General features: G+C 42.0%; 3 protein-coding genes across 5 annotated transcripts; all 3 read right to left on the reverse strand.

Annotated features, from left to right (window-relative positions):
• Positions 1-520: 520 nt before the first annotated feature.
• kita (KIT proto-oncogene, receptor tyrosine kinase a) lies at positions 521-25,005 on the reverse strand. 3 transcript variants are annotated; one of them, XM_035177152.2, is made up of 21 exons: positions 24,670-25,005; positions 21,921-22,184; positions 19,214-19,498; positions 18,984-19,123; positions 18,041-18,212; positions 15,877-16,063; positions 15,120-15,235; positions 14,737-14,851; positions 11,518-11,702; positions 10,253-10,359; positions 10,036-10,162; positions 9,364-9,468; positions 8,947-9,057; positions 8,692-8,833; positions 8,425-8,519; positions 8,186-8,316; positions 7,681-7,803; positions 4,786-4,897; positions 4,606-4,705; positions 4,204-4,309; positions 521-3,028 (listed from the first exon to the last, which is right to left on the reverse strand). In XM_035177152.2, the coding sequence occupies exons 1-21, from the start codon at positions 24,722-24,724 to the stop codon at positions 2,846-2,848; spliced, it is 2,961 nt and encodes a 986-aa protein (XP_035033043.1). In that variant the 5' UTR covers positions 24,725-25,005; the 3' UTR covers positions 521-2,845. The 3 variants fall into 3 exon arrangements, with proteins under 3 accessions (XP_035033043.1, XP_035033042.1, XP_035033044.1); XM_035177151.2 differs by having other exon boundaries at positions 18,041-18,233; XM_035177153.2 differs by lacking the exons at positions 21,921-22,184; positions 24,670-25,005 and having other exon boundaries at positions 18,041-18,233; positions 19,255-19,495.
• Positions 25,006-45,322: 20,317 nt separating this feature from the next.
• pdgfra (platelet-derived growth factor receptor, alpha polypeptide) lies at positions 45,323-64,112 on the reverse strand. The gene is made up of 29 exons (XM_035176596.2): positions 63,922-64,112; positions 61,629-61,704; positions 61,248-61,538; positions 60,509-60,769; positions 59,826-59,965; positions 58,783-58,945; positions 58,123-58,315; positions 57,057-57,172; positions 56,679-56,975; positions 56,324-56,590; positions 56,042-56,172; positions 55,739-55,907; positions 55,418-55,607; positions 55,141-55,256; positions 54,886-55,012; positions 54,179-54,375; positions 53,558-53,652; positions 53,053-53,185; positions 52,617-52,721; positions 51,864-51,974; positions 51,281-51,434; positions 50,463-50,623; positions 50,022-50,137; positions 49,336-49,458; positions 49,133-49,244; positions 48,589-48,688; positions 48,262-48,367; positions 47,276-47,511; positions 45,323-47,181 (listed from the first exon to the last, which is right to left on the reverse strand). Exons 2-29 carry the CDS (start codon positions 61,690-61,692, stop codon positions 47,034-47,036), a joined length of 4,422 nt encoding a protein of 1,473 aa, XP_035032487.2. The 5' UTR covers positions 61,693-61,704; positions 63,922-64,112; the 3' UTR covers positions 45,323-47,033.
• A 4,846-nt stretch (positions 64,113-68,958) lies between these two features.
• Positions 68,959-70,452, reverse strand: gsx2 (GS homeobox 2). Its single transcript, XM_035176931.2, has 2 exons — positions 69,954-70,452; positions 68,959-69,734 (listed from the first exon to the last, which is right to left on the reverse strand). The coding sequence occupies exons 1-2, from the start codon at positions 70,327-70,329 to the stop codon at positions 69,394-69,396; spliced, it is 717 nt and encodes a 238-aa protein (XP_035032822.1). The 5' UTR covers positions 70,330-70,452; the 3' UTR covers positions 68,959-69,393.
• Positions 70,453-72,089: the final 1,637 nt, after the last annotated feature.

Genomic DNA, 72,089 nt, shown 5'->3' on the forward strand with positions numbered 1-72,089 from the left:
TTCAGTGGTGGGATATCCTGCTTGTCTCTTATCAGCTAGATCCTGAAACAATGGACTCTGCCCACGCAGATATTGTGCACTGGGCCTGACGGTTTCACGTGCTGCTCTCCTCGTGTCTTTCCCCTTATGACCAGATGTCCCTTTCTGGGCTGCGGCCAGGATTTAGGAGGATTTAGAGTACAGTAGGGAGAATGGAAACAAAAAAAACAACCAAAACAAAACAAATCAGACAGCGTGTCATCCATTACTGTTCTTTACAGTAGCGTGTGGCAAACCTAAGATCCGGTTAACCTCCATTTTCCAGCGAAGTAGAGTTGATGAATCACTTGTGACAACCACCTCAGGGGACCAACTACCACAAGCAGTTGCGCACAGAGAGATTGGCTGGCCCTGCGCTCGGAAAAATGTGATTGTCATATGCTTTCAAATGAGCAAAGCTGCACAGAACACTCGCTCAACACTGTGTTGAGCGAGGTATGTCCAGGAGCAAGCAAGTAAGAACAGGCCATGAAAACGTAGCTGGGAATTCAATATACACAGTTTTATTTACATTGACACATGTAATAGCAACACATCAAATTTATGCTGTAACACTAAAGCCTTTAATAAATATGTAGCAAAATGCAGGAAAACCTTTGGGTGTGAGAAGAGCAACAAGATGTAAAATAATCTGTGAGTCCGAGGCAGCTCCTTCCTCGCTAGTATTTTCATTTTAGCTGATATTGCCATGAATATTGCTGATCAGATAGGACCATGGGGCAGTTTCCAAGTGGACTGCTTGAAATGATGAAATAGCCAAAATTAAAACATTAGCCAAAGTGAACCTCGTCTTTTTTAAGTTTCCATGGTGACAGAGAAACAAGCAGCTTTTCCAGTTGAATCCACAGTTGTAAATCTCTTCACACTTATGAAAAAATATCACAATTCATTTCTGCATCAGTGTACCACATCTTCATTAAGATAAACATCTTCAAAAGCATCAACGTTACTTTACAACATACGCACATTTATATTTACAAAAAGAGAGATCGGTAAGACTGTAGGGTTTTAATAGCCTAAATGACTTGATGAATAATTTGTAGTGGCACCTCTTTACAGTAAATATTTTAATTCAACAATCACACAGACGTGCACACAGGGACAAATAGACGTACATCCTCACATACATACACACACAAACACACAAGTCCATACACACAAACAGGACACTTTCCTGATACTCTTCACAACAATATCCACCAGTGGGAGGAGGGGAATCATTATGGTCTGGACTGAAACAGACTACTGGCTGAGAGGTACTGAAAGTCCCACTCCTGATGGAGGAAACAGCTGGACACAAAGAAGAGAAGGACTGCTGGGAAACCAGCTACTGGCTGGAGAACAATGAGATGACCAACACCGAGCCCCATACCCAGTGTCGACCACTCAACAGAGAGCCTTGAAGAGCGTCCGCTTTCCTCTGACTTGTCACCTCAGGGAGTTCTGCAGCCCTCTTCACGGCATTTCACATGAGCTTCATGCTGACTTTCACCACAATGTAGACCATACAACTGTCTGTCAGCCAAAACAGAGAGTTCCCACTTCCTGGTCCTTCGTGAAGTGGAAGAAGGTGAAAAGCAAAGAACCCACATCTCAGGAATGGCAGTACCTGTGTCGTGCTTGTAAACAAAGATCGTACACTGGATGTGGCAGGAGAGCAACCATATACACCTTAGCAGTTATTTACACCTTTACAAGAGAACTCTACAGCAGTCTGGCTTTCAAACAGTGAAACTACAGGTATACGCCTGCTTTACCTGCTAATGTAACAAAGCTGAGACAAATGCTTAGAGTCACGGGTTTCACACAGTGTCTCCTTTGTCCAGCTCTTTCCATTTCATCATCTTATAGCAATAACTATGATCATTACTTTCAGATATTTACACATATACAGTCAACAAGCACATAAATGGAAAAGTAGCGTACCATGTTTATACCTTATCTGTGAAGACAACTGTGGGTAGAGTAATCATGGGCTGATCCATGGTTAATCAGATCTGGTAAATGCAGTTTTTTGCTCTCTAATCTATAGTAACATCCGAGATAAAAAGAGCACACATGAATCTCCTAAAAGACTTGAAGCACTTATGGACTCTAAGCATGGCCGACCATGCTGTCTAATAGCTTATATACCAGTGTCTCTATATCGCAATTTAAATTGGCCCCAGAAAAGTAACTCCTTCTTATAAACACAGATCTGAACAGCTGGAAGTAATACTGACAAAGGAGTAAAAAGAAACAAAAAGAGAAACAAACGAAGTTTTACATAGTGTATGGAATGATGTGAAGCTCAAGTGCCTTGAGTGCTTCTTTTTTTTTCCTACCCAAAATGAAAACGCTACGTACATTTCCAAGACAGAAAAACAACAAAGAATAGCAAAACATAAAAAGAAAAAAATTAACTCAAATAGATAGAAAGAAAGTGTTATACGGAGTGCGTTAAAACAACCTTTATGAAATGTGTAGGAAAAATGTAAAACTGAAAATAACAAAAATGGATAACAGTGTAAAATTGGACTTGATGACAGTTTTATGGTAACGACTTGTGTCCGTCCCGGGTACCTCGACAATTCTTTGTCAGTAGGGGAGAATTAGTCCAACTGTACTAGGCAATGATAGTGATAACAATGATAAAAGCCATTTGTCCTTGGTTGTTCTTTCTTTGTCATACACAGTGATTGCCATCAGTCTGCACACATGACATGTGCGGCTGGGATCGGGGCAGTGGAATGGTGTAGTGGTTGGGTGGTGTGTGGCGGAACGTTTCAGGCACTTTATGAGGAAGTCAGACAGGTCGGGTGGGTGCTCACACCCGTTGGGCTGTGAGGGTTGTCCCCTCCAGGAAGACCTCGTGCTGGACCAGTAAGGGCTGAGTCACAGCGCTATGAGTGCCTGCTGCGTTGAGACCGTGAAACGCTGCGCTCTGTGAACTGGGCTCCTCCCTGTCTCTGGGCGTCACAGGAAGCCTGAAGCTGAAGTTCAGATAAATCTTGAGATAAGAAGGCAGAAAGAGAGCAGACAGAGAGAACAGTGTCCGTCAGTGTTGATACGTTTTACTATTTCAGTTCTGATATTTCAAACACCACAGAAATTTCTTTTTTCACGAGATTTTGTTTTTATCATTAAATAGATATTTATCTTTTCTTTTTTTTCCCGTCATGACCCTTAAATTACAGAGTTGGATGAAAAGTCTACAGCCATGCTAGCAGCTGTGTGAGGCTGCATTTAGGCACAGCAGTGCTTTGAGTTAAACGCTTCCATAAGCAAGCTAAAGTGGTCACAGAGTTTAACAAGTGTAATGTTCACTGTGTTCCCTAGTTTAGTTTAAGTTGGCCGCATGCTGAGTAGTTACAGTTACTACATAGTTAGCAACTGCTTGATGACACATGTCCTGGGTTTGAGTGTAAACAAGTAGTAGGACATAATGTTGATGTGATAATCAGACAATGCTCTGCACAGGAAAGTGAATGGAATACTGTATTAGCAACTAAAAAACAATGTAAACATAGTTAATATGTGATGTTTGTTCAGTCTAGTGGGTAAATTAACATATTTGTCTTTTAAATCCCAAAGAACTGACAGAGTTGTTGTGTGGTTGGACAGTCATGAAAAAAATGAACACCCTGTAGCTTAGTGCATCAGACAAGCCAAGACTTCACATCTGCTCAAGCTGTGAGAGGCTCCAGACCTTTAGCTGAATTATGTGTTCACAGTCAGGTGGTGACTGTTTTCCCATTGGAGGTGACGCAGATGTCTACACCTATCCAGTGATCTAGTATGTTTTCTATCTACTTTTACCAATTTTAATTTGGAAAAAACTGAAAAGACTGTTTTGAGAAATGGGAAAAAACACCATCTCTTCAATTATCACATAATGGTTTTCGATTTTTTTGAAAGTGAAAGAAGCTGGGAATCCTTTTGCCAAGGTTTTGCATTTAGCAAACGAGACATTTCTAATGTTGCCTAATATGTACTTTCTTATTTGTGGCAGCTGACAAAGTAAAGAAGGTATCACATGAACCGTTTCACATCTGGTTTTTATCATTTTAGGACCCTCAACCTCATACTCTTGCTGATTGGCCTGCGAAGTCTTCTCGGGTCATTGATGTTAAAGAAATGCTTTTTTTGAACCTTTTATAGTGAAAGTAAACAATATCCACCTACATGCTTAGTGGCATCTGACAGCTGCTGTTCAATCCTTTCCACGACCTTCCTGAAGGGGGATCTGTTGAGGGGGTCAGCATCCCAGCAGGACTGCATAATCTCATACCTGCACAGCAGCATGCAGACACACAAACACTTTTATTTTTCTACCGGTTTTTACAGCCCTGTGCTTGTTGTTTTCTGTGCTCAGTTCCATTGAAGAGTTTCAGAATGTTCCAAGTTTTAGGTATGCTGGTGACAAGCCAAATGCAACAGGATGAGAAAAGACCGCTTTTCAAATCCCAGACTTTCAATTATTGCGTCTCCATCTATCCAACCACCATGTTTTCCATGATCACTTTACTTGCAGTTTGCGTCAAAGCCTTTTACATACACTCATATTAATTTTCAACAACAACTCACATTTCACTGGGTGCAAACTCTGGAGCATCCATTCTGTATCCTTCTTTTATCAGTTTGTAGAACTTGGCATCCACAGGCATACCAGGATAAGGACTGTTTCCTACGTTCAACAGAGATTCAGTTACATTAAGCACTTTAGAAAACACACAGACAGCCACTGACAAACAATGATATAGATACCTAGTGAGAAGATTTCCCAAAGCAAGATGCCGTAGGACCACACGTCACTTTCAAACGTGTACACGCACTCAAAGATGCTTTCTGGAGACATCCATTTCACCGGCAGACGTGCCTGAAAGAACGAAAAAGCGATTAATGAAATGGATAAATATTTTTCTGTGACTGGAGTCAAACAGGATGAATGACTGCTAAATGTACAGACTGTACCATATGTAAGGTATGAACACGGCCTTCCCCTGAGAATCTAGACACACACGAGCTACGACACATTTCGCAGGTTTACATCACAGTCACTTCATCAGCTATGACACACTCACTCACACGTGCGCAGGTTTTCAAGTAGTATTTCAGTAAAAACACCTGGCTGCCACAAGACACAATAACTGTATCCTCCACTATATCCTGAGGCTTATGATTTAAAAAATACAATATTCAGCAATCAAGCAGATTCAAGTGAGGCCACAGCCAAAATGCAAACAAAAAAGAAAAGAAAATACATTAAAATGGAACAAGCATTAAATGCCCACTAGGTGATCTTTGGTTTCACAATGTGGTAGCTGCATGCATGAAAACACTCATAGCTCTGGCATCGATTGCACCAGCTTTTTAAAAGCCCTTTAAAATGTTTGTTTATAAGTCTTTATTTAAGTTTCAAATGAGTGATTTACTCAGTGGAGAAATGTCTTAGCTTAGTAATGTGCAGATCATTTGTGAGGAAATGTGTAGCAAGCAATGTGTGACCATCTACGCGTATGTATCTAGCAATGTAAACAAACTGGAAGTCACCGAACCATCACAAAATATAATAAAATAACACTGCTAACAACAAAAATTGTGTAAACAGTATAATAAACTTTAGTGCCAATCCTTATTCGTAGGCATATCATTGTAACCTCCAGCAAACAGGTTGTGTTTTTGTCTGCATGCGTTAATTTTTTAGGATTATGCCAAAACAACAGATTTCCATAAATTTTTATGCAGGGGTGAGGCGCCCCAAGGAACAACCCATTAATCTTTGGTACGGATCCAGATCAGGGGGCAAATCCAGGATTTTCTTTTCACTTTCTTTCACATTGTGAGATAGGATTTTTTTTTTAACATTTTGATGGATTTCTCAGGGAATAATTAATGGATCTTGATGAAAAAGTAAGCACGGTTATGGTTCTGATATTTGTGCAATAGGGAGTGTGCAGTTTGGTGCGTATCCAAATAAAAATTGAATAATTTAGTGAATGCAAATTTGGTTTCATAAGGGGACTGTTGGGCCTTGGCAGAGGTATTATCTCTACTGAGCGTCATTCTAGGATTATTGGTTATTTATTTATCTATAGCCGATATATATCGAATGTATTGTTATTTTTTCTGATGCAATGTTTAAATGGAATAGTTCTCGTTAACATACAACCCATAAGTCAAATGTCATGTGACTTGTTTCTACTGTATTCCATAGACCAAACAGGACGCAGTGTTTGCATCCTGTCTGATTGTTTTGTTTGTTTTCAATGGGTAGTAAGTGTCCACTGCTAATGCACCATCTGCCCTTTGTATTTGAGGCACTCGGAGTCCTCAAGTTGAACAGAACTTAGGGCAGAAAAATGCATAAAACAACAATCTGGAGGAGACACTAGTTGTGTCTGTGCAGTGTAGCTGGATGCCCAGAGCTGCATGACTTTAACCACGTTTAATGAACAGAAAACTGCAGGTTTTGAGGCTAATTAGTGCTGGACTTGAGATTTCACCTATATTGCATTCATTAATTTAAACTGCACTAATAGTTAAGGGCTAATGTTAGCTCACCCTAAACCTCAACATTTAACGGCCCTCTTGACAAGCTACAAGAAATTCTGAACAAATTGGAGCGATTCACAGCAGATTGGCAAATTTTCTCCAACTCGCCTAAGCCTTGAAGCAATCATTATCCAGGCAGAGCTCCTGGACCAGCTGGCGGTCCTCCCCTGTGAGTCTCCCTCATTCTGAGGGTCTCATGTGCACAAACATCTTTATTTCCCTGAGTCCAGCATTTTATTTGGGAACAGCCTCTCACACTCAATCACAGGCAGAGCAAATGCCCTCTGCCTGTATTTAAAAAGCAAGTACAAATGTGTGAGATTACTGCAAAACAAAATCACAGATATGATAAGGATAGGTGATTTGGTAGTTGCCTAGCAACAGTTAAAAAAAGGTGCACCACACTGTTCTTTTTTAAAGTGTGAGCTTTAATACAAAAGGCAGAGCAGTGTGATTCCTTTTTTCTCATGTGCCAAACAGTCTGATCAGGGTCGTACTCTTAGCAATGATATGTTAACATTAGCTTTGTCAGTTAACAGTGAACCATCTGCACCAACAACATATCTCTACATAAGAGTTTGTGTGGTCATGTGTTTCCTGAGCCACGGAGTTCATGATATAATCAGCGTTTGTTTGTTAGTTTGTTTGCAGGAACAAAACAAAAAAATCGGTAAAGCATGATCCAAGGGAGAATCCATCAAATGTTTCAAGGCAGATCCAGATCAGGGGGCAGATCCAGGATTTAGTTTTAATTTCTTTAGCCAGAGGTATGTACTCACCAAGAGCCTGTCAGGTTTTAATTATAGTGATATGTACTTAAAAGATTATAACTTGGCTTTTGAACTCAAGTGCTAGCAGAAGTAACATAAGCTCAATATTTACTAGTAAGTCAAGGATTACTGGTCTTGATCTTGAATATGCGTTGTAAAACATCCAGACCAGATAAAGACCAGGTGTTAGCGTGACAAGGCAGGAAGCCACAGATCGGGGGTTGACTTTAATACAAGAATGGCATGTTTGAAGAGAGAATTTTATGATGGCCAGCGCTGCATGTATCCTGCATCTAATCGTACATTTCCCAGTGTCACACAGTTTCTATTAACTTACATTTCCTTTGACCACATAGTTGGCATCTGTGGTGATGTCCCGGGCCAGGCCAAAATCACAGATCTTTGCCACCCTTCCTTGAGTCAGGAGGATATTTCTGGCTGCCAGGTCTCTGTGGATACACTGCAAAACAAAGGCACCTTGGCCTTTAATAACTGATGACGCATGTTATATACATGACCAATCAATAATTTAACATTAGTCGTGAATAAGGAACTTTTCTAATGAGATTTGATACTGAATTTCCACACTTGAATCCGTAACAGACAACCACTGACACAGATATATGAGCTCACTAGCCACAGTATCTGAGTCTCTAATAAATGTTTCAGCAGCATGCTCTAACATGCGTTTTAGGCCTGTTTACTAGCTGTGGAAACTCAATACATTTCTGTATTGACAGAAAAGACAAATATGATTTGTGGAAATTCACATTAGAGTTTTATGTAGAAATCAAGTATGATATGTATTCTTCTAAAATCTGCACAATCAAGGTGATGCTCACATTTTTGGAGGCTAAGAACTCCATGCCTTTGGCCACTTGATAAGAGAAGCTGAGAAGGTCTTCGGTGTCCAGAGACATACCATCCTCGTCAAACATCTCATTCTCTGCGTCTGCTTCAACGTAGGAGTCACCTGAGAGGACAAGCATGATCAAGATGACTATTTCTGAAATTGTATGAGCCTCACTTCTGTATATTGCAACTAAGACTGAAGAATTTGGTGAATGGCCGGCTTGCTTGCCTTTGCGTAGTGAGCGTCTCTTCTCAGGGGACGAGCTGAAAGGATGGCTGCCAGCAACAGAAGGCTTCATGGTCATGTAGCTGTTCAAGCTGTCTCTGTGAAGAGGAAAGGAGCAGTCTGGTCTCAGCTGAGCACAGCCACACATAGGCACGCTGCTGTCCAAATACCCTACTCCTCCTACGCACGTTCTGGATAGTAAACACTATTGTCTCTTTTCTCGTTCATACATTCAATAAACCACTCTTAACACACAAAAAAGAACCTGACCCTGCAGCGTCTCTCTGCGGCGCGATGTTGCGATAGTGGCAGTCTTCCTCCATCTTGTAGCAGATGAAGGATTCTCTCTTTCGTCGTAGAAAGTTGAGAAGGTCTCCAAAGCAGCAGTACTCTGTTATCACAAGTGTAGGGCCTGTGGACAAAGAAAGTTGCATCATGAGGCCGATCTTTCCCCCCGAAAAGTCAAAGTCTGCAGCCGGTCTCTGAAGTTTGAACAATTAACGCGGTACAACATGGCTGTCGCACCTCCGACAGTGCAGGCTCCCAGCAGGTTGACAATATTCATGTGGTTTCCCAAGTAACTGAGGACTTTCAGCTCCGACATCAGTGCCTCCTTCTCTGTGGCATGAGCGCTTGCTGTGGAGAAAAGAAGGAAACACAATCATCGCTCAGGAAAATTTGAACTTTCATGTCATGAGCTGTTACATGCAGGATAAAAAATAACTAGTCGCTGGAAGCAAATTGAAATAAAAGCTGCCGTGTGAAAAGCCGCTGAATAAAAATATCCACAAATTGCTGATGCCGCCGGTTTCTGAACACCCGCAGGAAAATTATCTTTTTACGGCTTCGTGAAAGATCACAGCTACAGAGTTAATCTGTCACATGGTCGAAATAGCTCCGCTGTGTTTGTCACGTGTTGTCATGCGTGTTGACGGCACTTACATTTGAGCATTTTCACTGCGACTGTCATGACCGAATCTGCTTTGGAGAGTCCATATGCGGTGGCTTCCACCACTTTCCCGAATGCACCAGATCCCAGCGTTTTCCCTGAAGACACGAAGACAAACACAAAACTGCTATTCCCCATCCTGCTTCACTCCCACAAACTGGCCCCCTGCCAGCGTTCCTAGGACAACACCAGTTTTAGCCCCCAGGCTGTGTACATAGGCACCAGGACACGCAGGATCCTGTTTGAGGAGGTTTGTTAAAAACAACACCCAGAGTGTGTCAACAGTATTATGTTTGCGGTGAGGGAGTGGGGTTACATCATTAATGAGCCATGGAGCTGGTTTGTTGGTAATTGACCACCGACATGACTAAAGCCTCAATGCTGTGCCCATATAGTCAGAAAACAGGGCCTGTCAATCAGCAAGGAGTCACCAGACACTGGCAGTGATAACGTCATACCAACTGCACTGTTTGGCTTTATTACCGAGGCTGTTACTGAGACAAACCCTCACTTATCTTCACATCACTCTGCTGCAGCTGTGATTTACACCTTCGACATGACAACCAGGATGTCTATTGTGTCAGACACGGTGGATTAATGGAGTCAAAGAGGCCTCGATTGGGCTGCAGATGATTTTGATAAGGAAAGATGAAGAAGATACTCACCAAAACGCAAGTTGTTCCGAGGGAACTCCCACTGATGATCGTATGGTAGTTGGGTGGGGTCAATGTACACATAGTTGTTTCCATGGATGCCTTCGATAACTTTCCACTGAATCTGGTATTTGGGTTTCTAGCCAATAGAAGATAATGGAACATAAATAAATGTTACAAGTGAACTCATGACCTGCCAACGGGCTCAACCTTGCATGTACTCGTCTACCTGCATGTACTTGTAGAACAGCATGATGAGGACCAGACAGAGGATGCCTGCCGCTGATACGGAGCCAATTAGCAGCGGGGTGAAGAGATCATGGGGAACAGTTCTCTCTGAAAGGAGATAGAAATGATCATGTTACATTCAAGAGCGGAGACAATCAACCAGCAACTATGTCATTGGTTTGCCCTGTTTACGATGTAAATTACATTGCAAGGGGCTTTAAAGTAAGCCAGAGCGGGCTAAGTCACAGTGAAGCGCACTTTGCTAACATCACACCAAACTAATCCAATGATATATGTATACATAATGTGGGGTTCTCTGCATTATCTTTGTTTTCTGCATTTCTTTAGTTTATCTACGTTAAATCCCTTTGATTATAGCGTATTTAACTGTATTGCTGTTGCTTTAACAGCTGTGCTGTGAGTCATTATATATAATCACCGTGCGTTCCATCGTGGCTGTTTGTGATGCCTTATTGTTTTGCTCCTCTGTACAGTGGGGTGTAATAAGCTCTTTAGAGATAAGCAGCTTTCTCTTCACTTCAAATCTGAGAATGCAGAGTCTGCAGGAACTAATCCCCTGTAAACCTGTCAGTGGTATCTAAAGCCCTGTGTATTCTCTGCTGCAGCTCCCTGACACCTCCAAGCCTCCTACAGCCTCGGAACACCCAGCCACGCCAGGACTCCTACTGCGCTCCACACTCTGAGCGCCTCCGCCTGGTCTGCTGCTACTCTGTGAAGCACAAAAATCCTGGGCACACGCTCCCAACGGCCTGTCCTGCCTGGCTGCAGACACTCTCCTCCCTCATAATGCTCGCCCACGTATACACCACAACCACAGTTTGCCCCCAGTGTCCTGCATACAAACTTTACAGTTACTGCTATCACGCCAGCTCTGCGACATTGTGCGGCAGATGGGGGAAGCCGTTATAACAGAGCGGATTTGGAGTCATAAAGTAAACAATGGACTAATTCCTTTGTGTAAGTGACAACCTCTTATCACGGCAAATCATGTCTGAGGTATCTCTGTTTACCAACAGATTAAGGTGGCCCAACCTCTAGTTGTAAGACCACATTGGTTGAACACATGGGTTTATCCTCAAAGTCATGCTTTTAGTAAATATTTTGAGTAAATCTCACCGGGTTTACTGAGGGGCAGAGCTGAGATAACTTCGTTTTTTTTGTCAACAGAGCGAGGAGTCACAGGCAGGTGACAGAATTTTATAAAATACTGCATCCTACTCTCCGTGAGTGTGATTTCTCACTCACCACTGATAGAGAAGAGTGTGTAGGCCTGCTCCCCGTCCACCGTTGCCACACATTCCAGAGTATTGAATCGTCCCCTGCTGACATTGACCCGGCTCTCCACCTCTGTCTTCCCAAATATTGGGCTGGACAGTGTGACGGTGAGGACATTTTGCTCCTCCTGGGTGGCATTGCCCTGTTGGGAGCATCTGAAATCAGAAGATTACAATTATTGACAAAGAGCTGACGGGACCACCAAGGTTTCAATCAATTGCCTCTTTGCAGGACACTCAGGAATGTCTCACTTGAAAGTTCCTGAAAGACACACATTCTTCCCCTAAGTCATACCAACACTGCATGCAACAAGTAAAACCGCAGAAGGCCCTCCTCATGTTTGTTTTGTTTGGTTTTTTTGCAGGAGTTACTTCACCTTTAGTCATTATAATAGTGAGGTATGTCTCATGTACTCAGGGGAAAAATTCGAAATATGTAAAATTATATTATATATAAAAATGTTTTCATGGCACCACACCATGAAGAGTAGCTGTTATCAGCTAACACAGGTCACATTGCTCCCTGTTTATCTACTTGCGATAGCATGCCTTTATGTAATGCTATTAAGTGGATTTGATTATGATTAAAAAAACGACTGGATAAAGTTTGGATTATCACTTATGATTCATTGCCTGTGCTGCTTGGGATTGGTGTTGCTACAGTAACCAGATGCTCTGCCTCCCACACACCAGGTGTATCTGGGCAGATATGTCAAGCCCCTACCAATCACAAATCAATTCCTTCCAACCCCCTGTCACATGACTTGTCAACCAATCACAAGTCAGCCACGTCAAATCCAATAATCCCACGTTCCACCGTAATCATCATTCCTCTGTCCAGTGTGTCTCGGCTGTGACCTATAGGACCTTTGAGATGCACTCATGTGAGTTTTATGAAGGTCTGATTGTAAAATGTGAACTCTGGGGGCAGGGCATCAACTAAAGGGGTGTGGCTATGAGCAAAAATCATCTAGAAGTTTGCAGAATTGGAAAAAAGCTCCTTATATTACTATAGTTTCCACAGCCTAAATGGTCACTTCTAAAAACCAACACCTTATTAAATTCAGAACAATCAAGTTTTTAAATTAAAACTGTAACATTCAAAACTTGTTAGGGTTTTGTTTGATCACATTTGACTGAACCTGCCCTAGAAGGATAAGCAAATAATTATATGATGGAAAGTACAACTAAGAGTGGTAGTGAGGTGCCAAGACCTGGGTCTGAATGTAGAGCAGTAAAAAAGTGTCTCACTCTGGCCCCATGTGCATTTTACTTTTATATTGATGTTGTTTCAGCCCTCAGGCCATCTTCAGGTTAAACGAGATTAACAGACAGGTACTGTTAAATAGGCCACTCCCTATTAATATATCTGTTGGAGATCAGGTCATACTATGCGTGTAAGAAAACCATTCAAGAGGCTTTCAACAAATCAAAACAGGAAATAGATCCAGTCAAATCACTTCAAAGATACAAAAAACATTTTAAATAAAAAAATGTTAAGGAAGACTGTTCAAGTCATAGTCTATAAAAATCATTAATTTCTATAAGATGTTTAATTCAAAACTGACTATAAAGGAGACTGACAAAAAAAGATTATATGAATCTGCCCAGAGTAAAACATTTCTTGTGGTAGTTTCTTTAACAGATCTATTTAGAAGTAATTGCATTTCTAAAGAGCCATTAATATAATATCCATGAATATAATAATAATTTCAAAATCTGAAAACTAATGATTTTGACAGGATCATGAATTAGATCATAAATAACTCTTATCATTTTCATTTGTGATAACTTAAATGTTGGCAGTTGAATAATGAATACTTTGTATTGCTGAACATAAGAAGATATGAATAGCACATCAGATTTTAACATTAAATTGGATCATCTTTTTTCTCTCTGACATAAATTGGTGGGGTGTCATTCCCCTGAAGAGGAGGCAACATGGATGTTTATACTTTACAGGAGTCACCTCATGAACTGAATATAGATTATGACTTAAAGTGTTTTTCCCTAGTTTACCTCTATTTATTGGATTTTATGATTAAATTGACAATGATATTCATTTAAACCTGAGATTAAACTTTCTCTACATCAATTAGAAACCTATTTCAAATTTATTTTTACTGCTGCCAAGGAGGCTAGGTTGTGTTCTGCTTTTGTTTTTGTGTCTGTTAGTTAGCTAGGATTACACAAAAACTACTTCACAGATTATCAAGACACTTGGTAGAAGGATGTGGGTCAGAACCCATTAAGTTTTGGTGCAGGTCGACATAGGGCATTTTCCGACACCTTTGTTTATTGATATATTATTATTATTAAATCCCAATAAAAATATTAGATCTAGTGAATTTAACTGTGGTTTTATAATGGGACTGTTGGGCCTTGGTGGAGGTATGTGCTCTACAGAGTGACCTTCTAAACTGATATTTTGAACGCATGAAACATCTGGCATTAACATTAGCAAAATAACAACATATTATGGAAGCGTATTGGATTCACTTGAGAAAAAAACAATCAGATCTGTTTTTCTTTAACAAGATTATCATGTCAAATAAAGAGCTGATTGTTTTTCTCATGAGAACTTTTCTCCAAATTCTTCCATAATCTTGTTTATAAAGAAAAGCAAAAGCTGTTTGTTTTTTCTCATGACATTTTTTTCAGAATTTTGGAAGTTGATGAAAAAAGCAGGTTTATGGGACTCATAATTATGAGTGTGTGCAGATCCCAATAAAAATCTTGACAGCAAAATTGAATGTGGTCTCATAAGGGGACTGTTGGACCTTCTACTTAATATTTTGAACTTATTTTACTGTAAAATGTTTCCATGCAACATAATAGTACTTCTTTTATTTAATTGATTTGATTGGCTCTAGTTGGAATAACATGATTGTCATCAGATGTTCATAAGGAGTGGCCTCTAAAACGGCCCCTGTGTCTTACTAATCTTGAAGAAGACCATGGGGTAGAACGTCACCCATTTTGACAAAAGTAGAAAAGCCCACGGAGACAGAGTGTGAATCACTGTCACCCCCTCCTCTGAAGGTTAAGTAAATAACTTCATAACTGTCACCAATAGACTGTGAGGTATGATATCTAAAATGCAAAAGTGTCTCAGTAGAGGTCAAATGTTTGTAACTTTGCCAGAAAAGGTAATTTCATGTGCGGAAAGTCAGAAGTTCAATGACCTCACCTGATGTACGGCTGCTCACAGTAGTACCAGGTGATCTGGGGGGCAGGAAACCCCTCCGCCACACAGCGCACCTGTCCATCCACTGGGCCATCATGAGATACAATCTCGGGTTTACCTAACAAACAAAAGTTAACGTCAAAGAAGTATAAATGACAAGCAGGAGAGATTTATTTTTAAATGTATCCCACTGTGTTGAACCTTTGCCATGTATGGATGCTGCAGGGTAATGCAGAGAGCAACACCTCATTCCCAACAAAGAAAGGGTAATCAGAGCCTATTCCCACATGTCAGCTACTGAAGATTAATGTAATGTGGTGTAATGCAATTCCCTGTTTAGCTTCAGGGAACAAAAGACATTTCACAAAATCTATGTCACAACTTACTGATTACAAAGATGGTGAAGGTCTGATTTACTGTTGCGTCACTGTTGGAGGCTCGGAATGTGTAAACTCCCCCTTCTGACATTTTCAGTCGCACCAGCCTCAGCTCACTGCCGTACCTGAGCGAACAGCGAAGACGTTACATCTTCAAGCATGGCTGTGTTTATTGATTTGCACAAACACATTCTATTAATTTTATTGCACATAAAGAGAAAACAGCCGATTTCAGGCTTTTCATGTCAGAGCTGCCAGAGAAAGAACATGGACGTCTGTTCAAACAAAGCATTCATAGGCAAAAAAAACATAAAATAAATAACTGTTATAGAATTATATATTTTTTACTGTTATTTATATTGATTTATTGATTTTTCGCATTGTAAAAAAAGGGTTTCAGTTATCGTTTTCCCCCAATTTGCTTCAGGTTAATTAAAAGTCATGTTTTTCTTGGTGATGCGTGAGCTAAAATGCATTTTGCTGAACATGCCGCTTTTGAATGAATAAATAAAATTCTCATATCTGCAACACAGACTTTTCATGGTTTCTTTTCACGTGCAGACTAATTTCAGCCTTGTTTGAGAAGAGCGGAGAAAAAAGCAGCTGTTACATCAATGTCACCTCGCTCCAAACCAAAGGTGTTAAATTCCACTGAATGAGGTTATTGAACATTTTCACATATGTGGTAAAACTGGGGTCAAGTATAGGCACTGAAAGCAAGTGTGTGTGTGTGTGTGTGTGTGCGTGTGTGGGTGTGTTGTCTCACCTATATTCATGGCTGAGTGTGGTGATGACATGGTCGGTGGTGTTCTTCAGCTCGTAGCCCATGAAGCTCCATGAGAAGGTGTGTGGTTTCGGATACGCCTCCATGTCAACGTTTAGGGACAAACTCTCACCTGAGCGGACACGGATGGTTCTGTTGCTCGTGGGTGTTAAGTTAATGAATCCTCTGTCTGAAGAAGAGAGGAATCAGATGTTGCAAATTAAAATTAAACTCACATTTATTGGTTTACAGACTTCAAATCACAGAGTAACCGCACATGAGAGAAAGAAAAAGAAAAAAGAAACTCACCCCACACACATGTATGTAGATTTAAAGGTCCAGTGTGTAAAATAAGAGAAGTTAAAATAATCCTAGTGAGGTTTTCATTAGTGTGTTTCTTCTAAATTGTACCAATTGTTGTTTATTTTGCCCTTTCTAGGGTAAGTACTTTATATTGAGGTGAGGGGTATAAAGCTGCAACATGCAACTTCACCACTAGATGTTCCTAAATTCTACACACTGAACCTTGAAAGCAAAACTTTTTGGAAAAAAGGAAATCTCATCAGATTCTGGCAAAGTGTAACATAAAAAGATCAACACTGCTCATATATCTGGCTCTTTAAAGACTCATTCTGTGCCGCCAGCAGTCTGTTAGCTTAGCATAAAGACTGTGAACGGGGTGAAACAGCTAGCCTTGTTCGGACCAGTTATATCACATAGAAAGCCTGAAGTTTAAAACAAATATTTCTTTTGTTTTACATGGTTAAGGGTCATAAACCAGTAGCAATTTTGTGGTCGGCCAGAAAATAGTCAGGCACATGAAATCCAACAAAACAGCAAACTGTTGAGGTTGTATAGATATAACAAATAATAAGTACAACAAGGGTGTTCTTAGTCTTACACTATGGGCCGCCCCTTAGACAAAACTTGGAGAAAGGCACCTCCTCACTCACCCTTAGAACCTGTTCAGGCCTGGTATAGAAATCCATCTTGAGAGATATGATCACTATTGGACATCTCTAAGTTTGTCTGTTCCCACCTGGCCTTAGAATGTGGCGGCCACAAATAAAGCAATGTATGGTAACTGATAAGTGTGAGAACACTTGGTTCGATTATAAAACTAAAGCGGGTCAGAGGACATTGGATGGGTAGGTGGTCCCACCCGTACGTCACTAGTATTAACATCTGGTATTAATATAAGCAGAGATAGCTAAATATAATGGAAGCATATTGTAAAAACATAATCTGCTCTTTTTTTCTTTAACAAGATTATTATATCAAAATTCTGACACTTAACAAGAGTTGTTATTTTCTCATGAAAACCTTCAAACAAAGTCACACACACTTAGGCTATTCTATGAAATCTCCTTTGATATCAATGCAAATGGGTTTTTCTTAGGGCGGCCCAACTCCCACTTTGTAAATACTGCTGTACAACAAAATAATTACTAAAATGAAAAGGTTTACTGAATATATTTTACAGAAAGCAGCTCTCTCCGACTCCAGTCTTTATGTCTAAGTGCTATAAGCAGCGGGACTTGCTTGAGGTTCTTGAAGACTTTTAACGTCTGATCTCAAAGGCCTCTTCAGTTCTAACGGACCAGTGGAGAGTCCCAAACATTTAACCTCTTGTGGGGTCATTAACACCGAGAGAGTTATTTAGGTCACATGTGAGTCTTTGACCCACCCGGCCATCATGTGAGTCCTTAAGATCACATGAGTCAGGGAGTGAGTGGCTGTTATTCTGCCTGTGGAGGGATCTCGGTGAACCTCAACTAAGAAATACCATGAACTAGAATCTTCAGACATTTCCCAGTCTTTATGCTAAGCTAAGATAACGAAGTCACTTAGCATTTGCTGTTCAGATATGTGAGTGGTATCAATCTTCTCATCTAAATCTAAAAAGGAAAGCAAAGATGTATATTTCTTAAAATGTCACACTAATCTCTTGACATTCAGATTTTGTAGAAATTGGGGAAATTTAATCTGTGGAAATATCAAGATATTTAATTCGATGATATGCTTTCATTGCCAACCATGAATGATTGACAGACCACATTGGACGGTTGAATTTGATCACATTTCATGCATTTTTTTAACATCTTCAAAACCAATTTAAGTTACAGTCTGCAGCTGTAACTAAAGGCAATGCGCTTCATTTACTCACCATAAACATCGAGCCACACTGACTGCGTGCTGATCCCCTTTTCATTCTCAGCTTCACATCGGTACCTCCCAGCATCTTGTTGTCTGACCGCCGCGATGTGCAATGTGGAGCTACGCACATGAGTGAAGGGCTCCGTCAGGATACGAGACGCACCGTCAACCTTTGCTGGTTGCTGTGGATACCAGACGGCACCCTGTCAACGCCCAGAGATCTCTAGAGATTAACCCCGTCTGCATGTCTATCCTTGCCAAGCACACAAATACTGACACAGACACACATCAGCCTGTAGACGAGCACACACACATACACACACACACACACACACACACACACACACACACACACACACACACACACACACACACACACACACACACACACACACACACACACACGCTCACACATTCCTATGCAAACGGTAAACTACAATTTGCATAAACATCAAGATCCTGAAGCTAAAACAGCTTCAATGTTGACCCCTGTTGCTCTCGTACATTGGAACTTGAAACCAAGTACACAGGAGAAAAAACTCAGTAAAAAATATGTAAATATTGTGAAATGTGAATGATTAAAAAATGTCCTCAAAAGAAATGTTGGTGACTTATATCACTTGTGACAGCTTAAGTGGCATGTATGTATAATAATAGTTATAATAATAATTGTTAGTGTAGTTGGCAGGGAGTTAATGTTAGGTGTCACATTTAATTTCCTGTCTGCATTTAAAAAGAAAATGTGCAGGCTAACCCTGCAACCTCCCAGAGCAGCTAATAATTAATGATTCTTCACTCAAATATCTCTATAAAGTAACGCTGGAGTTGATCAAGACAACACAACATTTCACACACAAATCACAGTGTTTTCATACACCTAAATACTACACCAACGAAAATCCAGTTGAATCTTCCATTAACAACACAGCACACAGTAAAAAAAAGGGTCTCACCGAGCCAGGTGGGGTCACCCACTGCATCTTGATCTCTCCATTGACGTTGGTGGTGTTGCAGGTGAGTGAGAGACTCTCGCCCTGTCTGAGAATCAGTCTTTTGGGGGCCTGCATCTCAATCACAGGAGGAGCGACGGGGACTGAAAATGAATAAACAAAAAGACTGACTTGGCAAGTGTGTCAGTTTGAGAAAAACGCAACAATACATTAATGCATTTTCATCACTTTACCTGGTCTCACTGTCAGGTAGTAGTCATGTGATCTGATGTACCTTTCCCTGAGTTTTCCCGTGCACACATAGCAACCTTCGTAGGCCTTTTGCGTGTTGTGGATGATGATGCCTTGTTCCAGGCTCGCAGAATACTGGAGCCCAGAGGCCGGTGCTCCGCTGGAGCATGTTTCCAGGCGCAGGTTTTCCAAACTTGGATCAGTTGCCAGGCAGGGGATGGTTGCAATGTCTCCCACACGAGTGAGAATGTTGAACACCATTGATTTTCTGAAGGGATTTTCACGATCTGCCAAAACAAATGCAATCGCACATCAGAGGTGATGCCAGAAGTGTAAGCAGGATGGCTGTTGTTAAAGGTTAAGTTTGCGACACCTATTATATAACAATTCTGCACTGAACATGTTCTAACCATATTTGTTCAGGGAAGTGTTATTTTAACTTGCTGCCAAATGATTGCATTGGAGTGTGTCTGGATGCCTCGCCTGCTCCATACTTGCGGATGGAGCAATGGATAATGAAGAATGTTGGATCCATTCTGCTGTCGATACATAGAAAACTTCTGACCATAAAAAAGTCTAAATGTCACAAAACGTTTTAAGTGTGTTGAGAAAAGTTGGTGTATAAAAGCAAAATGCAACAAAGTGTAGTGGAATCAAAGTTAGAGGATATATCCCGATGTATACGAAGCATGTGACTCTTCCACTCCAGGGGATATGAAAATCTGGGGCAGATGAAGACATGTGATTTTTGTGAACCTATGAGAAGACTGTGACCTTCTTTTTCTTTCATATAATTTGGATTTGGATTATGTGATTATCTTTAAATGGAAACTGCTACTGATTATTGCCTCTTAAAGTTAAAACTTTCGATACGATTTCTGGAAATCCTTCCACTTATCTGGAGGTTACAACCTCTATGTACTGTACGTCACGATTCACTCACTCAGTGTGTTCTCATTGCACTTGATACACTTTTTTACCTTATCCAGTGTGTATGAACACAGTTGTAGCCTTCAACTAGGACTGACAAAGTCACGGGAAACACAAAGTATTTGTCACCTTGTTTAACACTGACCACGATCACCCATTAAAAAAACATCACTGATACCAGACAACGGTCATGTTTGGTACGTTTTGACAGTGAATCACAAACAGGGGTGGGGAACCTTTTTCCTATGAGGGGCCTTTTCAAGTTTGATCCTCCGAGGGCCAAACTAAATCACTGAACACAACACTAACCTCTGCAATGCAATGGCTAGAATGGTTTCTCTCTGATTAACCATCTGATGTCCGATGGTAGTGATGATGATGGTGTTACTTGCAGCTGCTTTTTCAGTTTTGGGTCAGTGAGCAAACTTAGTTTTTGTATGAGTCAGTTTTGAACAGTTTATAGAACGCAGAGGCAGGTTGCTACTGTAGCTTTAGGCTTGTTGGCTGTTTGGATGTCATAGCAGGCTTTTATTCATGCAAATTAGCAAAATGCAGTATTACCCCTTTCCAGATGCACTTGCCACAGCATGTACGGCTTTTAAAGAAGTAAGTAATTCCTCTCTCATATCAAACTCAGCAATCATCCTACAAACAAAAACAGTGAGTTGGGGGAGTTCTTGTTATGTCCGTTGCTCTTGAGATAAACACTGGAAATTTCTTGGAGTGCCTTGCGTTTTTTCAGTTTCTTGTGCCATATCAGTAATGCACGCTGTGGCACTTCTTCAAGACAGACTCACAATTTGGAACAATTCGACTTTTTCCAGTTCTAGCATCTCTGCAGCAGCAACAAGGCTCCTTTATAAATTCTGCTTCTGAGTTTGGCTTCAGCAATTTAGCTATTAACTCGCTCACCACAAAACTTGTCTCTGTCAGAATGTGGTCTTGAGAAAGCTGCTTGTTGAGCGTTAATTTTATCCGAGCAAATTTTTCCTTGCAACTCAGTCAGTTTAGTTCCATGTTTCCAGCTGTCAGTCCGCTTAAGATCGGCTTTAATCACTGCGAGTACGTAGCCGTGTTTATTGCATTGACCCTGACCGTGACCTGAGAGGCATATAGCCTGGCAGGGACCATCCTGAAGGACATGATAGTCTACAGTTTTACTATTTTATTTTGCTTTTTTATTTGGTCTACTGTATTGTTATTATAATCAGAGATTCGCCGTTCCTGGTATAACATAATTTTAGATTGTTTGGATACAATGGATAATGACTCTACAGAAGCAATACCCTGTTTGAATTGTGAATTAACTACAAATACAACCAAACTAAACTTTTACCTCCTGCACAAGTTACTCAGTGGACTATGATTTTTCTCTTTATTATGGCTATTATCTGGAGCCTCTAATCTGAAAAGCAGTTATATCTAAGGTAGATGTGTGAATTGTGGAATGAATGATCATGATAAAAGCCTGCGGTGATGGCTGTGGGCCAAGGAAATGTGGAATCCCACAGAGGAAATAGAGTAGAACTGTGTTGCACTCAATAAATAGCAACACTATCTACTGTACCTGTCCAGGGCAAAGTTACAAACACCTTCTTCTGCAAACACACCCACACACACTGCTCCCTATCATCGCAGAGAAAAATGCCAAAAAGATTTCCTCTGCTCTACGCGGCAGTCTGTTTCTACCTGCTCTTGATTTCAATCCTCTTACTTGTGTCTCCCTGTACAGTACCACACACACAAAATACAGTGTAATATTCAGTAACATGCAGCTACCTCGAACATAGATGTAGATGGACGATTGCTCCCCAGAGCTCTTCTCCAGGCAGATGTAGCGGCCCATGAGATTGGGCTGAGCCCTGGTGATTTGCAGCGTGGACTTGCCATTGATCCTCTTCTCGGCCCGCAGCCTCACATTCGGCCGGTCCTCCCGCTGCCATTGGATCTCCTTCTCACCCTGGCAAATCAGCTCGAAGGGTTGGTTGAGATCGATGACAAGGTGATCTTTGTCATTGGGGGTAATGATTGGCTTGGTGTTGCCTATAATGGGATATAGAGAAAGTTCAACTGCACAGCAAACATGTGATAGTTATGATAAGCCAAGTATTGTCACTTACATGTTAAAAAGTCCCATTTTACCACAATCTGGTGGAAAAGATCATACATTTATACTTTCAAACACCGAAGTGAGAATAAAAGTCTAGGCGGATTGAGGTCTTTCAAAGGTCGTTTAATTATACTTTTATTTAAAGAATTTAAAAACACTTAAAACTGAGCAATGCTGGATTTAAGAAAATGTTTTTTCTAAGATTCACCCACAACTGCAAAGTCAGGATGTGTCAACACCTGCGGGCTCACCCATTCACAGTGCATTACAGTTTACAGGTATAATCCCCGATCCACATGGAAACAGCAGGATCGCTCTGCCACCAAACTTCAAAACACTGGATTTGAAGATTCATGGCTTGCAACCACTTTAAACACAGCAAAGTCCATGAGTGAAACATCAGCAGGAGTTACAGGGTCAGAGTTCATTTTCATTCTGTTTAATTTAAAGGATTTTAAAGATGGTTGAACCCTCAACCTCCTGACACCTGAGCAGATGTCTGAACCATAACGATATTGCGTTCTTGTAAACATGTCATCTTGTGCCTTACACCAGTCATGGTATAACATGGAACAAACGTGTGCAGCATATGCCGGACAAGATATGGACTATGGATGCAGAAGGTCCAGAAAAAGCCCATAGATCTAATCTGCTGCCCCAACTGAAAACAGGTGTGGAAACGTACGTGAGTAATGATTTTTGAAAACATCACCATGGTGGGGTTGCACTCAACTCCCACGTTCTCTATTGAAGCCAGTTGTTATAAACATGACAGGACTGTGGCAGGTTGAAACAGTGTGCTGCTGACATAGATGCTCCCTCTATCCCACCTTTGATACGACAAATACATTTCATCTGTGGAGCCAATTGTTCGAAACCACAGAGCCTTGACTTCACTCAGGAATTAAAATAGAAGGGAGAAGGATGTGGAGGCATGACAGCCTTATCTTCAACACCAAAATATATGAATCTTCGCCATTTAGGATAAGAAATTTCATGCCTTTCTATAGAATCATTGAACAGCAAACAACAGTGTATCATGACACAGAGAAGGGTCTGTTTGGAGGCTGTTGATGTAAATGGATTCTGTGTTTGCAGACCCTTATATGCGTAAATATGTGACTAACATCTGTAGAATTTAATGTTAATGTTTATCAACATGGTCATGGAGAAAAACGGTCTCTATGTGATGTATTGATCATTGTGATGGGGATGTTTTAGTATATTTATTTACTCATCACCAGAGCACAAGAAAACATGGTAAATAATTACGTCTGCAGCGTGCGTAAAGGCTTATGGCAAACTTCATAGTGCGTCTTATTGCATCACATGGCAAGTATAGGCTAAGCCTGGATCTGTGGCAGCCATTCAAATTCCCTGCACGATATCAAGGCATCCCACGACCACATCATGTTATCAGGCTGTCGGCATACGGGCAGAAAATAGAGCCGACCTGAGTGGCGCAAGGCTCCGCGCACGAGCCAAAGGGCGCAAAGTGAAACGGCAACATTTTGCGGTTCGCCGCTTGTCTCTCCAGAGATTGGCTTGTCTCCTGACATGATGAAAACAGAAACAGGCTAAACCATCAACATAAATAATAAACTCTATAATTACGATGAAGGACGCGCGTAAAAAGACAATAAAGAAACAACAAGGTGTTCAAGGACCTTGACCTTTGCAGCCAGACTCGGAAGATGAAGCCAAACCATTTGTATTTGAGATGTGTTTTCAAAATTCATCCCCAGAACAAAAAGCAGATCAAACCCACCCAGACTGTGATTATATTAAAGCGTTGCGCGTTAGAGTCGCAGATGTGACAATATTAATCCTAACATAAATTGCATAGAATCACTAAACAGTTCTGTGTGTGCCAGCTGCTCGTTTGCATGCATGCTTCCTAGGAATGAGGAGCTGCAGTTAGATTTCCATAATGACGGTTACGACTGGTTCAAAAGAAGAGGAAACCCCGCAGGAACCTGTCACCTCCAAGCCCAATATGAAAGTCTTTAGGTGTATTATTCAGCATCCCACTTTAATTCCCTCTGTTTGATTACTTTTTTCTGTTAATGGCGCACTGTTCTCTTAGTATAACATGCATTATTTAAGTGGCGCACTTGGTTTCCACATCATCAGCCAAAGTATCCCCTTTCCTCATTAGGTTTCAGTGACTTCTTTTATCAGCAGCCACGCACCACTTCCCAGAACAAAGAAAAGTGTGGAGAAATGCATGAAGGCGATGCGGAGCAAGTGGAGCAGTTCCCGTCAGTGTATCATGTGGATTATCTTTGTCTGATTGTGCCGAAGGGAGTTGAAAACCTGTCGTGGTGAAATAAAATGAAGCCTTTCCTTGTTTTTAAAGTGAGCAGCAACAAGTAATGTGCGCAAAGTGGCGCATCAAGTGCAAACGCTGAGTCTTACCTGGACGGAAAGTTGAGTGTAAAAAGACAGCCAGCAGTATCCAGTGGTATTCCATAGTTATTATTCCATGGGTCTAGCTGTGAAGGGCGAGCCAGTGCCTCTCTGGGTTAAGGTGGTGCTCGCCGAGCGCGTACGTCGGAGTTGTGGCAAGTTGGACCGCGGCTGTGGAACAGGCGCAATTACAAAGTCTCTAAAGGCACAGATGCTCAGTGAATGCAGCTCGCAACAGCAGCAGTGTCCGTCGCCTGTATGCAAACATGCTGTTATTCTCCCGGAGCACGCCAGAAGGGACGATGTGGGTCGACCAGGTATCTGATTGTGCGCGACTGTGGTGTCAACAACATGTTTATAGGAGCCAGTGGTGTGGTGGAGCCTATTACTCACACGCTACACACAGAGAGGGAGGTGTTTGGGACCTGCTGTCGGCTTCTCCCAAAAAAAAAAAAAGAAGCACAGACTGATCAAGACAAAGATATGACCAGTCCAGTTTTTCTACTACTTTATTATTATCACAATAACACGATATAAAGCAAACAACAAAGACAATTTCTGCTGCAGATAACTTTAGAACTGTTGGCATCAAAAGAGCCCTAATAAATGTTTACATGTATGCCACAATAAATTATATTTTTATCTAAAATTACGCATGACGCAAACACAATTACGCATAACCCAAACACTATATTGTAGGAGTCGATGTCTTATCACATGTGTCCACTACAATATCCCCCAATTCAACCAAAACTGAAACGCAAAGTTTCATCAGGGCTTTTTAAATGCTATTGTATAATACATTTATTCGCCAATCTGATTTTAAAAAGTAAGAGGAGAAGACCACAAAACGACCCCTTGTCCTTGTCTCCCTCCTGAGCGTGCGCGTGACAGTTTTTGCACATGGGCGTGCACTCACACATTCCCAGAGGCGGCCTAGTGTATTTCTTTTTTTTTTACACCTGCTATCGCACACGCACGGTGCAGTGACTGCTTTCTGACGGTGTTCAATGTTGCCACTCTGATGTCATTTCTTTTTTTATTGGCGACATCTGTTCTTTATAATTCACTTTGCCATTCACAGCAGCGAGGGAGAGCACAGCACAGACACCGTCAGGGCAAACCTGGAGAAATACAATCTGCTTTTTACTGTCCTGTTTCTATTCAGACTGTTATAGCATTTATGTGGTTTAATTCTTGCATCAAACATTAGCCTTAATCTTTCAGCAATGACGTAACAAAAATACCTCTGATACCTCAAAAGCCCAAGAGCCATTAAACACATTTAAAAGGCCACTGCAGAAATGTAGTTTTGCACCTCTGTAAAGATGGGTGGCTTATGAGAGAGAAAAAACTGGCCAAAACTTGAAGCCAGGAGATCACATTTCCCATGATGCACCTCAAAAGTAGGCTATCACATGTGTGCCAATCTCTATGAACAAATTCTGCATGTGAATATGCAGAATCTGTAGGCGAGGAAATAAAGATTTTGGTAGTTGAAGCCTTCGGGTTTCTGTTTTTAGCTTGACCAATCACATTCGAGCATGCGTTGGTTGCCTGCAGGTAAACAGTCCATGTGGAGAGAGAAAGAAGCTGAAGGCATCGACTATCAGCCTTTGAATTATCTGCATTCATATGCAGATAGGTGGTAATAGAGATTATCTGAAATATCATGTGGACCTGAAACACTAACAAGTATCTCTGTTTGTTTGTTTTGTGGAGAAACATTCGGCTCCTGTGATAAAAGAAACTAGTCGTACTGTAAACAGTGTCCAGGATATCCAAGGTTTACACCCTAAAATATTGGCCGTTGACCCCAGAGGCTAGTTTGTCTTCAGACTGCATGTATGCAAACCCTGCCTACCTGTGGATGCCATGTAGGCCCCAAGTTTATCACTAGTTTGTTCCCCCACATTTTCTGTCAGATATTCGAGGAGTTATCCATGATGGTGTCATAGCCCCTGATTTCTTTCAGACTTCAAAAAGCCTAATCCAGAGGAAAAAGAAAATATACAACTTTTTTCACAGGCTAAGTTGACGTGTCCATGACAAGTAAACTGGCCTTTATGTGTAAAATTGTTTGCGCTCACCTTAAAACCAGTTACACACATATAAAAGAAGCCTGGAAGGGTTAACATAATATTATTTTTTACATTTTTTTGTGTCTTTTTTATTATCATATAATTCACATAAAAGGGCTACAATTACCTCCATTCATTTATGCACTCACTGTCTTCAATTTAATTTGAGGTTAACTTTTGAACGGTGGTGCCCTTAACACACATACATCTTTCACATGTCTCCTTTATGTCCACTGCATGCAAAATGACTGTGGCTGTGGCCTAAACCAACCGCCAAAACAAAACACCTAATCCAAACACCAATGTGAAACTAATGTGGCCAACTTTTTGAACAAATATCAACAAACAGCTTTGCCGCGGCACTTTTGAACCTGAGGCCATGAATGTAAACCTGCTTATTTTGTTTGTACAAGTGTGTGTTTAGTCTTGAGTTTCATAAAAGTGACTAAACCACACAATCACTGCTGTATTAATATACTTTTTTCTACCATCTGATATGGTTTCTCTGAGGAGAGTTTGAAATAATGAGCAAATAAAATGGCCCAACCTGTGAACACTGTCCAGTGGCACATACTCTCAACTGATGGGGAGAAATCAATGGAGGATCCTGTGTGCAGCACTGTGTCCAGAATCGCACACTTTTTCTTCTGCAAGCAGCACATTTGTGAAAAAATGCCATTGTAAAAATATGTAGTAACACCTGTGTAGTAACAGGTAGGAACCATAAACTCAGGCCCGAACTGATTCTTTCATTCTGTCATTTACAATCCTCCAGAATCATTTTCACAACATGAGCACGGCAGACCACTCTTAAAGGCTCAAGTGGCTCACGCACTGAAACCAAATCTCTAATTTAACTTCCTCGAAGCATTAACTCCTGCAAAAGACCCATCAATTATCACACATTGATTTTTCCATTTACACGAATGCCTTTCTGGATAGCAGAAAATGATTTTTGTCTGATCAACACAACAGCGTTTTGTCTCATCCACTGAGCACATTATGTCGCAGGTTCTTTCAGTATTTATTATTGTTGTCTTTTTCAACAGGACTTGTTGAGAAAAGTGTTTGTGCAAGCTCCAATGGGAAAACATCAATCTAATAACTCACCAGTTGTTTTCGTTGGCACTGAGAGTAGTGATGACAATGCAATGTTAGTCTCTGAATAGACAGACAAAAGATATATCATAATTATTAAGTGGTGCACATTCTCCCGATATACTGCTATAATTAGTAGCATATCATCTTTTCTACTGTCAAATACACGATTGTAAAGTGTTTTGCTTGTTCTATGCTCAGAGGAAGAGGAAGCATCGCTCTGCTTCTACAAACGACCAAAACAATGTTTTTACTGTAACTGACACACTGACTGTGTGTGTGTGTGTGTGTGTGTGTGTGTGTGTGTGTGTGTGTGTGTGTGTGTGTGTGTGTGTGTGTGAGTTTATGTATATGAGTGTGTGTATATGAGTGTGTGTATGTGTGTGTGAGAGAGTGTGCAAGGTGTGTCTGCCCCTGTGTATTCATGAGCAACAGACTCCAAGTCCACAGACGCTGTCTTTTTATGATAGAGCTGTTTGCCAACCAACCACATTCGTGCTTCAGGCAAGATACTTCGGACAGAAAGGGTAAAACATAAAACCAATGGAGCTCAATATCAAACTTGATGAACTCGATAAAAGTTGATAACTCCCATGCAGACAGTTAATTTTGGTTTGGCAAGTTCTCTGAAATCTTATGTTTAATTATGAAAATGAGACATTGCATAATGAAAATGTTTGCCAACTTGTAGAAATGTCCTGAACAGAAATGTCAACATTGGATAAAACCAGTGTCGTGTTTCATTTTGCCAACATATTAGAGTCAAAGGTTTTTACAGGGGGGATTTTAGATATCTCTATTCATCACACATTTTAAGAGCAAATTGTTTGCTATGAAAATACCCATTGGTGAAAGACTGGTTTAGTGAATGCACGTGTTACTGAAGCCACAATATACTTTTTAGGATTTTCCCTTCTCCTCAGTGAGTCATATATCCTTTTTGTGCAAATAAAGATCTGCTATGTAAAAAAGTCCAAAGTCCTTCTCTCCCGCAGAAGAACACAAGTTGCTGCATTTGCAGTCTGGTCTGGTCAAGGTTACATGTAACACACCTGTTATAACAGAGTTTGGCTCAAAGTAGAACCAGTGCCATTGTTACCGTGCACGGCGGTTATTCCAGGTGATCTGGATAGGGGGCGTGATGTTCCCTAAATGACTGATCAATCACAAAAGTCGGCTGACGAATCTGGGCAGGCTGGGTTTTTGGGGAGGCGGCCTAATAAAACATAGAATTTCAGAGGGTGAAAAGTGCTGCAGCAATGTACGGTGTTAGCCACATAATGTTTTGATTATTACAGTGTGTCCAACTTTTCTAGTAGAACCCGAAAATAAAAATATAAACATGACCAAGATATGGGCACTTTAATGATATGTATTGTAAAGGAAATCTGCAGGAGCAAATAAACAATATATGATGAAATAAACATCTAAATGTGGACTTTAGTTGTTCTTTCTTCCACTAGTCTGAAAGAAGGATGCAGATAGCCTAAAACCAAGCGACTTGTGGCGATATATACTGTAGATGGAGGGATGATGCAGGGAGAAAGGCCTTTGTTTGGGATCCTAGGCTTGTTAAAACTTGTACATGTGATTTTATCAACAGCCCCTTGGGAACCTTCCACTCAGTACCAGCGGGGCTGATACTAGAACAACTGCTCTTTGTTTCATGTTCGTGGGCTCGTGTCACCTTAAAAGAAAAGAAATTCTCCACCAATGTCAAGATTACATATCAAATCATCGACTTTGTTAAAATGCGTTTGGCCAAACACATCCTTGTTTCAGTGGGCCATATTTGGTCTCAGTTTTCACAACTTGCTGTGTATGAAGACATGTTTTTTGGAATGCAGGTTTGTTTTAGAAATAAAGTATGTGGGATTATAGAGGCACCATATATAATCAGGAGGAGTAAGGTACTGTTAGTGTGATGACCAAATCCTAATCCAAAATGGATTAGGATTTAATTTATTTTCAGTCTCACAACTATTTTCCATAAAACTCCTTCACAATCGTGGCTGATGAATTACATTCTAGCAGCTATGTGTCTTTCCCCCACAGCCAGCGCTGGAAACAAGCTGATTTTCTTTCCTCACCTAGCGGTCTTTAATTACTGTGTTTTAGTACCGTGTACAACTCAACTGAGGTGTTGACAGGGGAGTGGACACAAGTGTATAATTTACATTTCTTTCTATTGCTTTTTTTACACAGTTGCATCATTCTAAAAGTGTGAAAACCATTTCTCTGGTGTTTTTCTGTTTTCTAACGATAGAAAAGTTACAAATCAAAAGGATGAGACTGCACTTTTACTTTGCAATACTTCAAATTTAAACAAAGAATTGGAGTTCTCACCAGGCGTTGACTGAAAGCTGGCTGTTTTGCATCGCAATGGTAAAAACAAACTCTATTTCCTGTTAAGAGAAAGCAGATGCACATGTTTGCTATGTTTCTGAAAAGGCTGATGTTTCTCCTGCAATGTTGCAAAGTGATACTCAAAATAAAAATATCTTGATTTAAACCAACTTTTGACAAGCTGTGAGACCTCGGGCTAACTCAACATTTCCATGTATATCCCATGCCTGCAGCTTCTTCACAATAAAAGTATTGTAGTTTTGCCCCCTTGATTCATGCCTATCCCCAGACTTGGCACTTCGCAATGTTTTTGTCTCATTTCCCATGAATGCTGCTAATTGCTGTATAAATGCGGAAGTGTGTCTATGTGTTCAGGCTTTGTGTGGGGTAAAAAATATTTTTAGTTCTGTTTATTTGAATATGTAGTAAGAAGTACACAGAGCAAAGTGGTGTTCTCTGCTGGAACGTTGTTTTGCTGCAGTTTAGAAGCTATAAACATAACATTGTTGGAGAGGAAGGGACCATTCTGATAAAGCACATGGATCATAAAACGGTGACTCCTCGATAAGTTTTAAAAAGACTTTTAAGAGTGGGGTTAACATACAACTCGGTCCACTGCGTTTTAGATTACAATTTTATATTTAAATGGACCTGTAGCTGAAGGTAGACAAGTCAAAAAAGACATTGTGTTCATAGGCTTAGGGCCTTAGCCAGAGCAAAATTTGAACTGAGATCCAGAAGCATAATTAGAGCAGGTTTATTTAACAGCTGTAATTAAGGTATGTTTCTCTCCTCTCTGTCTCTCTCATTTGTGTATCATTCTCCTCCTTGCTCTCTGCTCTTCTCTTCCACCTCTCCCTTCATACTTACTCCCTGACACTGCAGTTCTCTTTGTATCGGTAATATTAAATTGTACATTGATGGGCATCAAAAAAGTAGCTTCCCTTAAATTAGTTGTGTTGATGAAGAGGCATGTAGTTTATGTGCATGCACATAGGATTCATATTCTGCAAATAAAAGCAACAAATGACTAATGCCATATTTTGTATTACACTTTTGTCAAGGTGACCTTACTTTGGTTTTCAAAAGAGTTATTTAACAGACACTCAAGTTTTATTCAGTCCCAGTATGGGCTCTTGTAGTTCCCTCTGATTATCATGTGTCAGGGTTGCTTATCACATATATGTAGGACAAATATATAAATGATTAGAAGGATTTTTGAAGTTTATTCTGAAAATAACAGGGAGCCACTGGGATGCATGGATATCAGCAGTGTGTTGAACTAATTGTAAACAGGAGATGGTAGCTTGAGAGTAACAATAGTAAACCTGAAGATGGAGAGATGGAGGTTGGACATTGAGATGGTTCACAGTTGGAGAAGCTGAACCTAAATCTTAAATTACCATCAGATATAGCACACAGGTTCTTTGCATGTGGGTGGAAAGCTGGTTCTGTGCAGTAGCAGTGATATTGTGTTGGGGAGTCTGCTATGTTCTCAAGACAATTTTGAGCCAACCACTCTTTAATATCACTGAGTCAATCCAGATTTTGGGTATTTGAGGAGGAGGTAGGTCATCTGGGTAGTAGTGAAAAGACAGATTGAAAATGAGCGGACCTAAACCTGAGCCCTGCGGAACGCCATAAGAAATATTTCTGGCTGATAAACTGCCAATAGACGCCGTGTTCCAAGTTTCAGTTTGTAATGAACAACAATCGAGGGCAGACCCAGAAATTCAGACCCAGCATGTCAAGTGATCCAGCACAATTGTGCGGCATCTGCAGCCCAGAGGAAGTCATATGTCCCTCTTAGAAGAGCTGTCGCTGTGCTGTTCCTAGAGCCCTGACTCACATTTCTCAAAAATATTGTTTTCAATCACATTCTGATTAAAACCAACCTTTTTTAAATCCTTAAAGGAAGCTAAGAAATTGGCCTAAATTTATTTGGAATAGCTGGGTCAAGACCAGGCCTCTAAAGGAGTGGAGGAGCTATGGCATGCTTAAAACAAGATGGGTCTGTACCTGTGTTTGGAGAATTAGAAGCTCAGTAGGACACTTGCAATCTGTCTTTTACCTACTTATGCTTTGCTTTCCTTTAGCCCCTTCGACCAGAGTCTGTGGATTTGTTCAGCTAGGGGTCTGGAGGATGATTAAAGAGCAGGGACTGTGGGATCAGCACTAAATACACTCAGAAACAGGTTGGGTGTAGTCGAGGTGATTAAAGGGGAGCAAGTTGGGCAGGCTGTTTTGCTATAGATAGAGAAAGCTTGTGATCAGACACACAAATGTCTCATCGAACAAACAGCAAAAGGCCAAAGAACAGGACATGGTCCATAAATAGGATTTTTTACATGTGTTGGGCAGGTCACAGATTGCATTGAGTTAAAACACAAGAACTCAACAGCCAATGCATTAGCATGATATGAGACATGAATTTTGAAATGATCTTAAATTATAAGCTTGTCATATCTTGATGCAATAACAGATAGGAGCTCAAAAGTTTCTTTGTTCTAACTTGGCGATCTCAAGACTATAATTCACAGTACAATTAATTTACTTTTACTTACTTTTAGCACAAAATCTAAACAGTCTGAAATACAGAAAGTACCAAAAGAGAAAGGAGACCAATTTAATAAAATATGAAATATTGGATTAGTTTTTTCATGCTTGAATACAGTAATATTTTTGGGGTCTGTGTTTAATTAAAACTGGTATGTTAAAAATGTCCTCCGGGTCATCACAAAAATAAGTTTGGCATGGAGGAGCCAGTGGCCAAGACTGGAGTTGAAAAAGAGGACATTTGGGGTGAAGAAGCGATTGGTTTACTTTCCAGAGCTTTTGAGGAGTGAGTAGCTGTCAAAAGGTCAGTCTGAGAGGGAAGAAATTCCAATGGGGCACCTCATCGCTGGTTAAGGGGGGTGCACCGACTCCCTAACAGGTCGGGGTCTAAAATAAAATGGGACATACTGTGCAGAGGTTAAGGTTAAGGTTGGGTTTAGAGTTGTTTTTCATCGTTCCCAAATGTTAACACAGAGTGGTACAGGCCAACCACAGGGCAGCTGGGCTGGAGGTCACTTTGCGGGCACTTGGACCGCTGAAGTGCCCTTAGTTTGACATGGGGGCAAAAATAAAGCATGGAAGTGTTGTGTAGTGGCACAGACACATCCTGGTTAACAAAAAGACACAGTGGCAGTCAGAGAAATAGCTCTAACACACACAAATTGAAAAAACTAAGCAGGAAGTTAAACAAATGTAGTGCACAAAATGTTGAAGAAACAATTGTGAAGACATTTGGGAGTGTAAATCAGCGACAATGTTGACTTTAATAAACACCACAAATGAATTTCCTGCAAGACACAATGGACTCTTGAAAGATTCAGGAAGGATCAAAGCCAGAAACCACTCTATGTCAGGTTTTTAGAAGAATCTGTGAATCTCGTAGTCCATGAAGGATGCTCTAATTATAATGATCACAAAACCAAAGAAGTTCTGGATAACAGAGAGACGAAAGACGTTTTCAAACTCTTGAAATTCTCCTGAAAATTAGGCCTTTAAATTTGTCTAAGTTTGCCTTTCACATAGGAAGAACACAGCAGGAGATTGTCTGGGTCAGACACATAACAACAAGTTGCCCGGAGCAACTGACATTTGCATCCTCACATACAGTCTCAGGAAAATGTCTTCAGTGCATTGTAGTGCTCTTATTTAGAGTCAGAGACTGAGACAAATCTTGGGGCTCTCCAATTCAATTCAATACAGTGGCCAAAAATAACAACATTATCTTAAGGAACTTACAGTCAAGACCTTTCAATGTCATAGAGAGATCCCCAACAATTCCAAGTATGAGTAAGCACATGGAGACAGTGGAGATGTATGTTATGATTTGGTGACTGTTTGTTTAATGGCGCCATAAAACTGAATTAAAGAAACCTTCAACAGAACAGGACTTATGATAAAATGATTTAAGTTGTTAAATCTCTATTTCGTGTTATTGGTGTTTTGTTCGGCCTCTCCAATGATCTGTTCAGCATTTAACCCTTAAACAGTAGATCCACCGATTGCTACATTACTTTTGTGATGTTTTAGGTTTCCCATTTTATCGGTTGTGTTGTTTTAGGAGGTACATCACGACTGAAAAGCGACTGTAATGTGGACTGCAGATTTACTTACTCACAGTTGAGGAACGATAACCACAGCCTGGAGTAGGGGCTGTGAAGAAAGGAATGAGCTACTTGACAGCTTTGTTCCTGTAACCGCCCAGGTAATGCATGTTTTGAACATAACTTCCTCATGCCACTGTCACAGTGCTGCCATTATCCATGCACTTGACTTGATGCCTCTCATCTGCACTCTTGATCAACAACCTTCAAAGTTAAACTGCTCCTGCTCAGATATTTTACTTCTGCTGTCCCAGTTGCTCAATCGCTCACCTCCCTGATGTTGCCAATGGTCACAGATTCTGCTGCCAAACACAGTCATCTGGCTGACCTCGACACACACCGGCACAGTACAGGTCTGCCCGGAGGGTCTGGCAAGAACCAAGTCCAAGGCTTCAGTGTTTAGTACATCAAATCCAGCCAGAGTATTTTAGTCTGGAATTTAACTGTGTGTTTTGCTCTTTTCGGGACTGAGCGACCATCACCATTTGCGTTAATTGGTGAGCTCTGCTATGCTGATAGTATGCTAACTGTGAATGGCAGCATGTCACTCAGAAAACAGCCAGTGATTGAATAATCCGATTTCTTGGAACATATATCAATTACATTTTAGATGTTATGTGTGAAGAGAAACATCATTTTATGCTCTGTTTATATTACACTTGGGTATTTTTATCACTTTCAACATGAACTTGTTGTTACTTCATATTATTGTTTAACCCAAAGGAAAAGTGTAATGGAACTGTAATGTACAACTTTGCAAAGAATCCAGGAAAGAAAATGTCACTAGTATCTTAGCTTATTTTGTATTTATTATGTGAGGAACGTGGCTCTAGACCTTGATCCAAGTGAAACTAGTGGATGGATTTGCAGGAAATTTGATAAAGATTATTTTGGTTCAGGTATTTCAGACTACTAAGCAGCAGGATCCAGACGCTACTTATATTAAGATGTGTATTTTATATTCTCTGTCTTTATATATATATTTGTGTCTATTAGCAATTCTTGGTTCAAATAATAAGGGCATTTTGCCTCCTGCCTGCTAAAGCTGTTTAACTTTACTGTACTGTTTTCTATAGTCACTTTACAGCCGTATGAAGGCAGCAGGTATCTGGTATCCACACTTGCTGGGCTCAAGCTATGAATTGGCTGCCTTGCACTTCCTTCAATTTTCTACATATCGCATGAACTTGTTGCCATCTCTTCCAAATATAATGCTTTGTTTGTTAAGTCATAAACCTATCAGCATGATGCTAACAGACTGATATGAACCCCTGAGAGTCACAAGAGAGGAAGTAGAAGGTCGGACACAGCTATACTTATATATTGTCTGCACTCCATTTTACAATGAGCAGTCCCAGCTGTCAGTTATGTGTCCCCCTGTAGAAATTAAAACTCCAGATTCCCAGAGAGGCCGACTGTTTGTTGCTTGAGTTCAGACACATTTACAATGGAGATATGACTGGAAATTGCAGCTTTGCGAGAAGAAACATTTTTATGATTGCTGGCTTTACTCATCCGAGACCGGTTTGATATTTTACTCGAGAAAGTTGGCTTTCAGATAAATCACATTTGCACAACTTTGTAATTTCCTCTGTTGCCTTTTGTTTTTGTTTCAAACTGTCTTGTGAAAAAGAAAAACCCTCTGAGAATAAGCATCAGCAGCTCTCCTTCACCTTTCCCTCCAGGCCATGTCTGCTTATACCAATATTGATATAAACAATGAACACACAGTGTAACAACCTAGGTGTAGAAGTATCCATTACATTTTGTGCTGAAAATACATTTTAAGACAAGGTTGTAAAATGATAAGGTAACTCTTGAATTGTGCTAAATCTTGTCTCAACTGAAACTGAATCATATCTCCTCCAGACACATCAGAGGATCTTGTCACAAAAAAATCCAGATTTTTTATAATCCATCATTCGCAGAGTCCATAATATTTCCTCATCTGTTCATAATCAGAACTGTATTAGGAAGGCTTTGTGACCTCATAAGTGCTAATCCAGTCGAAGGAAATTTAAAGCATGTGCTGACCAGGGTCCCTTAAACTGTGTCTGTGTCATATTATGTATGAAACTACTGCTGGAATACTATAAAACAAAAAATGATGCATGAGTTAAACAGTGTACGTTTGAAGGGATAGTTCACCCCAAACTGAAAATTCACACATTATCCCCTCACCATTATGCGGATGGAGGGGTGGGTGGAGTGTTTGAGTCCACAAAACACTTTTGGAGTTTCGGGGGTAAACAGTGTTGCAGACAAATCCAATATAATTGAAGTAAATGGTGACCACGTCTCCGCTGTTATCCTACTTCTAGTTACTGCTGGAGTTCTCGCTAGAACTTGAGAGTATTGCAAGTTCATGCTGATCTTGCTATACTCACAAGTTCTTGCGATAGTGGAGTTACTGCAGCAGTAACTAGGGGGAGGATAACAGTGGACATTTAGGCTAAAAACTTACGGACACTTGGATGACACCACACGAGCAGTATGGAGGAATTTGATGTGTTTTTTCTGTAGTTTTTCTACGTTTGAAGAAGTGGTCACCATTTACTTCAGTTGTATTGGATTTGGCAGCAACACTGTTTACCCCTGAAACTCCAAAATTGTTTTGTGGACTCAAACACGTCACCCACCCCTCCATCGGCATAGTGGTCAGTAGATGATGAGTGAATTTTCATTTTTGGGTGAACTATCCCTTTAAGAGGGTTTGTAAATGGAGGGATATGAGCTGCCCAGCTTTTTTAGAAAAATCCATTCTTCATGATGGTGAATTCCCACATTCATCAGAGCTCAATTGGATGATGTAAATTGAATATAAATAATACTTTGGCTATACCAATTTACACATCCACACATGTAAATGCGTCACACCTTTTCTAAGTCACTTTTTAAAAGAACAAGAACCTGCCGCCTGTATTTTGATAGAGTTTAACGTGCACACTCAGAGATCACAGAGACTTAAGAAATTGAATCTACACTATCTAGAGTAATTATTCACAGTGGTTTTCCACTCAGGCTATGACTAACAGCTGCAAGTTGTTGTTTTAAGAAGTTACTATTTGATTGAGGACCTGTTCTATGTTGTTTTTTTTAAACATTTAAAAAACGTATACTTGATACTGTCTGTTATATATTTTATGAATATGACATTATGTTGGGGTTGTACTGTTCTCCGGGTAACAGTTAACAAATAATTTAATTTTTGGGAGATCAATGAATCAATCAATTTTATTTATATTCACAAATCAGAGAATAAAGAGAAAAGAGAGAAAAGAGTGGTAATCATAGTATGTGTGCTGCATGGCTGTAGAATCTTTATGACCGTTCCAACACCTTTTAGCTGTAGTGTAGTAAAAGGGTTCAAGTTTAACTAAGATGTTTAAAAGAAGTGTTGTACATTAATGACTAAGCCATTCTGAGAGACGTATAGCATGCTTGTAATACATGTAGTTATTTAATATGTGACTACTAAATAATGATAATAATTCAATTCTATAATTGAATAAGAACATAGAACACAATCTGTAATGCAAAAGAAAGAAGTCTTCTTTATATATATATATAAACAGGAGTACTGCAAGTCAAACAGAACACTCCCACCGATGTTAGTGTATGGTGTCTTCTCAGCTACAGCGTGTTTGGCTGTCACATATATCCCTAAAGCAAACTGACAGCAAACTGATAAAAACACCCACGAGGGCAGTAACCTGAGGGGAGAGTGTGAGAGATAAGTCTTTGGGTGATGAGCAAATATTTTGTTTAACTCAGGAAGCAAGTTCCTCTTTTCACCTCCACTTTACATTTGCAAAAACATTTGACACATCTCATGACGAAGTGTTTTCGGCAACATAAGGCCCCAGTGGCAGCTAAATAACCACATTAAAGTTAGTTTCACTATAAATTCACCACCACTGGCTCCATGGTAACTCAAGTGTTGGCACTATTTTCTTCTTATATTAGAGATCAAGACTCACTGTGGCTGATGCCTGTGCTGAATCACTGAAGCTGCAGCTTTATTGGTGCTGCCACATTAGTGCAGGATTAAAACCATCTTCACCGATTTCACCAGTTTAAGGAGGTTTACAGCAAACAAGGCAATACGCTTCGTTAGTGCGGCTGAGAATTTGAAAGTTTGCTTCACAACCCGTGGAGGGCACATCGTGGCCATTAGCTGAAACTGGGAGACAGATGCACTTTGCTGTCTTCAGAGAGTTTATTTCTGTCTGTCTGTCTGGCATATGAAAAGAGTGTATCATTCTCAGTAAAGCCTGGGGCTCCTCCAGAGTACCAACACAGCCCACTGTCGCTGATCACATGAATGGAAGGGAGTCATCCCCAGGCCAAGGCCACAAGTCAGAAAGCACATGACTACTACACTGACTCAGTAGCACGCAAGTGCACAAGTATCCACACAGGCAAGGAGATACACCAGAGCAAACACAGAAATCTATGCAGGAGATACTGTAAGACATCAAAAACAGTTTTATGCAAAAACAAACCCTCTCTATTTGAAAAATAAAGCTGCACACACAATTGCTTAGAGTAAACATTATCGTATCCAGGTCAAATCCCCCAGAGAACAACAACAGGCACAATGATCCAGACTGTGAGCTATAAAATAGAGCGATAAGGGAGGGGAAAAAACGAAATGAAATGAAAACAATTATCACACTGTCCAAAAAATGTCCAAGATGCCTGTGTGTGTGTTTTGAAAGGAGAGGGGGTGGGGTGGGAGGGGGGGATGCAGATGCCATGGCTGTTGTTGCTTTGCAGAGGTTTAGAGTCAGTGGTCAGCCACAGTCTGCTTGTTTCATACGTTTGAATTAGGGGCAGATGAGGCAAAGAGTCGGCTTTTGAGTGCGCTGAAGATTATTTTTCAGTTTAGCACCAGCAGGGCGGAGTTCTACTCGGAACTGAGAAACACTGTAATGTGAGGCAGTCCGGGTGCATTAATGTTTAATTATACTATGTGACCAGAGCCGTGTAGGCAGCGGTGGAACTGAATCGCTGGGTGTCCTGTATCCTCAACAGTCACCTCTATAGTCCAAGACCAAGTGGTGCTTGTCAAAGCTGAACCGTCAAAGACTTTCTTTTCAAACCAAACTTCCCCCTCATGGATAATTTACATCATGTTGAAATCTACAGCAACATATGGAGTGGCTTTAATGGGCCAAGCTATTTCAGCCACTGTAAAGTGATTCATTTGGCTTATGGATTGTTTAAGTTGGAAAATATATAGAAATCTGAAATAAAAAGTTTAATCTGGAATATTTGATGTTGAACTGGTAACTGGTGAATGGACTTTATCTATGTTACGCTTTTCTGGTCTTACCGAGCACTCAAAGCGTGATACAGTACAAGTCATTTCTGTATTTTGCACAAGAATGTTGGACTGGAGGACATCGGGGTCGACCCACCAACCCTCTGATTAGTGGGCGACCCGCTCTACCTCCTGAGAAACACTGACACGTTTAACATTTCTCCACTCTGTAGTTTGAAAATAACAACAAGTATATTTTTCATGCAAACAGACACATGCTACGTTGTAGTAGGGCGATAGTTGCTGGGTAATAGAGGACAAACTATTTATTTGTATTTTGGTAAATGCAACCAACAGTAACCTTGAAATACAAGTAATAATTCTAATCATATAAAGAAACATTCACACTATTGTAATATGAGGTAATATAAAACTGTGTTCAATAACAAATACACAGATTTTAAAGATGTTTCTTAAACTTCCGTGAACCCTCAGACTTCTAATAAATGATGGTATTCGTTGGCTGATCGCTTGAGAAACCCCACATAAAAAGACTTGTTCAAAAATATCCATGTTATTTAATTAAAATGTTTGTTTTGCATTGTGCAGTCAAGGAGCGAGTCGGACCAAACAAACATCGGCTTGGTAACATAAAAGAATACACAAAAGAAGAAGTCTGGATATTACTGTGTGGGGTCCTGTACTGTCCCAGCCTGGAGCAGTCTCACATGATTCCTGAAAGCAAACTGTCTTCACAGTCATGAGTTAGCATGTTTTCCTGGCTCGCAGAAGGTTCCCAAACAACAAGGCCTATGTGATGACATTACCCGTTGCAAAAGCTATGGGGTTTTGGTATTTCTACAGCATATAGCAATGTCTTTTTTAGGAAGTCACTTTGAAAGTCCTGTTTATATAACATGACCGCTGTTTATTTTCCCATCCCAGTGTGACAAATCGATGGCAGTATCTCTTACAGCGATGGTGTTTTAATCTCCATTTGATGCCCCCTGTTAAACAAAAAGCTTGGGAAGCGCATGCAGGCCCCTCAGAGAAAACACTTGAAATAGGACACCGGCCTCTGGGACAGACAGCGGCCGGGAGACAAATCTGTTTTGCAGCAGGTCTGGCCAAATCCTGGACCGCTCCTGGACCTGCTCTCCCAGAGGAGCGCAGGATGGAGACCACAACAAGGCATCGAGTTTCACGAAGGAGACTGATGTTACATATCAAACAAACCAAAGAGATTGCAAATCTAATTGTCTCACACTCACTCGTGCAGCCAAATATATCGAAATCAGATTCCCTCTCACTCTGGCAAAGTAAGACATGATACAATCAAATTCCCCCCACTCCTTTTCATGACTCGATCTGTCCGGAGCTCGCTGATTCTTTCCATACTGTTAAAATCTTTACTTATTGTTCTGAGGCAAATTGTGTCGGCTTGATTGTCAAAACATAGAGTTGTTGCTCCAGGTTTCCGGCCTGTGTCTGGTCTATGACACAAGCGATTCCGCGCTGCATTAGCAACTCAAAGAAATGAGTTGTTCTCACAGATAGGAAGGGTCAACCAGAACCTTCTCGTAAGATTATTCTGTGAGCTGACTTGTTTGCTGTGCTCCAGGTCGGTTGGAGTGGACGCCTTTCAACACTGATGGGGTCAAAACACTGCAAGGCACTAACTATCATGAGCGACTCGGCAAATTAGCCTGAGAAAAGAAGAAAAACAGTATGAAGTGTATCAGCAGCACACCAAATCACTTCATAAACAAACAAGTGTTGTGAAAGTCAATAATGTGCGTCTTTGTCTCACGCTCCTCTCCCTTCAGCAAGATTCTTATCTCCACATTAGCACATTTGTTAGGTTAGGTTATTAGGTTGATTTGTTTAGTTAAGTGTCTCACTCTCTATCTGTGTGTGTATGTCTGTGTGTGTGTGTGTGTGTGTGTGTGTGTGTGTGTGTGTGTGTGTGTGTGTGTGTGTGTGTGTGTGTGTGTGTGTGTGTGTGACCTCCAAAGGTCCACAATCAAGTGTTTTGTCTTCCTACAATGCATCCTTCACCTTACTGCCATTATGGTTCAGACTGGAAAATCTAAATTACAACTATGTGTTGTTGTAGATGGCCTTCCTCTTTCTTTCTCCAGTGATGCAAAGTGCAGTGTAGGCTCTGCAGCCTACCTCCACAGGTAAGCACCTTGCCTTCCAGCCTTGTCTGTGGCAGTCGCTGACAAGGCTCTCATATTTTCCCCCTTTTCCTCTCAAAGGCCTCATCCATACGGCCTAATGATGTGTCCCATGGCACAGGGAGCAAACTGGTGTATCAACCAAGTCCCAGCAGTGCAGGTTGGACAGTACAGTTTGCATGTGTTTCCATAGAGGGCGATGCTGCTCAAGCTCCTCGGTAGCCCTAGCCACCTCCTCAGGTTGCGGATGACTCTCCTATCCACGTCTGAGATGGTGGAAATGGGGAATTCATAGAGGAGCAGAGGGCAAAGGATCCTTGGCAGAAGCCTGTGCTGGTAAATCCACACCTTGAATTTTCCTGGAAGACCAGTCTTGTTGACATCCTTCAGCTACCCCTCCAGCTCCTCGCAGGTGCCTTTAATGGATGCTGTATCCCTGAGGCTACTGTCAAAGATCTTCCCCAGACTTTTCTCTGAGAGGGTGGGGACTGGTGTTTCTGAGACAGAGAAACAAAACGTATCCACCACTCTGCCTTTCTTCAACACCGAGGATGTTGATTTCTTTGGCTTGAAGGACATCCTGGCCCATCCCACCAGCCTCTCCAGCCCCTTCAGGATGCATCTGTCTCCAGATGTCAAACTTCTGCCACTTGTTTTGCAAGCTTGAGGCCACCTGATCCTTCTACACTTGGAATGTCTGACTGAAGCCGGACTGTTTGCGCCACATGGAGTCTCTGGACTCTGTGGGGTGCCTCCTCTGGAGATGCCAGACCCGTGCATAGTGGTGCTGCTCCTTGCATTTCATCCTCGACTGATCTTTAGGTCTGGTGTTCTTACTAATCTTGCCACAACAGCATTCTATACTCGTTTGTCCATTGCTGTTGGTCGGTAACCCTATATCCGGTCCGGCTGGGGTGCTTTTACTGTAATAGGAGCTGGTCACAAGTTTGATTATATGTGGTTTCACTTGGTAACAAACTGATGTAAATAAGTAACACAACAAAAGTAGTAGATTTAAGCTGCTTATCGGCTGTGACTACGAAAGCTCACCCCAAAGAAGTCAACATCAACATGCAGCATTAACACTAGCACATTAGCATTTTTTCTGTGAGCATGTCAACATCAACTTAAAGCACGACATCAAAGTCTTGCTAACATGACTATATCCACTCTTAGTCCACTTATATTTTCACATTTTGCTAAACAGCTTGCGACGTGTTACATTAAATTAGTGGCTGTAAAGAAGGAAACAGATTCAGTGTAGACACATTAAATACATTTCCATAGATGCATCAGTTCAGCCGAACTTACAGTTATTTTGACTGTTGCATGTTCACCACAGTAGTTTGCATGCAGGCCTCGTTTTTAAGCAAACTCCAGATGATGGCACATTGGTTATCATTATGAGGGGATCTTTTCCTCCAGCCCGTACACCACAGAGACTTCATTTTACTCCGGAAGAAAACCTCCTATGGAGACCTTCTGGGCACATATCTGGACATATTTGCAAGTAGTGGGTTTTAATTAAATGTTATTTTCCATTTAGAGTCCCTTGCTGACAGAGTGCAGCACACATCTAACTTTCAAAGACTCACTCAGTTACTTCGCTGAGCCCCAGATGTGAGGGCACTTTTCACTTTTTGGGCCCAGGTGGAAATGTTTATCATGAAAAGAAAACCATAACCCTACTTAATACACTTTCTACTGCAAGGAAACCTGCATGCAACTGTTAATCCTAAGCACACAGAGATGTTTACCAATCGCCTCAAGCACAACTCTCCTGACTATTACTACTAGTCCATCCAATATATGCTCCTTTACAAACCTGAACGTTTCAGCTGTGGTTTGGTGCCGATATTAATTATATTTGGTAATTGCACAGGTCTAGCTTTAGGGTTCAACAGTTTGAGCAAACAAAAAAAGAAAAAGAAAAAACAGTAAAACCAGACTTAGTTTTTACGACAAATGAGAGAAAAGGTATGTGGTAAAAAGTTGTGCAACTGTGCAGATGTGCTTAAAGTTGCCAAATAAAGACTGTAAGAGCAATAAAACACATTCTCAAACAAGTATTAGTCCTAATAACATGATTTACTGTGTTGCTTTATGATCCAGAGTACAAACATCATTTATTTCTATTAAAACACTGGAAAGATAGATTTTATGGTTTTAAATGAGTTGCAGGAGTATATCTGGTGCTGCACCTTTCTTGTACCATGCATCCTTCTGCATGGACACAAAACCTTAGAGGCTGTAATGGCTAGGGTTACAAACTAAAGACGGTGAAAATAAGAACACCTGGAGGCTGAAATCATCCGGTGCACCTTTACATCATGTTGACCTTCCTCTGATCTCCCACCCTGAAGGCACAAAGCACAAAGCCTTCATCTAGTTACTAGCTCCCTCAAGTGGAGATTAATGGTAACAGCAGGTTACTCTCACTGACTATCAGCAACTAAACTAGAGTTTGTTTTAGATTTCCTTTTGTACAAACTTCAACCACTTGAGCCAATGACACTGAGGAAATAAGGCAACAAATGTATTTGTCCTAATAACTATTAATGTTCGTCTGACAGTCTGTTGATAAACTGGTTTGCAGCCTTGAGGTGAGATTATGGCCCTCTGCTGGAAGTCATTCATATTGCATTTGTGACAGTTGGATAGCAGAATGAAGATAGTTGTAAACTGACATAATTTCTGCATCTCATTTTATTAAATATAAAAATCATTATGTAATTTGCAGTTAATGTACTTCACAGTACAATTTTAAGGTACTATATTGCTATTTAAATTTTGAGCTACTTTTTGTTCTTCAAATGATCATTCAGATAAAAAATGTAGAAGTTTCCAATGTGTCATAACAAAATATGAGCTTAGTGAAAGAAACTAAATGTTATGTTTGTTTACAGTTAACGATTTGTTTTTCCTTTCTTTCCTCATTAATCATCATGTATCCCTCCTCTGATTAATCTTGTGACCCTTTGGAAGGTGGTAAGCACCAAACTGAGGTGAATACAAAGTAGCTCCAACATTAAAATGCTGCTTCAACATCAATATCAATAATCTGAGAACGTCCTATACATTAATATATTAAGAGTATTTGTACCTAGATACTACATATACATTTTACAGATGATGCTTCTGTGCATGCACGTGTATTTTAAATGCAAGGCTTTTATTTTTTGTTGTATTAGTATTTTTACAAAAATGTTCCATCTCTAGCTGTTTTGTGTGTCCGTGCCTGTGTGTGTTTATATATGACTTATCACATATACTGGGACATTTCCTTTTCTGCCCTTGTGTCATTTATATCGATTTTGTTTACCAATATGTTATTTTGCAAAATATCTAAAATGAATACTGTTATTCTTGAGTGCATCATTTTTCTGCATTGTCTTTTAAATGTCATATCCTTATGAGCAGAAATGTAGAATACAACATTTTATTTGGTCACTGCCCCATGTTCCATATGCTCCTTGTAAATCCTTCTTGCGTCTGTTTGCATGTGTAATAGGTCATAGACACTGAGAGGATGTGTTTTTGTTTTTACATTATAAATCATTTATTGAAATATAAATCATCTGAATGTACATGATGTAAAATAATGAGACATAGTACTGAATCATACAAGGTGTGATTAGCTATAATTACAGATGCTGTACCGTCAACAAAAAACAAATCAATCACCTGCAGCACAAACATTCACATCCACGCTGCTTTAAACATCTGAAGCCAAAGCCCAGGCTCTTTTTGCTAACTTGTCTGCAGCTTCCAAAACAAGATGGAGCAAAAAAAAAAAAACAAAGAGAAAAAGTGCAACAACAATTGCAGATTATATCACAGTCAACAGAGTGGCAGTGGCATAGCTGGTACAGTAGCTGGAAGATACAGACGATTACAAAGAGTCTACACATAACTGATGTATGACATCAGATCAACATGGATCTCTAGTTCATCTAGTGTCTTAGTATAACTAGAACCTGCTAATAGACAATAGATAACACATGAGACTGGACCACAGGACCTGCTGGAAAAACACAGCTGTAGGATAAAAAATATTTTTGGGGTTTTATTTTTATGCTTTCCATATTTATATTGTCTAAACTGCTGACATACACACATGAGGAAATGTGAATATTTATTTTGAAACTTTCTAATCCACAAATGTTTTCTATATGACTCTGTGCTGTCCACGATGGCAAATGTCTTTAATTAGGAAACGTTGTTGTATTTCCTTTGTTGAAATGTATTCATCTAAAGGGCGGATAAGGGTTCAGAAGCTTAAAATGCGCTTATATAAAATACTGGAGCACTATCCCAATAATTCTCTCTTATAAAACAACTCTGGAGATATTTACAATACAATCACACTTTGTTTCTCAAAGCCCACGTGTCAGGGACGGGGCTTGAGAACGTTCGGTTGGATTTGGACAAACAGGTGAGACTCCGCAAAGATCCATGCAACTCAAAGGCTCCTTTTTTTCATAACCAGTCCAACAGCTATGGTCAATATCTACTCGGTATTCACAAATAATACATGTGTACATAAAAATGATGTAAAAAAATAAAAGTATTTAACCACTGAAAACATTATATGGTCATAAACAACAAATGCACGTAGTCCAGATTTTGTGCTTATAAATCCAAGTATTGCTACTGATTGTACCAGCATCAGGTGCTTCTCTCGTGGCAGGTGAGGGTGGGTTGAGTTTACCTGCCATTGCTGTTGCTAGTTTTGGACTCATCTAGTTTAAATAGTGCATCTGTAGTGGTTAAATATATATATCATATCATATGAATGATATCCTGTGGTGTTTGCTCATTTAGAGTTGCTGACCAACGCATTTGATTTGTCCCTTCTTGCTTATGTTGCTGTTAGGAGAATGCCCGATAGAATAAAGCCCTGCAAATGAAAAAAGACAATCTTTTTTATTTGCTTCATCTCAATATGTCCAACTCACAGCCTCAGTGGCTGTGGTGCTTTAGAGTCCTTGATGTCACGATTTCCTCAATATTCACTCACTCCTCCGGCCCAACAGGGGGCAATGTCCAGGGAGAAGTAAAGGGCGTACAATACGATCCCCACAGACGCATCCAGAGAGTGATTTGGTTTTGTTCAAGGAGGAGGAGTGGTGGGGGCCCGACGGTAGATGGCAGAGTCTTTGGCTGATGTGCAAGTCTTTCTCTAGTACCTTAGGTCCGGACACCCCTTCCACTTGCTGCTCCCGCTCGGCAGACGGGTCATTTGTCACAGAAAGCTGTCCTCTACCAGGTCACTACAGTCCAGACACATCTCGTCCAGCAGCGTGATGTCCTCCAGGGTCTCGCCCTCCCGCTTATTAAAAGTGGAGCTGCTGGAGCCGGTCTCAATGGCGCTCTCCTCGGATGTCTGAGAGCTGCAAGGGGGCATGAACACCACAGGTTAGAGCCATCTCTGGTGATATACAGACACCCTTATGTGGTAGAAGTAAATATTTTCGCTCCATTCACCTGTGTCTGTTCCTCTTTCCATATTCATCATCAGATATAGGGTCCAGGTCGGGGAGAGGAATAATGTAGCCGCTGTCGGAGCTCAGCCGCTGCTCGTCGAAGCCACTCTCCCGGTCCTTCAGCTTGCCCTGGTTCTTGTAGGTGATGCCGATGTAGGCGTCGTCGTTCTCAACACACACCCGAGTCACGGCGGGGTGGTCACTCTTCAGGAACTCCTGGTTTACCCTCTCATAATGCTGCACAACACAGACACACATTAGAAACAAAACCACATTAGTCTCGCAGCACAGAAGCAAGGACGATACAATTCAGTGTGCAAATGTAATACAGCTTCGTAGAGCCACAAGAGAAGTGTGATTTCGAGTGTGATCACAAGTTGGGTTTCCGGCTGATAGTGCGATCCAAACAAAAACAAACCACACATCCCATCCTAGCCAGAGGTGCTAAATCAAGAGCTGGTTGCTACTTTGCCTTCCCCCCCCGACCATTAAGGCAGTGTTGAGGAGGCAGAGGTAACGCTGTTTTGATGTGCCATGTGTGGCGTGGAGTTTAATGGGGTAATTTAGGGTTGGGTGGTGGAAGCGAGAACTGGACCTGCGTCATTACCCAGACTCAGGCCAGCCACTCTGGAACCCAGCTCCCGCATTCGCACTCTAATCACTGGTAGGTCTGTGTTTTTACAGGAGCGCCGAGAGCCCGCAGCAGAAACACTCCTAATGCACCCCCAGGGGAGGTGGAGGGGGGGTTTAAATGAGCAGCGTGCTACTTTAAGAGTGAGTTAAAATTCAAATGAATGTAATCATGATGGTGATCTACTTTTCTGGGCAGCATGGCAACAAAAGCAGGAGATATTTTCAGCCAGAAAAATGCAAAAAACAAAAAGAGAGGTTTGTGCAGAGGTCAAGAATGCGAGGTGGTAAGTTAGAGAGCAGGTGTTCACAATTCCAAAGTGGTCTGAACGTGTGAGAGGTCACAGGGAGACTCACCCGCTTGTAGCTGCAGGGCAGCAAAGACGCTACACTGTCACTCAGACCCAGGAAAGTAGGCCTCTTCTCTGGCTCGCTGTTCCAGCACTTCATCATCATTTCATACCTGCAACAGCAAAAATAAAACATCACCATGGCGAAGAAGCACAACGGGTCCTGCACCTTGTAATTTTGACCGTGACTCATGTCAGGCGCTGTATATCAACAGCTCAGAAACAAACTGTTCTGAGTTTACAGCCTTCAGCATTCCTCGTCTGACAGGATGTGAGGGAAGCTTTATGTCAGACAACAGCAAGCAGTAAAGTCTTCATGTGAGTGACCACGTACACGTCATGAGGCGCATGTTCAGGCTTGGACATCCTGTATCCACTCTTGATCTTGTTGTAGAAGCTGGAATCCACGACCATCCCCGGGTAAGGGGTGCCACCTGCAGACCAAAACATAAGCGCACAAGATGAGTTTACCACAGAACACCAGTCTCCTATTTTTCTTTAACCAAGGCGGTTAGGTTTGTTATTTGGTAAGCAAGATAATCCAAAAACTACATGACAGATTTCCACGAAACTTGGTGGAAGGATGTGGTACAGGTCAGGAAAGAACCCATTACATTTTGGTGCAGATCTGGATCAGGGGATTGGATCCAGGAATCGTTCTTCACTTTCTTTAGCATTGCGATATAGAATGATTTTCAACTTCTCCACCATTTTCCCAAGGAATAATTCATGGATCTTGATGAAAAATAATAATTTAAAATATCAGGCATATTTAGGTAACTGATATCTTTGATTGTGCGCAATTTGTTGCAGCTTGATTGAATTTAAGGGGACTGTTGGCCCTTAGCTTTAAGGTATGTGCTCTACTAAGTGCTCACCTAAGGAGAATATCTCCCAGAGGAGGATGCCGTAGGACCAAACATCGCTGAGGGACGTGTAGAGGTTGTCAAAAATACTCTCTGGTGCCATCCACTTCACGGGCAGAAAAGTCTGTGATGACAGAGAGGAAATGTATAATCATACTTGCAAATGCTGTGACACTACACGTTAGCTATGGAGTAATGTAGGAATGGCGACTTACGCTGCCTTTGGAGACATAGTTGTTGTCATGCATGATGTCTCTGGCCAGTCCGAAGTCACAGATCTTCACGATCTTGCCCTGAGAGAGGAGGACATTCCTGGCTGCGAGGTCTCGATGCACACACTGCACAAAAAGAGCAAGTAAGCAAAACTGATTAGCAGGGAGTGGCATTTAATGCACAATTGTTGCATCCATTTCCAGCATCCTGCGCCCACAGCTACTGACTGCGTCTATTTCTGTGTATTTCATTCCAGAGTTCATTTTTAATACCGTTTCATATTGCTTTATAAAGCGTGGTCTTTGTGTAAACATGCCAGTTGGAAGGACGGCTTTGACCACTGGATATTTAGGGATAATAACTATGAAGCTGAATGAATGGCTTTGGGCTGCAGTGTGTGCCTGCCTGGTAATTCTAGCCCTGGCTGTGCTGCTGCTATATGCAGTCCCTGGCCTCTCTCCTCAGTGGGCTCAGCAGCCTTGACAGAACTGCTTATCACACAACCACTGGTTTCCTTGGTCGCCCCCCCCCCCACTATGGCCAGCACAGCTGTCATCATATAGGACACAGACCATCAGTGCAGTGGGAAGCAGGGGGGTGTGAGTCTGCATGTAGTATGCACGCCAAAGCGAAACAAAAACATTGCTGGATAAAAAATTATAAAGATGTGATTTTCATACAAACGTACATTTTTGGAGGACAGGAACTCCATGCCTTTGGCCACCTGGTAGGTGAAGCTGAGCAGGTCGGTGGTGGTGAGGCCCTCGTTCATGTCGTCCGACAACAGGTCGTCCATGTCACCCTCTGGTTTGGATAACACACACACACACACCGAAAACATCATGAGGTGGTACATAAGCAGTACATGTATGTTCATTATGAAAGGTAAATATAGCACTGGTTGCTCAAACCTGGCTTTTACTAATGGCAGGGAGAAACTGGGCATTATTATACATGTGCTGCAATTACCCTCTCAATGTAATTACAGGGCTGTGCCAGTCCTAAATTCTGACAAGGGTGTATCCCCTCAACCGACACTGACTCAAACACAACACCGAAGCCATGAGAGGACACAGCAGTAACTCGGAGAGGGAGGAGAGAGAGGAGAGAAAAGAGCTGCAGTGCCTACCACTCGAGTCTTTCTGCGAGGGTGGTTGGTCGTAGTTGGATGACTGGATGTCGGAGTATTTGGGGGTCATGCCCATCTCCAGCATGGGCACGTACTGAGTGTTATCCCCTTGCTTCATGTCCATGTAGTCTGCTTTGCTCTCAAAGGACAGGATCACATAACTGCAAACACAAGAGAGGAAGGCTTTTAAGGGATGAGGCGAGGACAAGTCATGGGGATATACTGAACCATATACACACCCATGGTGATAATGCATGTTTTTATTTAGTCCTCTATTGTGTGTACACTGTTTGGCTGAGGTTGAGATGAAGATGTGGTTGAGGCTAACACAGTAGCCAGGAATAAATCATGTTATGGTCATTTTTTTGAGGTGTGGTCAGTGTGAGTCATCCATCAACACAGATGAGCCTTGGTGGGGGGTTGTTTCCCCATGAACGTCTGGGCGGACAGAATTAACAGGAATCTCCAGTATAATACAATTAGGTTGTAAGCTGAAACCACTTCAGACTGCAATTTGATTTGGTGAAGACGCCAGACGATCTCCTTAAGTGTGGAGAAAATGGCGATACGGTTTCGGTTAGGGTAAGGGGAGAGTGTGTGTTAGTGTGAGACAACTGCACAAATTGTTGTCAATGGCTGTGGTCTTCAGGAGTGAGACAGGGGAAGTGTATCGGTGGAGAGCGATGTATTTAAATGTGTATCCTTTTGTCCGTTCCATAACATTTTCCAACCGTGTGTCTAATTCAGGATAATAATAGGGCATTTGAGCTGTAAATGAATGTATGACAAGCCATGAACTGTATATATATATTCGTTACCTCCTGCTGCTCTCATCTGCAGGGTTGATCCCGAAGATGTCCATCTCTTTTTTACTTTTCTCCGGGTTCAGGGCCATGAAGCTCTCTCTGTTCTTGTGCAGGTAGTTGACCAGGTCCCCGTAGAAGCAGTACTCTGTGATGATGTAGATGGGGCCTGGGAACAACACAGCAAAGTCGTGCATCGGCGTCAGTCTGCAGGCTAATCTTATCAGAGACTCGTAAAGGCTAAAAGCACAGTCAAGAGGGCAAGCCTCCACTTCCCCATAAAAAGGCTATTAAAATACCACACCCACCGAGAGCTGGGACGAGGCTGTCAATCTTTTTTTGGTGGAGCTCTAAATGTCTTCGACTGCCAAATCCAAATCAGCGTGTGTGTGTGTGTGTGTTTGGCAGCATGGATGTGGGCGGTATTGTGTGTGTCTTTGTAAAGTGGTGACTAAATTGCAAAGGAAAAGTAACTCTGGTTGAAGTGAGCTGTTATTATGCCGCACAGTATTTACCTATGTGAAGGAGTGTGCATCTTTTGGTCCCCAGTGTTGTATGTGTGTGTGTGTGTGTGTGAATGTGTGTGTTTATTATTCACCTGACTTGGTGCATGCTCCCAGGAGGTTAACAATGTTGAGATGAGGACCGAGATGAGTCATAATCTTCAGTTCAGACATCAGGGCTTGTTTCTCACTGGAGCGTGCAGTGGCTGGAAGAAGAAACAGTGACCATGACTTCATCATCACACGTATTCAAACCACCAACAAGCCAAACAATACATTCAGACAAAACCTCCTCCTCCATCTGAATTCTACTATTAGATGATGTTGTAATAATGTTGTAACAAAGCAAGATTTTAAGGAGCGCCACTTCTAAATGTATTTAAGGCCAGTTATTCATTTATTGTCATTGTGCAGAGTACAAGTACTATGCCGATGAAATGTAGTATGTTTTTGACCAGAATTGCAAAGAAAGTATTATTTACAAATAAGTGCAGGAAAGTAAGTGATGCTATAACTTACAATATTTATTGAACAGTGGAGAATTGCCATAATGAGCCATTAACAAACAATTAATTTAACTGCTTTTAGAAAACCTGTTTCTCTTTCACCTCGTGCCTTATATCTCTCCTTCTACTCTTCACCTGGGAAATTGTGCCTCACAGTTTGAAAACCCCTATCTAGTATATACAGACCTCGGATATACGTATAGACATCTGGCCTATAGGAGATGCAGTAGCAACAATAGCTGCCTTTATCTAACCAGTCCTTATTCTGAGCTTCACTGGTCTAAACACACATGTCGGATGAATCATTTACATGTCTTGTTAGGTATTATCTGTTAAACTCACGTTTCAGCATTTTCACTGCCACCTTCATGACGGGTTGGGAGCGGCTCAGTCCGTAGGCGGTGCCCTCCACTACCTTCCCAAAGGCTCCAGAACCCAGGATACGACCTGAGAAAGACAAGAAGACACAGGATCAGTTATCAAGGAGGAAACACAAAGAACCTGCACAAACACAGGTATGCACACACGCGTCTGCACTTTGGATGCCTCTGCTTCCCCATCTGTGACTCCTTCAATGGCTCAATGTCCCTTTGATCGCTGGGTCAGAACAATCTCAAAGCCAGCACACCCCCTACTGCCCGAGCCAGATTAGTTTATCACAGCCTCACTTCAAAGACAGATGGAGACGTCCTGATCGGAACATCACTGCAGGGAGGCTGCAGAGCCGCCAGCACCAGACTTATCAGAGTTAGCACACTGAGAATGACAGTCAGCTCACCGAGCACGAGTCTGTCGCGGGGGAACTCCCATCTGGAGTCGTAGGGAAGCTGCATGGGATCCACGTAGATGTACTCGTGGCCATCTGGGCTCACAGACTCTATGACCCTCCAACGGATCTCATATCGAGGTTTCTGGAAGACAGAGGCCATATGAAGAGCAGGTTAATTAACCTTGCACTTGCTTATGGGGGTCCACTTTGGCTTTCCACACCATACTCAGTAGTTTTAACTGTAACTTGCAAAATCCACCAAGAAACGTAGTTTTATTTCTTAACTTAGAAGACATAGAAATAGAAGAAAGTGTTAAAATCACATGTTAGGTCTAATATCTCATACTGAACACAACATGACATGTAGGATTGATTTCGTGAGGCTAATTTGCTTCCAAAAACACATTTTCTGCACTTTTAAACTTTAACGTGAATGCTGAAACAGAAGCAATGGGTGAGTAAATGGGTGAGCACACGAGAGGTGAGAATAAATGCTGAATGATGGCAGCAGTACCTGTTTCCAAATAATGACCAAGACAATGAGTGAGATGATGACAATGACCAGGAGCACCAGCACAGCAGCAGCTACAGTCAGCTCAGGGTGAGGGCCTGTTCAGGAGGAGAGCCAGGGGTCACACATGTTAGATGAAGCGCACATTAATCACATGTGTCTACTGTAATGACAACTGAAATGCCTGGGTTAAAATACGTTCTACGTGTTGCATAAGAAAGGCAATAAAATCCCTGGGGTGTCCAGATTACTAAATGTGTGCTGAAGAGACAAAGCAGAGGAGGGGGGTGAGACCAGGCACTGGGACAGGGGAAGTGAGCATAAGGATAGGGGGGTGTAAAGCTCATCTGGAAGGAACAAATGGCCCAACAGTCTCTGGCTTAGCTGACTTAAGTGTCTGAGAGTGCCTTCCTCAGGGCCCCTATCAGCTGTCTCCCCACAAACTCATCTGACAGCTGCTTCAACACTGACTAACACAGCCTGTCGCACCCCGAGTGTCACAAGCAGAAGGAAAAAGAAGGAAACAAGGTGGAAACAACAACATCAAATGTCATTTCAAAGCTGGGTTTTTAAAAAAGGAGAGTTACTTAAAAGCAAAAGTGGTAAATGTGTGTTCATTCTCACCGTTGGACACCAGTTTGACCTCCCTGCTGACGGCAGCCATTTCGTTCTTGGCCAGGCAGCGCACCGCCAGCGTGTTCTCCAGGTGACCAAACATGACCTGGCTCTCCAGGTTGTTGTCCTCGTCCATTCGGGACTCCACCGTGATCTTGGTGGAGTTGGTGGAGAGCGGCACCCAGGAGGACGAGTCATTGGCACAACTGCATGGGAACAGAGGAAAGGAGATGTATGATCGATTTAAAAGAAAAAAATCGGATGAAATGGTGAATATCACTTTAACTTTCGAAGGTCTTCGGAACTAGACTGCTGATAAATTTCCAAACTGCAGCAGATGGCTGTGGAAGATCAGCAGCTTTTTGTTCACAATAGGTTTTAAACCTGGTTTCGTACATTTACGTATATTTTTTGTATAGCCACAGTTTTCTTTTCTTTGCTGCACTGTACATTTTTCTAGCAAAGAGTTTTGCCTTCTTTAGGTTTGTCTTTCTTTAAAATTTCAAACGCATCATCAGGATATTTTCTGACATATTCACAGTACACCATTCCTCTCAGAAAGGCCCCAGTGTGTGTCCCATAGCCAATCATGTTTTATAGAATTGAGTGGTTTAAGGTGTTTGAGTATAGTATAGTAAAGTGTGCAGAGACCACATGTATGTAGACTGAGAAATATAGAAGGATGTCAATGTTGCACTGAAGAAGACTGAACTTACTGTTTGATGTTCTTGCAGATGAACCACTCCACCACAGGAGTGGGCTGCCCTCGTGTAATACACACCACAGACTGGCCTGTGGCTGAGCCGTGGTGGATGTCCATCAGCTCCACAATGACTGCAGGCACTGTAACATAGTCCAACAGAGTGTGTGTGTAAATATAAGAGGGAAAAAATGACTGTAACTGGGAATTAAAGGTTGTGAGATCAATATCCAGGGAAATAAAAGTCATGAAGGAATTGCGGTTTCCTGACCTTTGACCTCCAGGATCAAGCTAACGTCCCGACTTTGGTTTCCATTCTCCACTCGGATCGTGTAGTTCCCGCTGTCCTCCTCTTTGGCGCGGATCAGGGTGAGAACGCTCATGTAGCTGCACAGAACAATAAAAGCAGAGGCTACAATAACCACAAAGATATACAAGTTCACCTCGCACTGAACCCTAATGACAGGCCCAGCAACGTGAGGGAATGTAACTTTCAGCTTGTCATTAGCTCGGCTGTCATTAGTCTGGACGCTGAACGAGAGCCTCACCTGGTCTCGCTGAGCTGCCGCAGGCTGGTGGAGATCTCCGCCGTCACGTCGCTGAGCGGGACTCCATCTTTGTGCCACGTGACGTGAGCAGTGGGGAAGGAGTTGATTTCGGCCCTGAACTCCCGGACCTCATCCAACTCTGCTGACTCATATTCTCCAAACTGTGGCCTGATGGACAAAAACTCACTTCCTGTTAGAGAAGGGAAAGAACAGAGGCCGACAGAGAATCAGAAATCGTTCAGTGCTACATGAAAAAATAAGAATTTATGGAATGATGCCTAAAGCTTTTTATTGTAAGATCAAAAAATACAGCTTTCATACCAAAAACTCTTATAGCGAGTTGCTTTGTCTGGCTCTCATTACTAATAATATCAGTGATGGAGCAAGAATAGATGCCGCTGTCTTTGGTCGTAGCCTGCGGGATCGTCAGGGTGTAAAGGATCTCCTGATCCCTCTTGTTTTCATGCACGGTTTTTGAAGCACGATTAGTCTGTCAAGGGACAAGGGATAACAGGTACTTTGAGTTTCCAGCGACCAGAAACTCAGATTTAACAGAGGGAATAAAACTCAAGCATCAGTTTGAGTTCATCTTTTGGTGCTGTAGAGGAAGACTTGTACCCTCACCAGTTTGCCAGGGTATTTCCAGTGGTCTTCCAGAATCTCAGATCCCCGGGCCAGACAGGTGACTGCGATGGTTTCTCCCACCAGCAGAGCAGTCCGCTTGGCTGTTAGCTCGACATGTAGCTCGGCACCACCTGAGATATGACAACAAGGTTAACATGGGCGTCAGGGTAGAAATCAAATGAAGAAAACACAGAGCTGACAGATTCGATTTGTATCGTGTCTACTTTTGAGCGACGTTGCAGACATCTACTGACACATTTGCACATTCAAGATAACACACACCTGTCCAGCCGTGGACGATGTATTCCCCGCTGTAGTGTTCCTCTCCGTTTATGAGGGCCTTACAAACGTAGGTTCCAGCAGTGAATACCCCCAAAGCGCCCCTCTTGCTGTCATAAACACTAGACACAGGCTGCTGGGTGTCAACATTAACCAGGGTCACGTTAGCAGTGGGATCAGACACTCGGCACTGGATCTCCATCTCCTCGTGGTCGGACAGGACGTGGTTACCAAAGGGCACCGGTGATGGCACAAAGGGAACGTCTGGATCTGAGCAAAATAAAATACATCTCTCAGACTAGATAACAAAATAAAATTATAAAAACACACATACACAAATCCGCTGTCTACTACATACCTGGGACATAGATATAGATGCTGCTGTCATCCATGTCCTCAGTGGTGTTTCTGCTGTAGAAGCACGTGTAGTAGCCAGTGTGCACTGCGGTGGCACCATCCACAGTGATGGTGGAGACAAACAGGCCGCTGTTGTCCTCCTGCGACAGCCCCAGCACATTGAGTGGCGTCTCCCAGGCCAGCTTTGCCTCTCCGCGGCAGGTCAAGGTGAAAGGAGTGTGGAGGGGCACCACCATCTCATCTATCTGTGGCAGCAGCACAGGGGCGGAGGACGGAGGGAACATCATCGCAGTGGGAGCTGAAAGATTCACATGTACAGGGCTCAGTCATAGATCCCACTATCTATCTATCTGTCTTTCTATCTATCTGTCTATCTTACCTTTCACTTTGAGGTTAAAGGAGAACTTTGCAGTGCGAGAGCCACTCAGCACTGTGATGGTATAGTTGCCGTTGTCTTTCTCCAGAGGCTGTCGTAATGTCAGAATGCTTTGATACCTGTGTGAAAAGAAATTCCAAATATTTTTTTATTTAGATTAATATTTGACATTTTGGAAAATACTCTTATTCACTCAGTTGCTAACAGGGGCGTATCCAGGGGCGTGGCCAGGGGGGCACTGGCCCTAGCTAAAATTGGATTGGCTCCAGAAGTGCCCCTGTCCTGTCTTTTTTCTTTCTTTCTTTAAAATAAACTATTCACTTACTAACAATACTAACAACAAATATGACAATATGTTACGAATTTAGATTCACTAAGCTTTTTTTCAAAGAACACATTGTGCTTGAACAAGGGACAATTTTTTAAATATATTCAATGATGTGTGGCTTTGCTCAAAACTGTAGATCTAAACAGTAAACAAGAAAATATAAGATTGCTGCAACCCTTACGTCTGTGCACTAAATGTGAATCTACAGATGGCAGCCGGTTAGCTTAGCTTAAAGACTGGGAGCAGAGGGAAACAGCTAGCATGACTGTGTCCAGAGGAAACAAAACACGCCTACAGCTCTCACTGAATTCATTTGATATGAAAATATAAAATCCATATGTTTCAGTTTTATAGCAGGTTATGTGACAGACAGTTACAGGCCCGAATAGTATGGCAAATAACTTCCTGTAAACTGTAGGAAAAATGTCATTTTCCTACTTCTGTTTCTGAATGGATTAAACAAACAACGTATAAAATGTTAATTATTGAGGTTTAGAGGTTATTGGCTGGTGGATTTTGTTACGTTGGACAAAGCCAGGCTAAGTTAACTGCCTCCTGTCCTCTGCTTCATGTTGGCATACAGATATTAGAGGGTTTTTAATATTCTCATCTAATCCTCAGCAAAAAAGTTAAAAAAAAAAACCACTTAAAATTTACTTTTAACCTTTTTAACTATTATCAGACTTCACAGATCTCATCCAAAAATGAATCAATTAAACAAATCAAAATCATTCTTCTCACCGATTCCCTTCGTTGTGGCTTGTCTTGGTGAGGACATAGTAGTTCACTGGTAATTCTTTGCTGTCTTTCAGCCACATCACTTTGGGGGAAGGGTAGGCATTGATGAGAATAGTAAACTCTGTCTCCTCCAAGAGGCTGACGAACTCCGTCACCAGAATTCCGCTGTGGTCCAGAGCCACGAAAGAATTGTCCTCTGAAGAAAAGAGAATGAGAAAAAGAGTGAGCTGCTGGTGGTTGTAGAAGGAAACGGGTTAAGAGATTCAGTGGGTAGAGCCAGAGGGGGTAGAGGAGCAGGACAAGAGGGGAGATGAAGAGTGACAGGGATGGTTGAGGTGAAACTAAGGCCTGACACACACACACACACACACACACACACACACACACATCTGTTGAAGCCATCCCATAAAACACAGTGGCTGATGTTGAAAGCAGAGATGAAGCTTTACAGTCGGCCGGTGAAAATGACTTCCCCACACGGCTGAAAGCACCTTGTGCACATGTGGAACCATGACCACTTTACCTGAATGGTGATGAGGATATTACATGTGATTAAATGTGACTCTAATGTTAAGTGAATGTGACTCACTGATATGACTTCTTTCAAATCTTTACACTTCTGCTGAAAACTCTAAGAAAATGTTGTCTTGGGGAAACACTCACCGAAGACAGTGACGGCCACGCTGCTCGCCCTGACCTCCCCGCTGTTTTCGTGAGTGATGGAGCACTCGTAGCTGCCGCTGTCCTGAGCAGTGGCTTGTGGGATACTGAGGATGTAGATGACCTGGTCAGGTGACGTCTGTTTCATCTGAACTGCGCCCACAGCCTGTGAGCACAGAGGTTAAAGTAACGGTTAAAGATCCTACTCACCACGACAGGGTGAAAAAAAAGGGTTGGTAACAGGATATTTGAATTTTTTTAACTCTGTATTTTGAATGTATCAGAGGCAGCGAGACGTGCAGCTGAAGGCAAATGGTTAAAACACTTGTGAGGCCACAGCAGATAAATCAGGATCACAGGGCCTTTTAAAAACCTGTAATTGCAGCTAAGAACAAAACCAGGAGTCGGGAGTCCTGCGTTCCTACCCTCACTGTCTCTGGAAAAGGGTTTAGAGGAATTTCCACGCACAGAAACAGACAACGTGTTCTATAGATTAAGAATCTCAAGAATAAACATAAACAAACATAAATTGCTCCTCCTGAAAGATCCTTGTCGCTAACACTTCAAAAGCATTAAATGTTTAGCTGTGCTGACAACATCTGTCCTGCATGTCTAAAGGTCACCGGGGGTCAAAGGATTTAGTGTCCTCTTCTGAAATGCCTCCTTCCCTCAAGCCGTTTGTGCTGAACTTTAGCTTCCACGTCAGTGCTCTTCACACAGGGTTAACTGCGGCAGGGGCCTTTGGCTGACTGTCCTCATAATGAAGACACAACATTCAGTTACTGCTTTCCTAACACATACTTTATAACCACTAAGGGCCATTCTCAGAGCTATATTCCACTTGCCGCTGCTTGGCTTCGCTCCAAAACCATTATTCACTAATTTAAGGCTCAGTGCTGCTGAGTAGGAAATGACATGGAAACATGACAAGGCCTCGGAGGAAATAGTGCAGGACAGACAGACATAGGACGGGCGGATGAACCCGCAGAGGAGACTGCATTGAAATTCTAAAAAACACACAGAGAGGAAAGGGGTTGCATTCTTGCCTGTTTTTTGGGATGGAGCCACTGCTGCTGAAAGCCCAGCCCAGCGGGAGCGATGCAGGTGATGTTGAAAGGCTGCCCGGCCCTCACGCTCTCCTCGCTGGCTTTTACTTCCACTGTGAAATCCTCCATGTCTGCAGGGGCTGCAGGAGAGACCAGGAGAGAGCAGTTATCAGCACCGTCAACCCCCTGGTCCCAAGACAGTGACAGCTTGATTCGCATGAGCTCATTTATCATGGAGAGGTGGCTCAGTAGGTCGTCATTACTCACTCACACACACACACACACACACACACACACACACACACACACACACACACACACACACACACACACACACACACACACACACACACACACACACACACACACACACACACACACACATAAAGTGAAAACAGGCGTGTTAAGCCATCTCCCACTGTGCTAATGATGTAATGTCATGCCTCTCATAGAGTGAGATCACCCTGCAGCCTTCTCATGGTAAACAGACTGGGGGAGTGCTTCCAGCTGTGCAGAGTTTGAAATGTCATCTGATCACTTTTAACTTGCCTCTTTCTTATTGTACATTTTTGATTTCATAAATGACAATACACATTATTACAGTACATACAGAGAAGAATCCATAAAGAATCAGTTGTCTTCGCACACCCATTGAATACAAGACAATGCTCATCGGGACTCACCTTCAACTCTCACAGTGTAAACTACACTTCTGGCTGTCTGGCCGTTCACCGTGGTTTCACACTGGTACTGCCCAGGAGAGAGGTTCCCGAAGAAGCCCATCTTGTTGTCGTAGTAGGCGAGCATCTCCTCTCCAGTGGGGACGCTCCTGAGGATGACGTCTGTGTACGGGTCAGACACGCGGCAGGAGATGGGGACTCCTGTCGGGTCCATGGGGACTTCCACTTTTTCTGGGGTCTCTGGAACAAATGGGGCCTGGAGATCTAGGTTGTGCAAGGAGAGAACATTTTGTTAGAGTGGGTAATTGGACTGGGTTTGAAAATGCTGCCATCCTTTGTATACTTATTTTTATACTTAAGGTCAAAGCTACAACATATTTTATTCTGAGGTAAATCGGCAGATTAAAAATTCCCCTTATGTAACTTTTTGAACAAGAAACAATGCACTAGTCTTCTTACAAATGAAACTCTACATGAGTTGTAAAACACACCATTGCTCAATCCAATACACTTACATGTTTTGGTACTAGAGCTTTACTCTGCCTCACATGTTTTAGACAATGCAATGTATTTGATATTGCCAAGGTATATATCTGACCATGATTATTTGGTATACGGTATATATTCATAACATGTGGCCACACTGCAGATGTGCAAAAAGTATTTCAAGCCTTTGAGTAGAAGTATTTCTCTTTTAATATCTAATGGCTCCATGAGAACATGTAAAAAGATTAATATTCACCTGGCACAAAGACATATATTCCTGCCTCGTTGTCTTCGTCTGGCTCACTCTCCACTTCACCCTCATGGCTTTCATACACACAGATGTAGTAGCCGGTGTTTTCTACTGTGGCGTTGTAAATGAAGAGCGTGGCAGTGTAGTATCCTGGATAAACAAAAGTGTTTGTCGGCAGGGGTTCGGCCCAGACAACGTTTCTTTTGCCTGTGCAGCTGATGTTGAACACAGAGTTGGGGTGCAGGACGAACTCCTCCTCATTGGACACAATGGTGGGTGGTGACAGTCCACAGGTGACTGGAGGAGAGTTTGAAAACATTAGATGATGCTGTGAAAAGTATAAGGATATGAAAAACAGAATTTGACACGCCTGAGTATTAAACTTACCTGCAACAAGAAGCACCAAAATACCCCAACAGACGACATACGCCTTTACCCCGTCCATGATCATGGAGGATCTGCCCTATAATGACAGAAATGTTTGATATTTAGTAATAAAATAAGATAAACACTTTTCTGACATGAAATCACTGTCACCTCTGACAACATTACTGTTAAATCAGCAAATCAGTAAATGTCCTGTCAAGCCCCAACATATGTGTAGTTTCACTGGCTCAGGCTAATAATCCCACAGCCTTATGGAGGGATCTGGAGAATTTAACTTCAACTCTAATGGCTTGTGGTCTCCCACATCTTGTCAGTGCTGAAAAGGCACCGGTCTGAAATCTGTCAGAGGATTACATTAACTGTTTTTCTCTATGATGAGGGTCACGACAACAAAACCACAGATTTCCCCCAGCGTCAGGAGACTCCATTGAGCTTTTTTAACAGGACGGAGAAGACAGGATCCACTACTCTGGCTGCTGCGCGCCAGCTGAGCACGAAGACTGTCGGTAGAGGGCGACACAGTCCACTTTATGAGGGAATCGAACCTTCTCGGATCTCATCTCCAGTTTGCCCGCTCACTTTTCAGAAGTTTAAAAAAAAAAATCACTTTTACGCCCTTGACTTGTAAAACTTGGGACTTTGAATAAAAGGCAATTTTACAGTCCGTTTTTTAAAATTATTTTGGTTCCTGGGTCAACCACACCTCGAAAGGAAGCCTAATTAAGACATTCTCAAGTTTGGTGCAGACTCCTCATAACCCATCACACACATCAGATACGTGTGTGTTTAACTTTGTCACATAGTTTCTGCAGAGGACAAATCCCTCTGGTCTGGGGCTGGATCCACCACACAAAACAAACCATGTCTGTTCCTATTTTTTTTTTTCTTAAATCACCTCACAAGTCAGCCCCATTGCACGGATCACTTCAGTGAAATGACTTCTTGTTAAATCTGTAACTCTTGGTGGGATTTTTTTCTCTGTGTGGAGAGTCTGTGTCTACAGTTTCTCCCCAAAACAACAGAACCTGGCCCTCGCAGCTTCCCGTGGCTGTCCGCTCTGGCTGCGCCCAAGACGCGCTGGAGTATCCGTGGTCAACCCGGGTCTGGTATAACTCTATAATTAGAGGACCCACTCCACACAAAACTATACATTTGCGTAGGAATCCGCTGACAGAATGCCTAATCCATTTTGACGTGTTTGTGCACACTGAAATCATTTCAGAAATGTTTTTTTTTTCTGTTCCCTTGGCTTGGAGAAGATCCTCCAGCCGCTGCGCGTGAATCTATCTGAGCCGGTGGCAGTTCGGACTGTTTGCACGTCCTCCTCTTCTTCTATTCAACCCCTCTCCCGTCAAGCCTCTCAACAAATGTGGCATGATGCATGGCTCTGCTGGGCCGCAGACATCTGAGCAGCAGCTGATAAGACTTGTGTGCCCTCCACGGGTGGTCAAAGGGTTGGTTTCCAGGGGAGTTGTTGTGGAGAGTGAATCTTTCTGTAAAGCATCATTGAGCAATACGCATCAACGCAATACAAAAAAGTTTTGAAGATCTTTTCTTCAAAAATATTTGAGGAAAATTTAAAATAGTACTCCTGCGCAAAATCCCTTGGTGGCCCAGCAGGGGGTTAGGTGGTTAATGAAGAATGCGTCGTGGCTCCAGAAAACTCTTCTTCCCCCCACCACTTGAATCCACTCAGCTGCAGCTCGGACAGACTCATTCCAGTGCCTCCAGTGCCGATTCTCAATTTTAATTCCTCGCATTCCACGGACAGACGAGAAAACAATGCGATGCACAATTTTCCAATGTGTTTCCCATTAAATCACCACGGAGAGCATCCCACAATGGAGCCTTCAGTCCTGGAGGTGACACCTCCAGCTGTGAGGCCGAAAAGTAGCGCTTTTATTCCAGCAGAGCCAGGGACATGTCTCCGCTCGGCGTCCAGCGGGGACACCATATGGTGCACGGGGGACGGAAATCTTATCTAAAAGAAGAAGTCATGCATCGCCCTCTTGGTAAAGTTGCAAACAACTCACAGGGTGCCACAACTATTTTGGTGAATGCAACTTTTGAAGAAACTTTTCCAGACCTATATGTAAAATGAAAAGGGTGGAGGATAATCTGATAATTGATTCAACTGATTAGGGCTGCAATGTAGCTCCCACTAGACCATAGGAAATAATCTCATCAGATTCCCCGCGTTTAAACAAAGCCCCCCCCAATTAAAAAAAAAAAAACGACTGACAGAAAATGGTTTCAGTCATCCTTTTGGATTCCAACACAACCTTTCAATTACCTTGAAGTAATCCCCTCTTTATATTCCTCTCGTGTCAGTATATCCACAGTGAATTGGAGGCTCCAAAAGGCGCAGTGAGGGTCCTTTTAGCGGCGGCTGTAATCCTCAGAGATCCTGCGCTGTGAGAGCATATGCGCCTCGGACCCTCTGTCCACATCCACGACCGCCCTCGCAACTGCGCTCCGGCTACAGCGACCTGTAACTGATTCAATGTTACAGTCCACCCTCCTCCTCCTCTCCTCCACCCCCCTCCCTCAGAAAAAAAAGTAATCATCTGGCTCAAAGTAAATAACTCTCAGGAAATGACACCCCCCCCTTCTAGCGCCGGACCCCTTTTCAAAGTAAGAGTCCGTTTCGGGGTGAACATGCAGATGGAAATGTGAGCGGGCACGAGCGGGCAGAGGGTAATTTTCGCGAGGTTTTATTCGGATAGGAGAAGTTTTTTTTTGGAAGAAAAGTAAGTGGTGAACATTTGAGGGACTTGTGTTTCATCTGATGGTGTTTTACGCACACAAGTCCTCACATATGCTGTTCTTTTGTGGATGAAATTGTTGGCGATTCACCTCAGTCAGATTATAACAAAACATGTTCTTTTTTTTTTTTTTTTCACAAGATGCAGTTCAGTTGTGAATGGACGGAGTTCTTGTGCATCATTCACAAAACTGTGGAGCAAAGTGTGGACAGTGGTGCGACGAGCTCATAGAGGGCGCTCCAACACCATCATAACACAAGCCACAGCTCTCTCTGTCTGTCTGTCTGTCTCTCTCTCTGTCTGTCTCTCTCTCTCTCTCTCTCTCACACACACACACACACACACACACACACACACACACACACACACACACACACCATCAGGATAGATCTTCTTATTTGCTGTGCCACAGAAAGAAAACGACCCCTGTTTAGTCGCGCACATGCGTCAGCTGTTCACCGGCTCCTGCTGCACCCCATCAGCCCCTGTTTACCCCGGGGCCCTCCTGGCGGGCATCAGGAGAATAATGGGTGCCTACAAATCAACTACCTCTGCGCACAGAAGAGGGGCATCAGACCGGTGTCTCCTCATGGAAGGAGCAGAGCCCCGGGGGCCTGGTGCACACCGACCCCCTCCCCTCCTCTCTCAGCTCTGTGCAGTAGCTTGGCGCAATTACTTCCACATGTTGCCGAAAAGAACAGTTTCCTTGTTCTCCAAACAAAGGGTCTCAACCCCGTAAGGCCGAGTTTATACCTCAGAGCGGGTTGAGCTTCTCCCTGTTATGGGATTTTCTTATATTCACCTATAAAATGTAGCTACAGGGCCTGACATAGCAAAGTTATAGTAATGTTTTTTTGTTTTGGTGCCATTGGCTTCTGTAGGAATATATGTTTAATAAAATGTACATATAACTATTATAAAGGAAATACTAAATTTCAACTAAACTTGAAATACTACCAACAATGTAAGTAAGTAATTAATCAAACTTTTCTCAGTCAAAACTCGCTTTTCCATGGCATCTAAATGTCATTATGTCCTGAGTCCCGAAATGTGTTTTAGTGACAATATAAGATGCTGAGGCTCCTCTGTGATAGTGTTGGAGCAGGATGATGTGAATATCTTTGCAGCGACCTTATGAAATTAATAGCACATGGAGGATGTTTGCAGATCCTCTGTTCAATTGATGCTGCCTCTGCCAGCGATCTCCTGTCACGCCTTCAACTGTCCACCAGGGGGCTGTGGAAAAAAATGGAAACCGTTATAAAACAAGAATAAAGGCTATAGCATCAATTGAAATGAAACGTATCAAATTGGAATTATGATACGTTTCCTTTGAAATACAAACACACGAGTGTAGCGTATAATTTCGACATATTTCATCCTTCCTGCATGTGCCCATAAGACACTAGAGGCCTAAAGCTCGAAAGTGACAACACCCTGACAAGCATAACGTGTAAAACCCGGCACGTTAATTACTATATGCACAAATATGAAGTAATACTTTATGCATTAATAAACTGACTGTTGTCTGTTTGTGATCAAGTTGGTGCTTTCCAGACGTTGTCAGTCAGCTGTGGTCAGGTCCCTCCTCTATGACCGAGACCATCTAAAACACAGCTGATGTAAAGACATGTCACGTGTTGTGTGTCGTGTGACGTGAGAAGTGTTTGAAGATGACTTCACATTGACGGTGGCCTTCGGGCGGGGGGAGCTGTCCAGCGTGCTGAAATCTCCCCACTGCCAAGACCCACTGTCTGTCTATCTATCAATCTATCTATCTATCTATCTATCTATCTATCTATCTATCTATCTATCTATCTATCTATCTATCTATCTATCTATCTATCTATCTATCTATCTATCTATCTATCTATCTATCTATCTATCTATCTATCTATCTATCTATCTATCTATCTATCTATCTATCTATCTATCTATCATCTATCTATCTCATCTATCTATCTATCTATCTATCTATCTCTATCCTATTTTTTTCTATCTATCTATCTATCTATCTATCTATCTATCTATCTATCTATCTATCTATCTATCTATCTATCTATCTATCTATCTATCTTTGAGGCAGTCATTTTACTTTGCAGAACAACAAACAAAACAAAATAAAATAGAACAAAAAAATTAGGCTGTCATATAACCAAACATTTTATCAACATATGTTAAGCTTCCAAAAATCAATTCACCGCTGTAATATCGAAGGCATTTTACTGCCTGAGGCGATTACTTGGCTCATCCCAGCAAATAAAATGTGATTTGATTTTCAATAATAACACAAATACACCAATTCTCTTGAGTTCCTGTGGCCCTGACTCCTCCTGTGTGTGAATGTAACTGACCCTGTTAATGCACAGATAGATTTAACCACTTGACTTTTTATTTCCTAAGGTCCCTTTCTCCCTTACTCACACACACGCACACAGAGAGGGGGATAGAGGGAAAGGGGGAAAGAGAGTGACAGAGAGAGAGGGAGAGAAATTCTCCCCTCAGAGAAACCAATGTTTAAATAATAGGAGGTCATCATCAGTTTAAGATGCTCCTGTAACTGTACAAAAAGACCCCACCTTCCTCCTCCACGACTCCCCACACTCAGATATAGATGAGACCCTATAGGGCACATGTGTGGAGGATGAATATCGCACCGCTGATTCATAAGTGCGCGTCTGTTCAGGAGAAGACAGCGCTGCTCCCCTCTTTTCCACACGGGCACTTCAGCTTCTCCTACTCTCTATCTCTCCGCATGAGACAGCAGCTGCAGCCGGCTGAAAAGCCCTCTTATTAATTGTCTTTTGTCATGCGTAATTGCCTCGTTTTCAATAGTGGCCGAGGCCTGACGTCGTTGGAGTGCTCTTCTTTTTCTTCTCTGAATTCGCGGATACATTGCTGTTCTTCTCATATTTACAACCCACTCTCTGCATTTTGCATTTTTGTTTGTTTTTTTTTAGCTTTTTGGGGTTAAGCAATGTGATAATACACTTTAATGGGGGTAATGGATTTGGAAGAGATAGGCAATCTACCTGAACAAACACATCTACTCTCAACATGACCTAAAAGTCTGAGGGGGAGCAGGGTGGGGGTCCTTCTCCAAACTGCGGTTTGTTCTGCTATTAATCGCTTTAAATGCTGCATTTGTCCCTCACACCTGCGAGGGAACTCTAATTCGATTAATAGGAACTTCAATATATATTCATTAGATGGCTTTCCCCCAATAATATATGATCACCAGCGGGATGTGAAAGGGGATCATTTATTCGCGCTCTGAATGGGCCTGTGTGGGACCGAGACTTCACCTGCTTCCCCTCTCAATTAGGAATGTATCCCAAACTCTGACAGAAACGAGTTAAATTAGGCGTCACCTAATTTCCAGTGGCCCCTCCTACGTAATCCCTCCTTAGAGTCTTTCTCCAATTGAGCATGCCCCCTTTAATTCACCATAAGTTGAAAGGTTCAAATAGTGCCTAATGAAACAGTGACTAAATCGTCCTCGCTCCCTCGGAGGAACCCTGTAGCTGTCTCTCAAAGCTCTGTGAGCGCACAGCCGTCGGGGGTCTCGGGCTAAATGCGAGTCCCAAGGCAGGACAATCTAACCTGTCAAAGCCTTTGCCCACTTCTATATATCCTTGTTCTGAGCTTTCGAGCAATAGCAGCATAATCAACTGACGTGAGACCGAAAACGCAATTAAACTCGCTTTGGACAAGAAAAAAATCTTTTCAAAAGCGACCATTAATGGACTATTGGCTGCTCCCCGGGGGCGTTATCGGGTACCCTTTTGTGGCCAGATCTAAGAAGAAATTACAGCTACACTTTTATATATAAACTCACTCCCTCCATTTAGAATTACACAGCTTGTAGCATGTAAATGGGGCTCTGATACCTAATGGTTTTAAATAAAATAAACCCCAAGAGTGTAGTAATATCAGCTCAATAATCATTGCAATAATAATGTTAATAGTTTTCAAATTATATGAAATACATGGGACGGTTCAAAACTGTTAAATGCACTTAAGAACTCTCCGTAAAACCTGAAGAGTTTTAAGCAGTGGCCACAGTAACTCATGGACCAAAACTCAAATGATCAAATCCAATATAATAAAAAATGTTGTTGAGAAAAATGTATCCAACAATTCTGTTATTTAAAAAAATGTAATCAATGTTGGTATTTAAGTGGGTTACATTACATATGGAAGTCTCTGGTTTGGAAAATATTGGATTTTGCATTTTCTTACACCAAGAATACTATTTCCCTCTAATTACTCCAACTATAAGATCACTGCATCCTTTTAAATATATAAAGTAAAAATGGTATGTAAATAAAGTCTTTGTCAACTTTTGGAAATTCAAAAATTAAGGGAGTGTATTTATCTGGATTAGTTTAAATTGAGGCACAGTTGTCTCAACTTGTTATTTTTTTAAATTATTTATTGTATTATTTTGCTGTGATTTTATTATTTATGTATTCATTTTCTTTTTTTTCAGTTGTAAAATGTTTGCAGTATTTGGCTCCTCACTGCTGCAACTCAACACATCATTGATCATAGTCAAAGACAAATTTAGGTCAACTCGTCATGTTTATTACAATAAATACAGATATACATAGTGTACAAATAGTTGCGTACAGGTTCCACACAGGTTAGGATTAGACTTTTTCTCGGGCTGTCTTTACAACCTCACTGAGAGTATTATGGGATATCGGACGGTAATTGAAAACTTTCACTGGGGGACATTTGACTAGACTGGGGTACATGGTGAGAACCCTGCGGGGATCAGTCTGTACAGCAGGTTTACAAATATTTCAAAAACATGAATTCACATATCTAACTTTCATTTGAACAGCGGGATGAACGTGAAGTGTCATTTTTTAACTCTTGTCAGACTTCATGCAGGAGATTTTTTCGGCTCAGACGTTGCGTGATGCCACAAGAACCCATGTGTGTAGCGGGGCAGAGCAAGTGCCGGCAGTGGGGAGTTGGGGAGTCGTGTTCCCTCAGATGGTTGACACCTCTTTCTCTTCCGTGGCAGAGGCAGGAGACAGAGACTCCTCGTCCTCTGACCTCGAATAGTCTGTGTGGCCGCTTGTGCACTTACAACCGCTGTGCGCGCTCCTCTGCGTGGCTTTTCCCTCCTTCTTGTGCTTCACCCTGCGGTTCTGAAACCAGATTTTCACCTGTTTCTCCGACAGGTTCAAATACGTGGCGATTTCGATTCTTCTGAGTCTCGAAAGATACATGTTCGTGGAAAACTCCCTTTCAAGCTCCAGGAGTTGCGTGCTCGTGAACGCCGTGCGCATCCTCTTGCCATTCTGTATGTGGCTGCTCTCAGAGGCGCCTGTGGGGAGAGACAAGCATACTTCATGTCAGACATTAAATTTCCTATCATCACTGGAAGTCTAAACCCAAACAAAGATGCAAATGACAGAGAGCGTTGTGCGTAAAATCACTGTGCGTAAAAGCCGAGCGATGGCACTCCTGTGATATCCTTAAAGTGCAGGATGGAATGTACAGAGCGATCAAACAGGTGCTGAGAGTGCAGCCAACAGGTGCTTACCAATAGAAAGACAGTGGTATCTTCTGGGGTCTGTGACGCTGAATGTGGGCGTGCAGACAGGTGTGTGTCCCGGGTGCGCGAGTGCCTGGGACTGCTGATGCGCTATCCTGTGACAGTACTGCGCCTCCGCTCCTGGGAAATGACTCTTCAGCATGGGAATGCCGCCGCGGGACGAGTGGATGTGGGACGTGACGCACATCGGACATACACAGAAAGTCCCGTTCTTCCTGGACGGACACACCGGAGCCGTGACCGCCATGACGCCCGGTGAGTGCATGCTGATGGGGATGAAGAAGTCCTGTCCCGGGTGTTCAGCAGGTCCCGGTCGCACAGTATCCTTGATGATTAAAGAATCGACGTAAAAAGACCTCGACATGACTGCGCCGCTGAGAAGTGACCGATTCGTGCGCGGAATGATAGCACTTTCTCATCTGAGCCCCTCGGGATCTCCAAAGGTGCTTATGTTTGATGGTTCAACAAAAGGGACCCCGAGGAGGGTTGGCCCTGCAGCGTCACCCACGTGCGCACCCGGCGGTAAGGGTTTATACTGTCAGCGACCCAAACCACGTGACGTCTCCCCGGGCCTCCAATCACAGCGTGCACATTTACTCTTTTTATCCCCGAATTTGGACAAAGTCTTGGACTCTAGAAAAATAAAACCAGCCACTGTTTTTATTCCAGTATCTATTTATTCATCTCATCTTTTTAGAACGCTTTAAGAAGTTCATGCACATAATTTATCTTGTTTTTCACAAGTAATTATGATGCTGCAAAATATGATGTTAATTCGGAAAATATTTATAGCAAGTGTTTATACGTCCATCTGAAATTACGCAAAAATGTGATCTGCAAATCGCTGCCATTATGATCCCCATGTGACTTTTGATTTTACATGCATTCAATACTTCTCAATACTTAATACTAATACTTTTCAATACTTAATCAGCTGTAAGAAAATCTTGTAGTAGAGCTGCAGTGGAAACTGAAATAGAAACAAACTGTTGGACTTGTCTGCTCTTTTCCAAGTTTCCAACTGAATTGGGTTATTCCTTCAAACGATTGCATATAAGTCTGGCATGTAAAGCAAAGCTATATGATGGACTTCATCCAGACCTCCTTTTATTCAATGGTCGATTTACTTTTTTGCAAATGCGATTTGAGGAATTGTGCACGCGACTGTGAGCACTAATTGCTGCGCGGCCTCTGATCAGATGTGAATCCGGTTGGTCCGGGTTTCACTTCCAGCAATTAAAGAATTATGAACTGATGACGAGTCTGGGCCGCGGTTATTCGATGGCGATTAGGATTCAATTAGAAAGTGTTTATAATGGCGGGTCTGTGCGGGGGTAAACAGGCAGCTATTTCAGAAATGCGTTAATCCCTCATCTTGTGACGATAATTAGCGAGTTTGATCCCCGGTCGGGTCACCGGCAGGTTTAGCTGCTGCTTTCATCTGCCAAGTAACGCCTCGGACCTTGAGACAGAGGCGAGCCGGCAGTGGGTTTATGGCGCAGACGGTTCAGGTCCAACACAACATGTGTTAGTTTCTCCTCTGACCTCAGAGGAATCACATGTAAGCGCACAAACACAAGCGCAACTGGCCTGCTGTGGATCCAGGTCTTTATAAGTCCCCATTTATTGTGCTCGTTTACTCTAAAAAATACAAAAATAAAACCTTTATGATCCTTGAACTGATACACGAGTGAAAACCAAAGCCAGTAACTCTCTTACTGGACTAATTGAAGATCAAATGCGACTCTGGAGGAATTAGAAAGTCTTTAAAATCCAACCATGATAAAGATAGAAACAAACATGTCTGTCACGCAGACAGTAATTGCTATAACAACGTGAATTCAGCGTTTTACGCACAGAGATCTGTTATGGTACAGAGAGAGAGAGAGAGAGAGAGAGAGAGAGAGAGAGAGAGAGAGAGAGACAGCTAACCAAGCGGAATGATGCGTGGCGCGCGCCCTCATCACACCATGCGAGCTCCAATATTATTTTTCCATAATTCTGCACGATAAAAATTCATTGTCTATTAAGTAATCCCACAAATGAGATCCTTTATGAGGCTATAATGAGGCCTAATTGCCGGGACTAGTGGAGCCACGTGGAAGGATTTAGGAAGCATTAAGC

This window comes from Hippoglossus stenolepis, chromosome 14, assembly GCF_022539355.2.
Source record: "Hippoglossus stenolepis isolate QCI-W04-F060 chromosome 14, HSTE1.2, whole genome shotgun sequence".
In the NCBI taxonomy this organism is placed as follows: domain Eukaryota; kingdom Metazoa; phylum Chordata; class Actinopteri; order Pleuronectiformes; family Pleuronectidae; genus Hippoglossus; species Hippoglossus stenolepis.

Coding starts and splice junctions, on each gene's coding strand:
- kita (XM_035177151.2), bottom strand. CDS start 24,724: ATGGAATACCACTGGATACTGCTGGCTGTCTTTTTACACTCAACTTTC. Junction 10,360..11,517: donor CACACTCTTCTCTATCAGTG/GTGAGTGAGAAA, acceptor ATCTCCTTTCAG/AGAGAACTGTTCCCCATGAT. Junction 8,520..8,691: donor CCGCAGAGAGACGCTGCAGG/GTCAGGTTCTTT, acceptor TCCTCTTCACAG/AGACAGCTTGAACAGCTACA.
- gsx2 (XM_035176931.2), bottom strand. CDS start 70,329: ATGTCGAGGTCTTTTTACGTCGATTCTTTAATCATCAAGGATACTGTG. Junction 69,735..69,953: donor ATACCACTGTCTTTCTATTG/GTAAGCACCTGT, acceptor CTCTCCCCACAG/GCGCCTCTGAGAGCAGCCAC.
- pdgfra (XM_035176596.2), bottom strand. CDS start 61,692: ATGATCATGGACGGGGTAAAGGCGTATGTCGTCTGTTGGGGTATTTTG. Junction 52,722..53,052: donor CCGCGACAGACTCGTGCTCG/GTGAGCTGACTG, acceptor TGTCTTTCTCAG/GTCGTATCCTGGGTTCTGGA. Junction 47,182..47,275: donor GGAAAGAGGAACAGACACAG/GTGAATGGAGCG, acceptor GCCCCCTTGCAG/CTCTCAGACATCCGAGGAGA.